Raw genomic sequence first — 60,948 nt, 5'->3', positions numbered from 1 at the left:
ATATAAGTACTAATTATAACGTACCTGGAAAATGATCTGTTGTACTTGGTTTCAGTCTAGTTTTACCCTTTAGATGCAAATCATGATTCTTCTGTATTATTCTTCAGAGAACAATTCTGCTTCTAATACTCAGTTTAAACTGCACTACTGCTCTTGTTATCTTCTAAAGTATTCTAAGGTATCCTATCTATGAGTTTGCTGAGAAAATATTCTAAAGTTCATACAATATACTACTAGTATTTAGGCAGAATAGTATTCGATTCCTTTTCTTTTTACTTTGTTTGACAGAATATCTGATTTCTGGACTCAATTTGACAGATGTAATTGCCATGTTTGGAGAAGTAAGAAGAAGTGACAGAGAGATGATGAGGTTTCTCAGAGAATAGTCGAGGGTTAATTAGTTATCTGGGCAGAGGGTTAATTAATTATTACTCCCAACTTGTATAAATGACACATTTAACTTTGAGTTTTTGACCTAACAGGCTTGTTCACTCAGTGAACTTCACCGGAACGAGTTTTATATTGAAGAAAGGTCTCAAACGTGATGCTGCTGCTGGAACTCGTGCATATCCGAAATGCTATCTCTCTGTGTGTCTTAGATTTTTACTTCGGTTTATTACACGATTTACTAATTAAAAAGGCACAATTTAAACCGATAATAGCTAAACAGATACCAATCCGCCCGATATCTTATCGGGTGGCTAGCAGATTAATACATTTAAAAACCGATAACCGATAAATCAAATCGTTAAGAGTAAACAACTGTCCGATCCGCCCGATAAGCAGCCCTAGTCTGTAGACAATAAATTATGCCGACAAAATAAAATCAAGACAGAAAAAATTGTAATAATTGTAGTATTTGATTTCAAATAGTTTGAATGTTACAATCTCTATGGTTCCTCTCATTTTACTTTTTCAATATAAATTCAAGGGCATTTGAGCTTGATCTTTAATTTGAATTTAATTTATCCGTCGTGAACGCTTTGATTGTTGCCATGAATTTTATCACAAACAAGTAGCCTTGATCTTGAATGCCTTGTATTTGATTTGACTTTGTTCTTGATCTTGAATACTTGAAATTTTGTGTTGAATTGCTTGAATGCTTGAACACTTGCAGTTTGCAGATAATTGTGGCCTTTGATCTATGAGCTCCCTTGTGTCTTCTTGTTATAACTTTTGGTACATTTTCTAAGTTATGAAGACCCCTCCCTATTTATAGTTGTGGGAGGGAAGAATTGTGATAAGAACAAACTTTTTTCTCACCAATCAGATTGCAGAGTGGCACGACCACATTTGATTGGCCAGAACATGTCACTTGCACATGTGGCGCAGTTTTATTGGCCTTTTAATTTGGCTTGGCATGCCTTATCATTTTGACATGTGACACGCTCCTATTGGCTCTTTCGTTTGACTTGGCATGCCACATCATTTGACATGTGGCACCAAAGTGGGCGTCTAGGAAGATGACATCTTGAGCTTAATAAAATTGGCTCATCATTTGTAGCCAACTAAATGGGCTAGCCCAGTCAATATTTATTGGACTTAAATAATTAATTTAATTATATTAGCCCATAGTTTATTTGGACTAGTATATGTAAAATATAATTCAAATTATTTATTTAATTTGAATCGAATAAAATTTACATGTCTACAAATGCCCTAACTTCGAGACTTGTCATAGTGTCAATATAATGACTAGGCTTGAAGTATGATTCTGCCAACATTTAATTTAAACATTTTTATCCTTCTCTTTTGAAAAGCGTACATATGACCATTATTGAATAATGTTTCAACAATAAATTCATGAACTCGTATGCTCACGTGAGACAATTGTCATCGTACCAAGAATTGTTCTAAAGTCAAAGTACCATATCCCTTTGTTACCTTTTTATATGAACACGTGGATATCAAATAAACATACTGCTTTGTCTCCAATCTATATTTGAAGCTTTATCTCCTTCATTTAATTTAATTCACATAACATAAGATCCTTTTCCTACATAAACTTGGACAATTTACTGGTCCAATCCTCCAAAGAAGTGAAGCCGTAGTACTGTCACAGCTAGTCAAATCCTTTTAGGATACAAATCGCAACCATCCCACATCGTGCATAGCTTATTAGTGCCTCCTCTCCAAAATATATATAAATCCCATACTACTTCATCAATTAATCTTTGGTTCTTGCAAGCCGCTTTGAAAAGCATTAACGAGAAGGTAATTTCTTTTTGCTTTTTTTCTTCTGCATTTTCTTTGCTTGTTCTTTTTTTTTTTTTTTTTTGTAAGCCAAGAAAAGAAAAGTTGTCGAGTGCTAAGTTGACGGGGAACTTCATGATATCCCATAGAAGGATAAATTCATCATAACATATAGATAATTAAATTCTCAACACCATATAGAAGGTCAAATCCATCGCAACATATAGAAGGAAAAATACATCTCAACATATAGACGAATAAATTCATATCAGCATATAGACGGACAAATTTTCATCACGGATAAATTCACATCATTATATAGACGGACAAATATATATTATTATATAAACGGACAAATCCCTATCACCAGTAGACGGACATATCAATATCAACATATAGACGGACAAATTCATATCAACATATAGAAGATTAACCCCATGACAACATATGGAAGCAAAAATTCTTAATCGCATCTAAAAATTTGCCTAAAGCACAAAGGACTAGAATTTTCTCCTCCTTTAGTCAATTGTCATTGCCAAACAATATTTTAAAACCAACTTTATATTGCACCATGCTGTCAATTTCAGATTTGTGCAGTCTCATAAAATAATTCGTATCTTGGTGTAGAAATGTCGAAAATACGAACCGTTTGATTTTTTGGAAACTAGACTTCAAAATCTAAGACATATCTAAAATTCAGAATCAAACACTTTCAGAATCGTACCAGATATTATTTTGAAACTAACTTTAAATTCCGACATGTTGATAGTTTCAGATTTGTGCGGCTTCACCAAAAAAATTATATCTTGGTGTAGAAATGTCAAAATCATGAACCACATAATTTTTCGAAAATTAGACTTCAAGATCTAAGACATATCCAAAATTCGGAATCAAACACCCTCAAAGTTGTCCCAGATAATATTTTAAAATTAACTTTAGATTCTGACACGTTGACAGTTTCAGATTTGCGCAGCTTCACCAAAATATTTGTATCTTAGTGTAGGTATATCAAAATCATGAACCGTTTAACTTCAAAATCTAAATCATATCCAAATTACAAGATTTAATACCTTAAGTATAGTTTCAGATAATATTTTGAAATCAACTCAAAATTCCGACACACTAACGATTTCAAACTTGCACGATTTCACCAAAAAACTTTATATCTTGGTGTATGAACGTCGAAATCACGAACCGTTTGATTTCTTGAAAACAAGACTTCAAAATATAAAACATGTCCAAAATGTAGGATTTAATACCTTAAGTATAGTTTCAGATAGTATTTTGAAATCAACATTAGATTTTGATATACCGACAATTCTGAATTGGCGCGACTTCGCCAAAACTTTTATGTTTTGGTATGGAAGCCTCGGGATCACAAAACATTTTTCTTGCTATCAATAAAAATTCAAGAGCTCCATTCTCACAAATATCTTGGGTTCAAGTCTCACTGAATTTGAAATATTGTGCCAAGTAATCTTTCGTCTTATAGTTGTGTCCTTTTGGCGCCTCTCTTCTCTTCCCTTTTTTTAGGGCAGTGAGCGGATATGAAGACTAACAAACTTGAAAGTTATGCGAACATGAAGACATAGAGAATTTTCAGACTTCAATACAAATACTTTGTAACCTCCTAAAAGACTATAATTATTTTATTGAAGACACCAATTTACCATAGCGGCTTCCCTCCCTTTTAATCAAACGGGATCCAAAGTTTAACAGAAGAATGATATCTCAACTCGATTTTCAAGTTCTGAGTGAATAGATTACATTCCATCATACTTCATTCGAACAACAATTGTGGCTCTATGTATCTTTTGAACTTATGCGACTGAAGTCAGAATGAAACTCTAAACTGCCTACGTACCTCGGTAAAGAGGATCAAGTCATACCGTAGTTTAGAATGAGTGATTTTTTGGTTTTTCTTTACTATTATTATTATTATTATTATTATTATTATTATTATTATTATTATTATTATTATTATTATTATTATTATTATTATGTCCTAACAATTGCCTAGGCCGCCTCTTTTGATATTTTAAACCTAGAGGACTTTATTTTTGGTGGGCCATACACAGTTTAAATTCATGCGGGCCAGGAGTGACATGCAGTTTATACTCTTGAAAGTTTGGCGTAGTGACTTGCAATTTAAGCTCGTATTTTGATAAGCTTTGCAACTTGAAGATTTTGCTCAAATTTGAAGAGTTTCATGACATACGGTTTAGGCTCGTGCGTCTAGGAGCATTGTAACTTGAAGATTTTGCTCGAATTTGAAGAGTTTCACAACTTGAAAACTTTGCTCAAATTTTAAGAGCTTTGCGTCTTAAAGTTTGGCTCAAATTTGAAAAGCTTTGCAACTTGAAGTCTTAGCTCAACTTTGAAGAGCTTTCTACTTGAGTCTTTGCTTGAATTTGAAAAGCTTTGCAACTTAAAGACATTGCTCGACTTTGAAGAGCTTTACGTCTTAAAGTTTGGCTCTAATTTGAAAAGCTTTGTGACTTGAAATCTTCGCTCGACTTTGAAGAGATTTCGACTTGGGTCTTTGCTCGAATTTGAAGAGCTTTGCAACTTGAAGACTTTGCTCGAATTTGAATAACTTGATGTCTTAAAGATTTAGTTCAAAATTGGGGAACTTCGTGACATATAATATAGACTCATGTGCCAAGAAGCATTACAACACGCAGTTTAGGCTCGTGCGTTGAGAAGCATTATAACTTGCAGTTTAGGCTCATGCATTGAGGAGCATTATCACTTGCAGTTTAGGCTCATGCATTGAGGAGCATAGTGACATACATAGACTCTTCGATTTTATTTCAGATGAAAAGTTGCCCCCATCCTTGCCTTCTTGTTTTTCTTCTTCATCGTCGTAAGGCTTAAAGACAGGTTTGGTCTCCACTTGTGGCCATAATTAGTTCCATATCATGGGCACTAGTTTCTAGTTCTTCGAATATTTTGGGCTTTATGTCTTGTAATATATAGCGAAGACCCCAATGTATGCCTTGAATGCACATTTCGATGCCAGAAGTTTCGCTAAGGAGATCTTTGCAGTTGAAGCTTAAGCTCATCCAATGGTTAATGAAGTCAATAACAGGCTCATCCTTTCGTTGATGAGAGTTTGTGAGTTCGATCATGCTTACGATACGTTTTGTGCTATAGAAGCGATTGAGAAACACATGCTCTAACTACTCCCAACTATCAATGGAACCAGATTTCGAGATCTGTGTACCAATCTAATGCATTACCTCTAAGAGATCAATCAAATTGTTTGACAAGATAATCACCATACGTTCCAGCATTGTTGCAAGTTTCAACAAAGTGTGCTATATGTTGTTTCAGATTTCCCTTCCCGTCTAATTGTCGTAACTTAGGAGGTTGATAACCAACATAAATCTTCAAGTTATCAATTCTTCGCGTATACGGCTTTGCATACTAGATATTTTGGGCGACGACTCAGGAATCAGGGTTATCTTTGATCCACGAGCTCCTGTGTGTCTTCTTGTTATAACTTTTGGTCCCTTTTCTGAGTTATGAAGACCCCTATTTATAGTTGTGGGAGGGAAGAGTTATGATAAGAACAAATTCTTTCCGACCAATCAGACTGCAGAGTGACAAGGCCATATTTGATTGGCCCGAACATGTCACTTGCACATGTGGCGCAGTTTTATTGGCCTTTTAATTTGGATTGGCATGCCTTGTCATTTTGACATGTGGCACGATCCTATTGGCTCTTTCGTTTGACTTGGCATGCCACGTCATTTGACATGTGACACCAAAGTGGGCCTCTAGGAAGATGAGTAGGCTCATCATTTGTAGCCCAATTAAATGGGCTAGCCGAGTCGATATTTATTGGACTTAAATAATTAATCCAATTATATTAGCCTATAATTTATTTGGACTAGTATATGTAAAATATAATCCAAATTATTTATTTAATTTGAATCGAATAAATTTTACATGTATACGAATGTTAGGTCTTCCTTATGTTTTTGTTAATTATAACTTTAAAAAAATATTGCTACCTTTCCCATTTCTCTTTCCTAATGTTACTTTAAAAGTTAATTTTTTTTCCTTTTAAATAAGATTTTCTCAAATACCTTTAATATCTTTTAACATTTTATATGGTTTTATCTGATTAGTAATGGTTTTGATGTAGTTCTTTTTATTTTTAAATTTTTAAATTTATAATTTATAAAATTATATAAAAGTGATTAAATTGATCCCCTTGACCACCCACTTTTCTTTCATTCTAGTGAAGAAATTAATGGACGTCACATATATAGTCATTAAAGTAGTAATGGATGTATTAGATTATGGTCACTAATAGGTGTAATAATCTTTTCTGTCTTGTACAATGATTAAGAGATGAAAATTTACATCGTAATTGTTTGATCCAAAAACTAAATTTGGAAGACATAATTAAACTTATATTTTGAGGTCTCTAGCAATTAGTCCGATCCAAAAGTTGAACAAAACGATCGATAATCGTAAATAATGAATGAGATAAAATAAAGATAAAAGAAAAATTAATCTTATTAAATGTAAGCCTCGATGAGCTATAATAACAGTTGCATTAACAATCTACGGGGTAACTAAACAAAGCTTACAACAATATAAGAAGAGCCTCAATTATATTCTTTTTCCTTTTTTCCTATGCTCCTCTTTCGAGATACAAAGGTGATACTTATAGTCGTGGGGAGGAGGATCGTTGTCGTTACGAGTTTTGAACCAGCACGTCGAGAAGTTAGGTAGTGGGGAGCGAGAATCTCGATAATGGTAACCAATTTAACGTAACGTTCGATGACCACACAATATCCCGGCGCGGTTGACTGCGTCTTCCAATATACCTTTTTTAAATTTTATTCTTATCCCATTTGATCACCTTTGTTGGAGCTATTGCTCCTTTGGTGAATCGAATCCACAACCCTGAACTTGTAGGTGAGGGTCCGGAGCAATCCCCTCTTGTCCCAATACACTTTTTTATTCTTCGAATACTACGTGGAGAAGGTAAATTTTATCAATACAATAATATCACAAGTTCCTCACTTAATTTTCTAAAAGAAATAAAAAAAAATCATCTATTAATAATTTTTTTTATTACATAAATACATCAGTTAGAAATTGAAAGAGAGAATTTCAATAGTGAAAAATCAAACTTATACATATTCCCTTTATCAAACTTATACATCTATTGTGTAAAAAGTTTGTATCAATATCACTACTACAATAAGCATCACTGATAATAAACAAGCATATTCCCTTTTATCTGAAATTAAGATTAAAAGAATTTGTTTGGCCAGGAATTAAAATAAAATGATCCCTTTTGGCTTTTGGGTTGGGTTACAAAAGAAGCGCCAAACAATTTGGATCCACTTGGCTATACGCAAATAACTGTCCATTCTCTCTCTTACGCTAAAAAGATTTGGAATTTCTGCTTCCCTTTCACTTCACATTACAATTTCATTCTCACTCTCCGTTTCAATCCACCCCAATTCCCATTTCAGGTAATTCTCTCCCTCTCTACATCTGTATACATTTTATTGTTATCTAAGTATCTGCTGCCTCGTACCAGCATAGGTTGGTTAAATTTGTCCACCAAGGTTTAGAAAATGGTTCTAGATATGTATATATACACCAATTGTCTGTTCAATCTTTATTGGGTTTTGTGGGATTTCTTGCTAGAAACCGTTTTTTGATAGAATCTGACGGTGTCCGTATAAATTTGTGTATATAGAGGGAAGATGTGATAATCAACTTAATTGATTTGGATCCTTTTTTACCCATAACTTGAATGTTGGTGTTGCTCCACTTGATTTGGAGTTTCTTTGGTCCCTTCTAGGAAAGATTGTAATTTGATTGTAACTTGGGGTATAATCAAATTTTAGCCTTAAGTTTTTTCGCAAGTACTCATATCCTGTGCCTTTAACTGTATGCAATTGATTAAGATTACAAGTTTCATGCGTAGAGGATTTGGTACTTTTACACGATTAGTTTGTGAATCTGTTAAATATTTGCCAAATTCAAGCTTGTTCAAGTAATTTCTATATTGAAGTAATCTGGGCTGTGATGTTGAAATGTGTCAAAATTTTGTGCTGTTGTGGAATTTGCCCCCAGATATTTAGGTTTTTATGGTCGGAAATGGATAGCTCATTGCCCATAGACCTGCATTACACTGTAGTTTCGAGTTAGGCGTGAAAAGTTTGAACCTTTTTGGCGCATTTCCTACTTTTTGAGAGTAAATGATACTGGCGCTAGCTAATTCAATTCTTTAGTTTGTGGCAAAGAGTTTTAGAAGATTCTCGGTTATTAAGTCCTGATAGCCGTTGGCGTACTAAGGAGTTACGTATTGGAGCTTACATGTTTGCTCCTACGGTAATGAGGACGGTCCGACGGGGGATAAATAATTTTAAGTTGGGAACTGAAAAGGCCAAAGGGGTAATTAAAAAGAAGGCTGGATTTAGTGAGTTGTTTTTCGTCATTAATGACAAGTAAACAAGATAGGTATGATAAAAGAAAGGGTTTGTTTTGCTCTAGACGAGTTTGCATGAACATGAAATGACTGAGGCTCAAAAGGTTATAATATATCTTTTTGTCTCTCTCTGTCTCTTGTTTTCTTGTTGGTAGCCATCTTTTTATGTGGGATGCTGGTTCTCAAAAATAGACACATCCCTCCTTATCCTCATCTCCACCACCCTCTCCCAGAACTTCTCATTCTCTGGGTTCTTTTGGTTTCTGGATAATATCATTGAGACTCATTACCGTATCGGTCCCCATGTGATTGAAGTATCTTGTATTTGGGGATTGTGTTGGGATTCTATAATTCCACTATTATGGATTAGGGGTGACAATCTGCCCCTTCTCACTGTCGCTGCATGCTTGACCCTGAAAGCCTATTGTGTCCTTCATGGGTCAATTTCTTTTAATTCGGGATTCATTTTTTTTTGTGTGGACTGAAACATGTTATAAAAACGAAAATATTCTATCCAGTAACCCATCTCTAGTTGTATAATCCTGCCAAATCCCAGTCATGAACCAAACAATTCCCATAGGTTTTGCAAATAATTATGGACAAGAGTGGGTTGCTCTAGTGGTGAGCACCCTGCACTTCCAACCAAGAGATTGTGAGTTCGAGTCGCCCCAAGAGCAAGGTGGGGAGTTCTTGGAGGGAGGGAGCCGAGGGTCTATCGGAAACAACCTCTCTACCTCAGGGTAGGGGTAAGGTCTGCGTACACACTACCCTCCCCAGACCCCACTAGTGGGATTATACTGGGTTGTTGTTGTTGTATGGACATGCTGTAATCATGGCACAAGAATACATAGTGCTTTATAGGGAAAAAGTTAGCTTCTATGTGCTAATGGATTTCTGTTATGGGCTTATTTGTAATTAACAAGCTTTTGGTCTTGCTTTCTTCAATGCTATTTGAAAGATGATAAAACTATAAGCCATAAAGAAAATGTGTCTCTACTATCTAATCTAATACTGCTTCTATCTTTCATTGCTTAGTTTTCCTTATTGTTGCATGTTCCAGAGGATAGGCAAGTTTAGCAACAATTCTGAACTTCGTCACCTTACTTTCCTTTTTCCCCACTTCTTGTTTCAGAGCGAAGCTAATTTACATCACTCATGGATCGCCTAACCAGTGCTGCACGTCTCATGATAGTCTCAGATCTAGACCATACAATGGTGGGTTTGTCATAGTTGTCATTTCTCCTGCATATGCTGCTGTAACTTACATGAGATTTTGCTTTACAGGTAGATCATCATGATGCCGAGAACCTTTCTCTGCTTAGATTTAATGCTTTATGGGAGGCGAATTATCGTGATAACTCTTTGTTAGTGTTCTCAACTGGGAGATCACCTACACTTTACAAGGAGTTGAGGAAAGAAAAGCCCATGCTAACCCCAGATATTACTATTATGTCGGTGGGAACTGAAATAACATATGGTAACTCTATGGTGCCTGATGATGGTTGGGAAGCTTTTCTAAATAACAAGTGGGACAGAAAGATAGTAACAGAGGAGACTAGCAAGTTTCCTGAACTCACTCTACAGGTACACTTATGGGTTGACATGAGATCATTTGTTACTTCAGTTTCGATTACAAAGCTTAAAGTTAATAGTAGAACTTGAAAATCAGTTATGTTTAAAAATAGTATGTAAACTGAAACATAACTTCAGCAACTGATATCTGTAAAAGCAACTTCTTTTAATCCCTGCAGTCAGAAACGGAGCAGCGACCACACAAGGTCAGTTTCTATGTTCAGAAAGACAAAGCACAAGATATAATGAAAACTCTTTCCAAGCGCTTCGAAGAACGTGGGGTACGACACAACTTTTGCACTTCAGATTTTGGCATCAATATGAATAAGTTCATACAGCAAGATGAGAGCATGTCATTCTTTCTACGCTTCAGTGAACTCAATTCATTTAGATTCATATTGAGTTTCATTTCTTTTCTATCTGATTTTTTCTGTCTTTTGTGGTCATCAGCTGGATGTCAAAATAATTTACAGTGGAGGCATGGATCTAGATATATTACCACAAGGTGCTGGCAAAGGACAAGCACTTGCATATTTGCTTAAGAAATTGAAGAGTGAGGGAAAATTACCAAACAACACCCTTGCCTGTGGTGACTCTGGGAATGATGCTGAGCTATTCAGTATCCCAGATGTGTATGGTGTAATGGTTGGTGGTTCAGCTGTTTTCCAATATATCCTTATAATCCGGTAATATATTTTCATGTTTGTGGTCAAAAGTACTCTCTAAGTGTACAGTCACTTTGCAGGTAGCTAATGCACAGGAGGAATTATTGCAATGGCATGCTGCAAATGCGAAGAATAATCCTAAAGTAATTCATGCAACAGAGAGGTGTGCTGCCGGTATCATACAAGCTATTGGTCATTTCAACCTAGGTCCAAGTACCTCCCCTAGAGATGTTATGGATTTGTCAGACTGCAAGATGGAGAACTTTGTTCCCGCCTATGAAGTTGTCAAATTTTACCTATTTTTTGAGAAATGGAGGCGTGGAGAAATTGAGCATTCTGAGCATTACCTGTCAAACCTTAAAGCAGTGTGTGTATGTTTTAGTACCCTATACCTACTGTTATTTCATTTTCTTATGTGTATTTTGTGTTAGGAATTTGACTGCGGATTCTAGAAATCTTCCCTCCCTAAGTACTCCCGACCCTACTCCTACCCCCTACCCCCTCCCCCCTCCTCCCCCCCTCCCCCCCCAAAAAAAAAAAAAAAAAGAAAGATTTTCCCCCCAAGTCTGAACAGAATATAGGCACTTTTAATTTTTTTGGTATCCACATGTATGAATTTTAAATAACAAACTGAAGTAGTATCTTATACTCAATAAATAATTAAAAAAAGTGGTATCTTGTACTCTCCATGTACTCTCTCTCTCCCCTCATGGTTTTGATTTCTGGTTGAGTGGGAGGGCGAAGGTGAGTGGTGGGTTTAAACCAGGTGATTATTTTGTCATTGTGGTTAGCGATCGTATCGGAGCTTGATGAAGATGTCACGCATCATATCGGAGCTTGATAGATGAAGTGGAGGCTCGCTTCCAGTGTCTTATGTGATAAGAATGTGCCGCTGAAACTTAAAGGTAAGTTCTACAAGATTGTAGTTAGACCGACTATATTGTATGGAGCAGAGTGTTGGCCGGTCAAGAACTCTCATACCCAGAAGTTAAAAGTAGCTGAGATGAGGATATTGAGGTGGATGTGTGGGCATACCCGGTTGGATAAGATTAAGCATGAAGTTATTCGGAAAAAAGTGAGAGTGGCCCCTGTGGAGGATAAGATGCATGAGGCGAGGTTGAGATGGTTCGGGCATGTTAAGAGAAGTATAGAAGCCCCAGTTAGAAGGTGTGAGCGGTTAGCCTCGGTGAGCGGCATGCGGGGTAGAGGTAGGCCTAAGAAGTCTTGGGGAGAGGTTATTAGGCGGGACATGGCGCAGCTGGAGCTGACTGAGGACATGACCCTAAACAGGAGGGTGTGGAGGTCAAAGATTAGGGTAGAAGGTTAGTAGGTAGTCGAGCGTTTCTCTTTGTCTTACTAAGTTCGCTAGCATTAATGTTAGTAAGTTTTCTTTTATTCATAGATGGCTATTATTACCTAGAGTTTGATTGCATTCTTGGATTCGATCTTATTTCATCTTGCTGTTATTCCTGCTTGTTGCAATTACCTTTTCTTTTTCGGTCATTCTCTAGCCGAGAGTCTATCGGAAACAACCTCTCTGCCCTTCCAAGGGTAAGAGTAAGACTGCGTACATCTTAACCTCCCCAGACCCCACTCGTGGGAAACTACTGGGTTTGTTGTTGTTATTGTTATTGTTGTTGTTGGTTAGCGATCCTTATTTGCCAACTCTTCTATTACTGCAGAGACCATCTGGTACTTTTGTCCACCCATCTGGTGTTGAGAAATCCCTCCAGGAATGTGTAACTTTATTCGGGACATGTCATGGTGACAAACAGGGGAAACAATTTCGTATTTGGGTCGATCAAGTTTTACCTGTACAGGTTGGTTCGGACTCATGGTTAGTGAGTTTCAAGAAATGGGAGCTCTCTGGTGAGTATCTTTTACCTCATGCGATGGTCTTTCATTTTGCTCTCAACTTTGTACATGCTCCTAGAAGTCAGTGTGTTTCTCTTCACTTTTATAGTCTATCACATGCTTTTCCCAGACTGGGCCTTTCACGTAATAATTCGACCTCATTTACTAAATTCTGTCCCTCCCTTGGTGTTTTTGTGTGCTAAGTTGCTCGAACTCTTCACTTTCGTTCCGCACCCGTGTTGACACGACGTGGGTGCGGGATCCGTACCGGATCTGGTCAACCGGTTGTTTTGGGTACTTTGATCAAAATCGACGGAGAAATTTGGGACAGATACAATAATTTTTTAAATCAAAACAAAAGCTAGGGTGAAATTGAAGAAAATGGAATATCTTGTATATAGAAATTGCAATGTCATTCCTTTTCCTTTTATCTCCTCGGATTCTCCTCTTGATCAATATATTATCCTTCTAGGAATACCTTGTAAATTATCCACATAGTGTCACATAATTTAGACATATTTTATAACTCTAATTTTAGATATTTGGACTATCTTTAGCCAAATCCCTACACTCATATCCGTACCTGAATCTGTCTCAAAATTTAGATCATGAAAGGATCCAACCTCTAGATCCACAACCGTATCGGACACTCGTATCCCATTCCGAGCAACTTAGTTTGTGTGGCTCAAACACCCTTTTATGTGATTTTCCTCCATCTTAATGTAGATGTGTTTTTCTTCCTTCAATGGTAGTGAAGTAATTTTCTGAATAGGCTTAAGGAGGAGCTGAGTATCTGTAGTTATTTATTGTAACTTGTTATTAGACCTGCTTGCATTTCAAATTCTATCTTAAGCTTTCGAAGGTTTTTGAGTTTTATTAGTTGAAGAACAAACTAGGAGGAGGGAAGGTGTGGGGTAAAGAGATATTACTTACGTTGTTGAAATAGAAATCTTTTGTTTGCTTCAAGCATGCAAACATGTTGTTTGAAGTTGTGTTCCAGCAACAGAGACGAGCCATTTGGAACAGTTGATGCCTGAAGCCATACTTTAAATATGCGTCAACGAGATAATAATTTGGGTTCTTTCCTTTTGGAATACTTTGGCTAGCTATCTCAATCGCACAGCAGTTTTATATACTCATTCCTGCAAATCACAGCCACAGTCTACCAATTGTGCACTGATTCTGTTCCTTGCCTTACGAGACTTCTTGAGCATACACCAAATCCCACGCTAAGCCCTTACAAAACCAATTGAAGCTTCAGTTGTGAACATTAGTAGTTGGAGCATTATAATGAGTGAAGTATCTAGCCTTTCCATTTTCGACCTTAGGTGAGGTTTAGGTGCTTGTAATATTTGAGCCCCTAATCTTTGGATTACAGTGCCCACACAGCTTTGGTCTACTAAGAAGTCTAAAAAGAATAGTTCTTATCAGAAAAATAAAGTCTAAACAGAACAGTCTTGCAACCAAAGAGTCTCCCTATTTTCCTTTCTGATTTCGCAGTAGGAATAGATAAAAAAGGGCAACCCGGTGCACTAAGCTCTCGCTATGCGCGGGGTTCGGTGAAGGGCCGGATCACAAGGGTCTATTGTATGCAGCATTACCCTATATTTCTGCAAGAGGCTATTTTCATGTCTCGAACTCGTGACCTCCTATTCACTGGCTGCTTGCCTTTTCCCACACCTGCATTTTCGTTCTCATAGCTCTTTTATCATTTTCACATTGCTATCTTATAAGTTGCTTATTCCTGCAGGTGAAGACAGGCGATGTTGCATAACTACAGTCCTATTAAGTTCAAAGGTAAAATTTCAAATTTGCAGACTAAGGATTTTTCCATGTAAATTTTACAACTGAAGCCTAATATAATCTGTCGTTGTCCCAGAATAAGACTGTCGCAGATGGACTCACTTGGACCCACGTACATCAGACATGGCTGAATGGAGCTGCAGCAAGTGACTCTACGACCTGGTTCTTTTAGATTGTCATCTCAGTTTAACTCTGAAAAGTCAGTACTCCTTTTACCAATTCACCCATAATAAACACAAAATACAAACTATATCAATATGCATCAGTGGCCGCTGGTGGCTTCCGCTTCTTCCTGGCCCATTCTTGTCTCACTCTTCTTCATTGATAATCAATGTATAACCATCTACAGTCTAAACCGTGAAGATGGCTTCATCTTTTGTAGTATAAAAGTTTATATTAGCTGCAACAGTTGTACTATTGACAGTTGTAGCTGTCATTTCTTATTCACACTGAGATTGTTACAAATTACTGCATAGTAGCCTGTGTAGGTTGTGGTATCATCTTTAAGCCTGGATTACATGTATGTTTACTACGTAAGTTATAGTGGCTTATAACATACTTTGCCTCCCTAATGATTTTTTTAGTCACCTACCTCGAAGAAACGCAAGGTTAAACTTTAGTCATTACAATAGCTTTGCACTAATCTTCCGCTATGCGTGGGGTCCGGGAAAGGGCCAGATCACAATGTTTATTATACACAGTCTTACTCTGCATTTATGTGAGAGACTGTTTTTACGGCTCGAACCCGTGATCTCTTGGTCATATGGAAGCAACTTTATTAGTTACGCCAAGTCATTACAATAGTAAAGTAAAAATATTATCTTTTGTCATACTAAGGTAACTGAACTTTTTCCGAGTGTGTCTCATCTTGAGAAACATTGACATTGTACCGAATGCGCCTCCCCCTATTTTGACAATGACACCGGTAATTTCTTAATTCTCTTGAGGAAATTCTTATTATTTTTCACTAGGAAAAGGAATTTTGCCTAAACAGGATTGATATCAAAGCATGCGAAAAATTCATGGGAAAAACAAAAGGCACCACGGTTTGGAAATAGCAAATTAAAAGATCAAACACTACTAATTATAGTGTTCCTTCATTAATTCCAAGTGTAGGTTAAAAGATTATTTATCGCCAAATCTTTCCATGATTACAACGCAAAATACAATTTATAGAAGTAGAAAGAGTTGATAACAAACTCTTGAAATATTAAGATCAAATACCAATTTAACTGCTTTGGCCAGTAATCTTATCAAGGCAATCACTAGCAATCCCTTGTGCCCAATTGTCAAATTTCTTGAACTCAGGATCAAATCCATATATAGAAGTAGCACATTCATTGCAAGTATCAATGTTTGTTGACATTGCACTAACATCCACATTAGCTTTGTACATATTTCCTGCTTTGACATCTTCCTCAGTCCTCTTCATTGCATCCTTTGCATCTTCAAAGACAGATTTGCATGTCTCAAGACAATCCTTAGCATAAATATCTGTGTTTGGTTCAGCCAAACGTTTGTCAATGACTTTGGTAATAAATTCGTCGGTCTTGGACATTGTTGCGTCCATGATAGCTTTTACAAATATCGAGACATCCCCTGTTGATACAACGGGGATGTTTTTTGGAATTTCAAAAGTTGTTGTAGAGGCTACAGAAGCAGTTAGGGACGACAATGAAGAGGCCGAGGCAGAGGATGAGGATGAGGATGAGGATGAGGATGAGGTCGAGGTCGAGAAGGAGGAGGATTGTTGTGGGGAAAGGGCAGGTGCATGGGATTGTGATGGAGTGGGGTAATTTTTGTATGCCTTAGAGGGGAGGGTTGTAAGGAAGAAAGAAATGGCGAAGACAAGAAATATTTGGGTATAAAACGCCATTGTCCTTTTTTTTTAAATTTATTTAGAAGAGAAAAAAGATGGCAAAAGACGATGGGGAAAAGAAAGTGGTGAATTCAAGGAGATTCATTGGGTGTTTTTATACGTAAAATTGAGTTATAGCTTCATTGGCTATGCTAAAATATAGATTTTCAAGTGCATATTAACCAGCATTTGACAATTTCGTTTTAGAGATTCTAGTTCTCTAATTTATTATTGAAGGATAGAATTTTTTGGCCCCATAACTCACCCGGCCACACAACGTTGAATCGAATTACAAAATACTTTGTGCATCAAACAGTTTGATTCAAACTGCTCTTTTATTATAGATAAGTTAAAAGAATTAGACAAAAACTTTGTTTTTTTATGAATGTGGGTATATTGTATTAATACTAATATTATTCAAAGTTATTACAGATCATAGTACTGCCTCTTAGGGTATTTTCATTGCCAAGTTCAATCAGCCTAGTACATGCGTTATATGTAATTAGTTTAACAAAGCATTTCCCACTAATTATGTTGATTAGTTTAAATTAATTAGAATTTGGTAGTTTATGTTATGAAAGAAGTTATGCCGGGATAACTTTTGTGTAAATAACACGATATCTATCATTTGAAACTTTATATTATTTTATTGAAGTGACCTAATAAATTTCAAAATAAAGACTTTTAAGAAAGATAATGTAGGTCTTTAAACTCATAAACAAATTAGCACTTTAGTTTTCAGACACATTAAATAACCTTATCATAACTCTATTTGTCACCCCTAAGCTTTTGAAAAGAAGAATACTCCAATTTGAAGGCAAAAGGTTTTCAAATGACAAAAAGGGGATATATTTACTAAACTTTTCATCCAGATGAAAAATTCACATAAAATTACATAAAGCTTTTTAGCACTTGGTTCTCCTACAGCGAAAGCCCAAAAAGAAAAATACTATAAGCTAGACTTGAGTGACAAGTCAAAGATCCTTACACTTGTGGCAATATTTTTTTTAAGCTTCGTGTAAAAGACATATGTCATGTAATCATTTGTTTGGTTAATACAATGAGTTTTTTTCCTTTCCAAAATAAGGTTAATTATCTTCTATAAACTGTAGTATAAAATAATTTATAAATATCAGGTCATTCTAAAAAATAATTGCTAATCAACCATATAAAATATGATTAGTACCTGAAAAGTGATATAGGTTACCAACTACAACATGTCAAATTATGCTAATAGTATAAAAATTCTTTACAATTATCGGTGCATATAAATTAAATCCTTTCAAATTATGGAATGCTTGATATGTAAATGATCTAACACCAATTTTGATTTCCAAATTGCTAAAACGTGTGTTTGAGAAATTTTTAATCAAAGAAGAAAAGAAATTACAGTACAGCAAAATTGTTACCAATATAATTATTAGTTAGCCAAGAGTCTTGACCAATTCTTTCCCCTGAATTACAAACCCAACAAGGTAATAAAAGAGAACACTAATTAAATAAACATTAGCCAGGTTATTAATTATTAATATTCCACCCAAACCACCTGAATCCTCAGCTATAAAGAACAACCATATAAAAATTGTATCTTTATGAATTAATAGTCTTATATTAATTTAACATATGCACTGACTGTCAATGCATATAAGTTAAATCCAGTCTTTTTATAATTTAACTGCTAAAGCCCACAATTTTTTCCAAGGCATCTTCAGTAATTTTCTCTGCCCAATCATCAAATGACATGAATTCTTGATCATCACCATATATCTCCTTAATACAATCCATACAAGTTTCTAAATCAGTAGTCAATGCACTAAGATCAACATTAGCACTGTAATAAGAACCTCTGTCAACATCTTCAATTGTCTTTTTCATTGCATCAACTGCATTCTCGTACACTTCTTTGCATACCAAAAGACAGTCTTTAGTAAAAGGATCAGCTGCTGGATCAGATAATCTCTTTTCGACAACGGTGTCAAGGAAATCTTCTGTCTTAGACACTGATTTTTCCATTAGTGAATCAACATAATGGTTTACAGAATCTTTGTTTCCAAGTGAAACTTGATCATTTGTTGGAATTTCAAGATTTTCTGTGGATGGTGAAGGAGATGGTGATACATTTGGTGATGAAGAAATGTAAGAAATAGGGGTAGGGGTAGGGGTAGGGGTAGGGGTAGGGGAGGGGGTAGGGGTAGCAATGTTGAGTTGAAAAACAAGAAAAGAAAGGGAAATGAGAAGCAAGATTTGGTTATGAAGAGCCATTTTTTTTTTCCTCCCTTTTTCTTCTATTTTTATTGATTTTTCAAGGAAGAAAAGGGGAAAATTGATAATGGTGTTTTATTATGAGGAAAGATGAAATGCTTTAACTAGGGTTGTATTTATATTGTAAAGGCAATGAGAAGTTTACTTGGCGATCCAAGAAAATAGATTGTCTAAAGGTGAATATTTGTCTCTTTGTAATACAAGTGTATGTTATAGGTCAAGGTGTCGTTACAATTTTCAATCTGTTTGTTACTATAAAATTACATGGCTAGTAGGATTTCTCTAGTGCAAGTTCAGCAAGTTTACATGTGTCAAAACTTTCACTATACTTTTTTAAATTGTCTAGAAATAGAAACTTCTTTTATCCATTTAATTCTTGGGTGTTATGGATATATACAACAATACGAGTTCACGTAACTTCTGCGTATTGACAGTATAATTAAACATGTTAGGGTAAAATATTCTGTGCATAGCTTTTTTCCACTCAAATTAGCTGTATAAAAAAGCCTAACTTGGTAACGTGGATAATAAAATAAATAACCTTTTGTAATAAGTAAAAAAATAGTGATAGTATAAATATTTTTTAACAATCGGTATTACTAGTATAATCTAATTGGATTAAGACGAACTCACAAGGTTTTCGTTTTGCACGACGCTACTGCTATCCTGTAACTACAAGCCCACCCCACAGCAGAGAGAATCTTAATGAAAAGTGAAAGTATAAACAATTTTTAAGTCAATATATTTATTATACTAGCAATGCGATAATACATTTATTGAAAATGCATAGACATAATAGTTTTGAGACCAATTAGCTTAGCATTTTCTACTCCTATTGCTTATATCCCAAGGGCGGCTCAAGCACATACGGGGCCTAAAGCCATAGTTTAATATGAGGCCTTTTTTTTTTTAAAAGTTATAAGATATATTTTTATTTGAAGTCTATTCTACTAACTTTTTGATATATCTACAAAAAAGGCTCATTTTGTGGGGCTTTTTTTTGTCAATTTGTGGCAGTTTTCAACCTCCACAAAATGAATTGTGGCGGTTTTAAAAAATGCCACAGTTATATTCTCCACGAGCATTTTTGTAGCAGTTTTCTAAAACCTCCACGACAACCGCCACAAAATAAATTTTTAATTTGTGGCGGTTTTCAAAGGCAATTAGTGGTAGTTTGTAACCCCAATAATATGATCTTAATGTTTAAGAAAAATTATTTGTGGGGATTTATAACCCCCCACAATTTGAACTCAATCGTTAAAAAATATATTTAATATTGGCAGTTTATAAATGCCGCAATACCTATTTCAAGATTTTAATTTTAGGATTCAATAAATAATTTTACTAAATAACTCATACAACAAAAATCAAATTTCATTAAAATATCTATTGTAAGTTTTTAACAAACATTACAAATCAAATTGAAATAAAACTAAAGTTATACAAACACATAAAGTATATAATAACTTTAATATTAGACAATCTAGAGTAGTTCCTCAATGAATAAATATACAAAAATCCAAAGTACTTGCTTGGTGATTCACTAATTTGTGTTGCCGTCACTTGATGATACTCTTACACCCACGGGTGAAGCAGACTCGCTCTTCACATCACTATGCTGAAATAATTAAACAAAAACATTCGATGAATAAGTTATAAACGAGTAGCATAGTCTAACAATAGCATTATACACAAGTTGTTGGACAAATCAAGTTACATAAATAAACAAAAACTCCAAATCTTCTAACAAATAAATCGGTCACTTGGTTTAACAAGTAAAAACAGCATTAAACAGAAGTTGCTAGATACTCTCACATGAACAAGAACTAAAGTACAAAGTTGTTTCCTCGTATATTATCACAAAACTTACAAATTATTCTACTCGGCGGCATAAATTCTAGCTATATATTCATGAAAAAGACCACATATGTAACTATTAAAGTATAAGTCAACCTCGACAGGTCTTCTAACATTAGAATTAAGAAAATAAAGTATAAGCTTCAATCCAGCCCCATGATTAATAGAAGTTAAACTTGTACCAAAGTTGACCGCTAACAACACTGGAACACTGAAGTAAAAGAAATAAACTGATAAAATAGGAGGGGGAATAATAATTAGTTAAACAAACAAACGAGTTTCAAAATCTTATGGAGCTAACTTCAAGCAAAAGAAGCAAAAAAAGTGCCAAAACTTTAACAAAAAATGTAGAATTTATATACTACCAGCTTACTTGAACATCTTGTTTCTTGAGGGACTTAATCAATCTTCTAAGGCATGAATTCTACTAGAATCTGTATTAGCAATAACTGCAAAAGAATATGAAACAAAGTGCTCTTACTTACTTAACATAACCTTGGGAAAAGAAGTGCAAGGATTGAAAATGTAGGAGGTAACTTACTTGACATCTCAACAATTGAATTCCAAAACTTTTGTTTGATTAGTTTCTTTAAGTTGTTCTTCTTCATCGGTTAACCATCTCAATATCCATTAAAACTTTAGGAAAATAAAATTAAACCCGGACAAAGTTAACCATCCTGTAGCCACATATATAGCAAGATGTCAATGAGCCAATTGCGTTAATTGTTCACAAGGCTACCATTTCTTTGTAACTTCAACTGGTGTTCAATGCTGCAAATGTTTTTCCAATAATTGTAGCTTCCTATAATGCAAGAAGTTTGTTATATAAAAAGTAAACTTTCTACGAAACGAATACTTGGTCAAAAGACAAGTTACGAAGCATAACTTACCCATCAATACTATCATATCAGTAAACAATCCTGAAACTTTTGCATACATATTCACCAGCGAAATATATTCCTTCACCATGCATCTTTGCACCGAACAGATCATGCATTATAAAAAGGGAAATGGGAAGGAGTATGATAGAAGTATTTCTTAAACTATAGTAACAAACATCACAAATTCAAATACATATATCATAACAAATGAAATATATATACAACTAGCTTACTTCAACATCTCATATATATCTTGAGGAACTTAATCAAATCTTCTAAGACATGAATCCTGCCAGTATCTATATCAATAACAGTTGTAAGAGAATATGAAACAAATTACTCTATAGTACTTAATGCAACTGATATTCAATGGAGCAAATGGTCTTGAATTATTGTAACTTCATGTAATTCAAGAAGCATGTTATATAAAAGATAAGTTTTCTCTTAAAAGAGTGTCTTGCCAATAAATGAGTTAAGAAAACTCACCCATCGGTGCTATCATACCAACCCACCAATCTCAAAACCTTTGCATTGGTATTAGAGCATTTAATCTTCGATGGATGTGCATCACCTTGTCATTACAACTAAATAGAATGTAAAGCACAAAGAAAAAATGACTGATAAAATAAGAATCATGATAAATTTAGTTTATCAAAAACTCATAATCTGAACACCATATCTTTTAGTATAGAAAATAAACACGAGTGCCGAAAGATTAAGAAAACTCAACGGAACAATTGCAGGCACCCAAAGGTATTTCTATTCTTCCTTCATGTCTAATAATCTCCCCCCCCCCCCCCCCCCCCAATTTCCACCCATCCTAAGAAAAGTTATGGGCAATCAGTTTGTGATGGTATCTAAGATGAACTCACATGATTTCCTGTTATTAAAATCTAACTATCTGAAGCAAAATTGAAGAGCAAAACACATAGTAAAAAAATCTAGGCTTTTAAAAGTACACACTCAATTGTAATCACGAACTCGAGAACAATGGACCACACAATAATGAATCACAATTTAACCCAAAACCTGTAATAATATACAGATCCACAAGAATATTTAAACAATTTCGGTTACAAATTCTACATCGAAAAATAAACAAAAAATACCGTAACAGAAAATAAGAAAGAGCATGACAATTCTTTATTTTTTGAATTGCACCGACTTACTATGTAGAGAAGATGATGAAGAAGGGGAATTGAGCCTCCTGAAAGATTTCGTGAGTTGGGGAGGGGGAGTTGAGCCCTTCTGAAACATATCGTGCCCTGTGAAAAAATGAGGGAGAAAAAGAGAAGGAATTTTGCCCGCTTAGTTCTGAAATTTTTGAGGATGATGTCCAATATTGTCTTTTAAATATTTCTTTTCTCTTTTATTTATTTCTTTTTTATCTATTTAAATATAATAAAATTTAGGCATTAAAGCTAACTTATTACTAATAAAATATACTTAAACATTATTGACATATATACTACACACAAAAAAATAACACATCCAAACAAATAATAAATTAAAATATAGAAAAAAATCACAAAATATCATTAAATTAAATCATTTAATTAAAATTATAAATATCCTTTATTAAATGTAAGAAAAATTTAAAATTACTACTATTATTTATTTAAATTCAAAACGTCTAATATTATGAATATGAGACATATATTTTATAATTTTCTTTTAATTTTATACTTATGGATTAGTGTGTATGTAGGTTGACGTAAGACATTATTAAGCCATCTGAAGCTACCTCTCATTTGATCCTCAACATGTGCTACGTGCAACTTTTAGTGAATGTAATCATTTTTATCTAGTCTAATCTTGTTTGACCGTCGTGCATCTTAATATTCGCATCTCTCCAACATTCATTTTGGGGATATATTGGGTTTTAGTGACTTAACACTCACTACCATACAATATTATCGATCTTATAACTATTACTTACCTTTCACTTTGATAGATATTCTTCTATCACATAATATGTAGCACTTCTCCATCATAACAATCTGATTTTAATTATATGAGTAACATTTTATCTATTATTTCATTCTCTTGAACAATGAACCTATATATCGATATTAAATTGTTAGCATTTTAGCACCGCAATCTCGTCTAGTTTCACCTCAACTTCGCTCTTCACATGCTGATTAAAGTTGTAGTGCGTATATTCGCTCTTATTTATATTTATCCTAAAATATTTGCTCTCTAAGATGTTTCTCCATAATTCAAACTTTTGATTGACATCCTAAATTGTGGGGTTATTAAACACCACAAATTGTATTGAATTATAGCATTTTAAAAATCCCCACAATTTGATGCAATTTGCAGAGGTTATAAAAAACCTCTACAATAAAATCGCCACAAAAAGAAATATATAGCGGGGGTTAAAATAAATGCCATAAAATGATCTTATAGTGGGGGTTCTTATAACTCCCACAAATAAACCTACGCAATTTAGCTTATTTCTTGTAGTGATATAAAGTTGTTAATAATTTTTTTATAATCGATTTTCTCTAATAGTTCATGTTCCATTGATAATATAACCAACTCATTTAATCTTTCTTGAGATATTATTGATCTTAGATAAGATCTTATAGAGTAATAGAAGTATAGAACTATTGGAAACTTAAAAATATTGTTGAACACTTGAACTAATGAAATCTTTGAGAAAGAAGGTGAGTAAGAATATCAAAGAAAAAGACTGAAAATATGTAGGTGTCACGATCCAATTTCACCTATAGGTCGTGATGATGCCCAGCACTATAGCTAGGCAAGCCAACTAATAAATTAAACATGTATAAAAAAAATTTAAATCCAAGAAAAATAATAAGACACCAAATTCTACCATTGTGTGTGCAAGATCTGGTGTTACAAGTATATGAGCATCTAGTAGATTATACAAAATCACTAATACTGTCTGAAATAAAAATAGATAGAATGAAAAATACAAGGAGAGACAGTGGTAGCTGCAGAACGGCTCAGAAAGGCAGCTCACCACTATGCCCCTGGATAATGTGGGTGTAAGACGATAGGTCCCCCACTAGTACTTGCCTCAGGTCCTACACAAAAAGTGTAGGAAGTGTAGTATGAGTACGTAAACAACGTGTACCCAGTAAGTATCAAGCCTAATCTCGAAGTGGTATAGACGAGATGGCCGACTTTGACACTCACTATGGGTCAATAATAATAATTGAAATAAAACTAGAATATCTAGATCTACATAATTCACAGAATATATCAATAGTTTAATTAACCAGCAGAAATAATTAAATTTCTTTCAATTTCAATAAATTTCTAAATTTATCAATTAGTCTCATTTACAGGAATAACAATAATTCCTTAACAAGTAGGAATAATAATTCATTAAATTTCAAAGATTTTCAATTCATCAATTAGTTTCACAAGCTGCAATAAACTATCAAAGTATCATGTAATAATTATTATTAAGTACGATTTCTACCGAGGTCGTACGGCCCGATCCAGAGTTTCGTGTACATTGCTGAGGGACGTGCGGCACGATCCATAGATGCATCTATCCTGCCGAGGCGTTCGGCCCGCTTCACAAGAAAGGAGTACATTTTCTTATGTACCTCCGGAATGAGAGTATATTTATTATAAGATAAATTAACGAGGAAGAACAATTTCTCTTAACAATTAATTAATTTAAACAGAAAATCAAGTATATGAGATTTTCATCCTTTAATATTTTTAGCTAATAATTCACAATATATAACAATTCACAACATATATATAAATATATCAAATAATATTAATTAAACAAGGAATACAATTTACACAAGTAATTCATGCTTTGAGTCCTAAACTACCCGGACTTTAGCATTAATAGTAGCTACGCACAGACTCTCGTCACCTCATGCGTACGTAACCCCCACAATTAGTAATAATTATTTAATTTTAATCACCTATGAGGTAATTTCTCCCTCACATGATTAGACAAGAGACTTACCTCGTCTTGCTCCAATTTAATCCACTAGAAGGCCTTTTCCACGATTATCCAACTCTGTCTGGCTCGAATCTAGCCAAAATAATTCGATACAATCACTAAAAATATTGTAGGAATCAATTCTATAAGAAAATACTACACTTTTAATAAAATTTCCGAAATTAATTAAAACTTTTTTCGTAGGGCCCATATCTCGGAATCCGGAGAAAGTTACGAAATCCGATAACCCATTCAATTACGAGTCCAACCATACTAGTTTCAATCAAATCCGACTCCGAATCGATACCGAAATCTCAAAAATTTATTTCTATGAGATTTCTAAAAATTTCCCAAATTTCAATCTCAAAACTCTAATTAAATGATGAGAACAATAATATATTTGTGTTTATAAACCAAATCCGAATTAGAATTACTTACCCCAATGTATTTCCTTAAAAATCTATCTAAAATTGCCTCTGCTCAAGCTCCAATTTGATAAAAATGGTGAATGGGACGAATTGCCTCTTTTTATAAAACTGCCTAGACAGCCTTCGGAACTGGGCCTCGATCGTGGCTTCGATCATGGCCCTCGAGCCTAGGCCTCGATCGTGGCTTCGATCACAGGCTCGAGCCTGGACCTCGGTCATGGCCTCGATTATAGAATCAAGCCTGGTCCTTCGATCATAGCCTCAATCATGGCATCGAGCTTGAGCCTTTGATTGTGACCCTCGATCTTGGGTCTCGATCCCGGCCCTCGAGCCTTGCCTTCGATCATGGCCCTCGAGTTGGACCTTCGATCATGGCTTCGATACACAAGCTCGAGCCTGAGCCTCGTCAACCCTGGGCTCGATACCTGGGCTCGATATCTGGGCTCGATATCTGGGCTCGATATCTGGCTCGATATCTGGGCTCGATCACAGCCCAGAATGTCCAACAGAAGAGGAAAAATTGCAGCAGCTTTTTAAGTCCAACTTTTGATCCGTTAACCATCCGAAACTCAATCGAGGCCCTCGGAATCTCAACCAAATATACCGACAAGTCCTAAAATATCATACGAACTTATTTGAAACCTCAAATCACATAAAACGACGCTAAAATCACGAATCATGCTCCAATTCAAGCTTAATGAAACTTAAAATTTCCAACTTCTACATTCGATGTCGAAACCTATCAAATCAAGTCCGATTGATCTCAAATTTTGTACACAAGTCATAAATGACATAACAAAGCTATAAAAATTTTCAAAACTGGATTCCGACTCCGGTATCAAAAAGTCAACTCCCCGCTCAAACTTCCAAATTTAAATTCTTGCTTTAGCCATTTCAAGCCTAATTTCACTACGGACTTCCAAATAAAATTTCGATCACGCTCCTAAGTCCAAAATCACCATACAGAGCTGTTAGAATCATCAAAATGCTATTCCGGGGTCGTTTGCACATAATTCGACATCTGGCCACTATTTGAACTTAAACTTTTAATTTTTTATCAAAATTTCATATCTCGGGCTAGGGACCTCAGAATTTGATTCCGGGCATACGCCCAAGTCCCAAATCATGATTCGGACCTACCGGAACTGTCAAAACACTGATCCGAGTTTGTTTGCTCAAAATATTGACCAAAGTCAACTCAGTTGAGTTTTAAAGCTCTAATTCATATTTTATCCATTTTTTACATAAAAACTTTTCAGATTATTTTACAGATTACGCACGCAAGTCGAGGAATGATAAATAGTGCTTTTCGATATCTTAGAACACAGAATTAATTATTAAATTTAAAGATGACATTTTTGGGTCATCACATTCTCTACCTCTTAAACAAACGTTCATCCTCGAACGGGTTTAGAATAATACCTGGAGTGTCAAATAAGTGTGGATATCTGCTCCGCATATTTTTCTCGGCCTCCCAAGTTGCTTCCTCTACTGGTTGGCCCCTCCACTGGACTTTTACTGCAGAAATCCTCTTGGACCTCAACTGGCGAACCTGCTTATCAACAATTGCAACTGGCTCCTCTTCATAACCTAAGCTATTATCTAGCTAAACTGTTCTGAAGTCTAACACATGTGATAGATTGGCATGATACTTCCGGAGCATAGATACATGATAAATCGGATGAACTCCCGATAGGCTGGGTGGCAATACAAGCTCATAAGCAACCTCCCCAACTCGTCTCAACACCTCAAATGGGCCTATAAACCTTGGGCTTAATTTTCCCTTTTTCTCAAATCTCATGATTCCCTTCATCGGCGAAAATTTCAAGAGAACTTTTTCACCTATCATAAATGATAAATCACGCGCTTTCTGATCCGCGTAACTCTTCTGTCTGGACTGTGCTGTAGGAAGTCACTCCTGAATCAACTTTACCTTTTCCAAGGCATCCTTCACCAAATCAGTACCATATAACTTAGCCCCACCGAGCTCAAACCACCCGATGGGCGAACGACATCGTATAAAGCCTCAAATGGAGCCATCACGATGCTGGATTGGTAACTGTTATTATAAGCAAACTCGGCCAAAGGAAAGAAACGATCCCACTGACCTCCAAAGTCAATCACACATGCCCTGAGCATATCCTCCAAAATCTAAATTGTCCGCTCTGACTGCCCGTTGGTCTGCGGATGAAAGACTGTGCTGAGCTCTACACGGGTCCCCAACTCACTCTGTACTGCTCTCCAGAAATGTGAATTAAACTGAGGGCCTCTATCTGATATGATAGAAATTGGCACACCGTGTAACCGAACTATCTCCTGGATATATATCCGGGCCAACCTATCTGAAGTATACGTAGTCACAACAGGAATAAAATGTGCCAACTTGGTCAGCCTATCAATAATGACCCAAACTGCATCAAACTTTCGCAAGGTCTGCGGCAACCCAACTACAAAGTCCATAGTGATGCGTTCCCATTTCCACTCTGGTATAGTCATCTGCTGAAGTAGGCCACCTGGCCTCTTGTGCTCATATTTAACTTGCTGGCAATTTAGACACCTAGCTACATACTTAACTATGTCCTTTTTCAATCGCTTCCACCAATAATGTTGCCTCAAATCACGATACATCTTCGTAGCACCTGGATGAATAGAATACCGAGAACTGTGTGCATTCTCTAGGATCTTTTTCCTCAGTCCATCCACATTAGGAACACATAGACGATCTTGGAGTCGCAGAACACCATCCGCTCCAATAGTAACTTCCTTGGTACCACCCCATAGTACCATTTCTCGAAGAACCATTAAGTGTGGATCATCATACTGACAAGCCTTGATCTGCTCAAATAGTGAAGATTGAGCTACAACACATGCAAGAACTCGGCTGGGCTCTGAAATGTCCAATCTCACAAGTCGGTTAGCCAAGGATTGAATATCCAAAGCTAATGGCCTCTCCTTTGCTGTAATGAAAGCCAAACTATCCATACTCTCCGCCTTTCTACTCAAGGCGTCTGCAACCATATTTGCTTTATCCGGATGGTATAGGATAGTAATATCATAATCTTTCAGTAACTCAAGCCATCTGCGCTGTCTCAAATTTAGGTCCCTCTGCTTGAACAAATGCTACAAACTGCGATGATCAGTGTAAACTTCACAAGACACCCCATAAAGCTAATGCCTCCAAATCTTAAGAGCGTGAACAATCGCAGCTAACTCCAAATCATGTACCGGATAATTTTGCTCGTGGGGCTTCAGCTGACGTGAAGCATATGCAATAACTCGCTCTTCCTGCATTAATACACAACCCAAACCAACGCGTGAAGCGTCACAATACACTGTATACATTCCCGAACCGGAAGGCAATGCTAACACTGGTGCTGTAGTCAATGCTGTCTTGAGCTTCTGAAAGCTCACTTCACAATCATCGGACCATCGGAACGGAGCACCCTTCTGGGTTAATTTGGTCAAAGGTGCTGCAATAGACGAAAAACCCTCCACGAACCAACGATAATAACATGCTAAACCCAGAAAACTCCTGATCTTAGTCGCCGAAGTGGGACGATGCCAATTTTGAACTGCCTCAATCTTTTTGGGATCAACGTTAATGCCCTCGCCCGATACAATATGCCCTAAAAATGCTACAGACTCAATCCAGAACTCACATTTAGAGAACTTAGCATATAGCTTTTGTTCATGCTATGTATGAAGCACTACTCTCATATGCTGCTCATGCTCCTCCTTACTGCGCGAGTAGATCAAAATGTCATCAATAAAGAAAATGACAAACGAATCAATATATGGCCCAAATACCCTGTTCATCAGATCCATAAACGCTGCCGGGGCGTTAGTTAAATCGAAGGACATCACCAGAAACTCATAATGACCATATCTTATCCGAAAAGTAGTGTTCGGAACATCCGAATCCCGAATCTTCAACTGATGTTACCCCGACCTCAAGTCGATCTTAGAGAATACCCTAGCACCCTGCAACTGGTCAAATAGATCATCAATACGCGGCAACAGATACTTGTTCTTAATAGTGACTTTGTTCAGTTGACGATAATCAATACACATCCGCATTGTTCCATCCTTATTCTTTACAAATAATACTGGTGCACCCTAAGGCGATACAATCGGTCTGACGAACCCTTTGGCTAGTAACTCCTCAAGTTGTTCTTTCAATTCTTTCGGAGCCATGCGATACGGTGGCATAGATATAGGCTGGGTATCTTAAACCAAGTCAATACAGAAATCAATATCACGATCAGGTGGCATACCTGGAAGATCTGACGAAAATACATCGGAGAATTCCCGAACTACCGGCACTGAATCAATAGCCGGAGTCTCTGCAGCAGTATCCCGAACATAGGCTAGATAAGCCAAACAACCCTTTTCAACCATGTGTTGAGCCTTTATAAAAGAAATAACTCGATTAAATGAACTAACAGGCGAACCATTCCACTCCAGCATAGGCAAAGATGGAATAGCCAAGGTAACAATTTTGGCATGACGATCTAGAATAGCATGATATGGAGATAACCACCCCATACCCAGAATAATTTCAAAATCGGTCATCTCGAACAATAATAGATCTGCTCTAGTTTCATAACCACAGAATGTAATAATACAATACCGGTAGATCCGGTTCATAATAATAGAATCGCCTACAGGAGTGGACACATAAACATGAGTACTCAAGGACTCACGAGAAATACCCAGGAATGGAGCAAATAGAGATGACACATATGAACACGTAGATCCTGGATCAAATAATACTGAGGCATCTTTGCCGTAAACAGAAATAATACCTATAATCATGGCATCTGAGGCCTATGCATCTGGTCTGGCTGGAAAAGCATAGAACCGAGCTGGAGCGCCAACTGGCTGGCCTCCGCCTGGCTGACCTCCACTTCTAGGACGACCCCTACCCACCTGTCCTCCACCTCTTGGTGGTCGAACTACTGGTGGAGCAACTGGTGCAGTAATCATAGGCTGCTGACCCTGCTGCACTGGTCTACCCTACAGTCTGGGGCAAAATCTCCGCATGTGACTGGGGTCCCCGCACTCGTAACAACTCTTCGGTACGATGGGCTGCTGACTAAGTGGTTGGCCCTAGGGACCTGAATTCCCACTGGAAGGACCCTGAATAGCTGGTGGGCGATAAGAACTCTCTGGTATAGCACTGAGATAAGGTCGCACTAGAGCACCTCGAGGAGGCGGTGGTGCTGGATATGGGGGCTTGCTGGACTGCCCTCTCACGAACTGACCTCTGCCCCCAGATGGAGCACCTCTGAACTCTCCAGAATACCTAAACCGCTTATCTCTCGTAACCTGCTCTCGGCTCCGCTGACGTACACCCTCAATCCTGCGGGCTATCTCCACGACTAGCTCATAAGAAGTACCCATCTCAACCTCTCGAGCCATAGTGGCCTGAATGCCAGTATGTAAACCCGCAACAAACCTCCGCACTCTCTCCGCCTCAGTAGGGAGTATCATAAGTGCATGGCGAGATAAATCAGAAAACCTCGCCTCATAATCGGTCACTGACATCTGACCCTGCTGGAGTTGCTCAAACTAAAACCTCAACTCTTCCTTCTGGGAGGGTGGAATATACCTGTCCAGGAAGATACGGGTGAACCTGTCCCAAGTCATAGGAGGAGAGTCTGCTGGTCTGCTAAGAATATAAGACTGCCACCATCTACGGGCTCTGCCCTCTAGCTGAAAAGTAGCAAAGTCTACCCCATGAGACTCCAATATCCTCATGTTGTACAGTCTATCCTTACACCGATCAATGAAATCTTGGGGATCCTCATGTCGCTCACCCCCAAAGACAGGAGGATGTAGTCTAGTCCATATGTCCAATAGTTTCTGAGGATCGACGGCTACAGCTGGCATGGGCTCAGGTGTAACTACTGCCACTGACTGGGCTCCACCCACGGGTAGTGCACCCTGGGTCTGATATACAGCAGCTGCATGTCCATGGGCCAGTGCGGTAGGGGTCTGTGCTCCTCCACCCGCCTGAGATGTGGCTGGGTCTGCCGGAAATAAACCGACCTGAGTCATATTGTCCATGAACCGCAGCATACGACCCATGACGTCCTGAAATCCTGGTGCAGATGTGAAATCCACCGGAGCTGGCTCTGCCACAGGCACCTCACCCTGCTCCTCAATAATGGGATTCTCTGTTGGACCCATTGGCGGCATAACTGGAACAGTCCTGGGACGTTCTCCCCCTCTACCACGGGCTGGAGCCTTCCCTCGGCCTCTAGCAACTGGGGGAGTAGCTCTTCCCTGGTCTAGAACCTCATTAGAGTGCGTTCTCACCATCTGTGAGAGAATAAGAGAAGGATATTTAGTATTACATTAATTGAACGATGGAATATGAAGAAAGATAGTTTCCTAACACCCTATAGCCTCTCGAAGATAAGTACAAACGTTTCCGTACCGATCCGCAAGACTCTATTAGGTCTGCTTATAACTTGTAAGAGCTACGTGAACCTAGTGCTCTGATACCATGTTTTCACGACCCAATTTCACCTATAGGTTATGATGGCGCCCAACACTATAGCTAGGCAAGCCAACTAATAAATTAAATATATAAAAAACAATTTAAATCCAAAAAAAATAATAAGACACCAAATTCTACCAATGTGTGTGCCAAGACCTGGTGTCGCAAGTGTATGAGCATCTAGTAGATTATACAAAACCACTAATACTGTCTGAAATAAAAATAGACAGAATGAAAAATACAAGGAGAGACAGTGGTAGCTGCAGAACGGCTCAGAAAGGCAGCTCACCACTATGCCCCTGGATAACATGGGTGTAAGACGATAGGCTTCCCATTAGTACTTGCCTCAGGTCCTACACAAAAAGTGCAGCAAGTGTAGTATGAGTACGTAAACAACGTGTACCCAGTAAGTATCAAGTCTAATCTCGAAGTGGTAGAGACGAGATGGCCGACTTTAACACTCACTATGGGTCAATAATAATAATTGAAATAAAACTAGAATATCTAAATCAGCATGATTCACAGAATATATCAATAATTTATTTAACCAGTAGAAATAATTAAATTTCTTTCAATTTCAATAAATTTCTAAATTTATCAATTAGTCTCATTTACAGGAATAACAATAAATCCTTAACAAGCAGGAATAATAATTCATTAAATTTCAAAGATTTTCAATTCATCAATTAGCTTCACAAGCTGCAATAAACTATCAAAGTATCGTGTAATAATTATTATTAAACACGATTTCTGTCGAGGTTGTACGACCCGATCCAGAGTTTCGGGTACACTGCCGAGGAACGTGCGGCACGATCCATAGATGCATCTATCCTGCCGAGGCGTTCGGCCCGCTCCACAAGAAAGGAGGACATTTTCTTATGTACCTCCGGAATGAGAGTATACTTATTATAAGATAAATTAACGAGGAAGGATAACTTCTCTTAACAATTAATTAATTTAAACAGAAAATCAAGTATATGAGATTTCCATCCTTTAATATTTTTAGCTAACAATTCACAATATATATATATATATATATCAAGTAATATTAAGTAAACAAGGAATACAATTTAACAAAGAATACAATTTACACAAGTAATTCATGCTTTGAGTCCTAAACTACCCAGAATTTAGCATTAATAGTAGCTACGCACGAACTCTCGTCACCTCGTGCGTACATAGCCCTCACACAATTAGCAATAATTATTTAATTTTAATCACCTATGAGGTAATTTCCCCCTCACAAGATTAGACAAGAGACTTACTTCGTCTTGCTCCAATTTAATCCACTAGAAGGCCTTTTTCACGATTATCCAACTCTGTCTAGCTCGAATCTAGCCAAAATAATTCGATACAATCACTAAAAAAATTATAGGAATCAATTCTATAAGAAAATACTACATTTTTAATAAAAATTCTGAAATTAATTAAAAATTTGTTCGTGGGGCCCACGTCTCTGAATCCGGCGAAAGTTATGAAATCCGACAAACCATTTAATTACGAGTCCAACCATACTAGTTTCACTCAAATCCGACTCTGAATCGATACCGAAATCGCAAAAATTCGTTTCTATGAGATTTCTAAATATTTCTCAAATTTCAATCTCAAAACACTAATTAAATGATGAGAACAATGATATATTTGTGTTTATAGACCAAATCCGAGTTAGAATCACTTACACCAATGTCGTTTCTTGAAAATCTATCCAAAATCGTCTCTGCTCAAGCTCCAATTTGTTAAAAATGGCGAATGAGACGAATTCCCTCTTTTTATAAAACTGCCGAGAGAGCCTTCGAAACTGGGCCTCGAACGGGGCCTCGATCGTGGCTTCGATCATGGCCCTCGAGCCTAGGCCTCTATCTTGGGTCTCGATCCTGGCCCTCGAGCCTTACCTTCGATCCTGGCCCTCGAGCCTTGCCTTCGATCATGGCCCTCGAGTTGGACCTTCGATCATGGCTTCGATATACAAGCTCGAGCCTGAGCCTCGTCAACCCTGGGCTCGATGCCTGGGCTCGATATCTGGGCTCGATACCTGGGCTCGATATCTGGGCTCGATGCCTGGGCTCGATATCTGGCTCGATATCTGGGCTCGATCACAGCCCAGAATGTCCAACACAAGAGGAAAAATTGCAGCAACTTTTTAAGTCCAACTTTTGATCTGTTAACCATCTGAAACTCAATCGAGGCCCTCGGGACCTCAACCAAATATACCAACAAGTCCTAAAATATCATACAAACTTATTTGAAACCTCAAATCACATAAAATGACGCTAAAATCACGAATCATGCTCCAATTCAAGCTTAATGAAACTTAAAATTTTCAACTTCTACATTCGATGTCGAAACCTATCAAATCAAGTCCGATTGATTTCAAAATTTTGCACATAAGTCATAAATGACATAACGGAGCTATGAAAATTTTCAGGACTGGATTCCGACTCCGGTATCAAAAAGTCAACTCCCTGGTCAAACTTTCAAATTAAAATTCTTGTTTTAGCCATTTCAAGCCTAATTTCACTATGTACTTCCAAATAAAATTCTGATCACGCTCCTAAGTCCAAATTCACCATACGGAGGTGTTGGAATCATCAAAATTCTATTCCGGGGTCTTTTGCACATAATTCGACATCCGATCACTATTTGAACTTAAACTTTTAATTTTTCATCAAAATTCCATATCTCGGGTTAGGGACCTCAGAATTTGATTTCGGGCATACGTCCAAGTCCCAAATCACGATACACACCTACCGAAACTGTCAAAATACTGATCCGAGTCCGTTTGCTCAAAATGTTTACCAAAGTCAACTCAATTGAGTTTTAAAGCTCTAATTCACATTTTAATCCATTTTTCACATAAAAACTTTTTAGAAAATTTTACGGATTACGCACGCAAGTCGAGAAATGATAAATAGTGCTTTTTGAGGTTTTAGAACACATAATTAATTATTAAATTTATAGATGATATTTTTGGGTTATCATAGTAGGATTTTCTGAAATATGAAGAGATTAGAAAGAAAAAAAAGATTGACTTGGACAAATTAAGGAAGAGAGCAAAATTTTTAATGAAGGAGTAAAAAGTGGAAAACTTAAATGTTGGGAAAGCTATTCATCTATCCATTTTAAGTAAGTCAAATTATTACTTTATTTATATATCTAAAAAGTTTTCTTTCCTTTTATATTAAAAACTCTATTTTTATATTAAAAGTACTAAATATTATTTTTGAAATATTTATGAACTTATTATTTTTTTAAAATGGAGCCCCTAAATTTGGGGGCTAAGGCAGAAGCCTTACCCCTCGTAACTTTGGAGCCGACCCTGCTTATATCAATCAAGTCATCTTTTGTTTCAATTACCTCTAATAAGTTATAAACGAAGTTTTCGTCCTTGACTAACAGCTGAAAGAAAAAGAAAATAAAAGCATTTATATCTTCGCTAATTCAAATAAGGTACTTGTAACTCATTATTTTTGTCATGAACAATTTTTTTTTCTCCAGAAAAGAGGAAGTATCAAATGGGCTAAATTCGTTGTCCCAGTAAAATACAACCAGAATTTCTCAAGAAACTAAAAGAAAGAAAAAGGTAAACACATCGGCCGATTTAAGAAAATAAAAAGTAATGTAAAAAATCCAGCAATAAGGGCCCAACCGGGTTCGAACCGGTGACCTCTTGATCTGCAGTCAAATGCTCTACCACTGAGCTATGGACCCGTTGTTGAATGGTGTATTATTGTTATAATAAATATTAGATCTATATTTTTGATTTAATTCTTTCAGCTAGGAACCAGAAGCCAATTATCCAGGAAATGCTAAAGGTTATCTTTGATTAAGATCTGGTTTGATTTAATTACGCCAATATACTTCTTAAATAGTTAAATTGATTATCACCCCAATTACTCCTCCTTTAAGTTATGTTTAAGTTTTTTTATCTGGTCCCTAGAAAATTAGGTAATATTTAATTCCACTTTTTTCAACTTAAGTATTTTATTCATGATCCAAATGAGGACATATCTTATTTCAAATTTTGATTTTAAAGGGCAATTGATCGGTGATTTTGTAAATACAGCGTTTACTTTTACTCTCTAAATTTTCATTCTATGTATCTGTATTCTTAATACTTTAACATCTTTTCTTTCTGTTTAAAATCTATGTTATTGGGTTCGTGTAAGTAGATCGACTTTTATTTATAGAGGTAAAAACTTGAATAAATAAAAATTACATATTAGAAAAAAATTCTTTCGCCGCCGCCACCAATTTCCCACTCCTCCAGGAATATCACACAGCCCCATTTTCATCTTCCGCCGTGCAGGGGCAAAGCTACATGTTTTAAAGGAAGTCAATTGACCACCGTTCGTTAAATAATTATACTGTGTATATAGATAAATATTAGGTTCTAAAGGTATAAAACCTATAGTGAGCACCTTTTTTTTGGAATTTTTTTAAATTTCTTTCAAATTTAAATATCTTTGAAAAAATTCCTAGCTTCGATATTGCGGCCGTGCATCTAATACATATCCACGCCGGGGAGAACTTAAGAATGGACCCATTGGAAGCTGGTGGCTGACCCTTCTACCCAAGACATCTCCAAGCAAAGACAACATAAATTTATATATTATTAAAATTGAAATAAATATATATCTGGACTCATTTAAAACTACAATAAATTGAATCATAAAAATCGAATCTATCAAGTTTACTATTGGATCTACCTCTAACAAAGACTCTAAGGTTGTGGAGTCGCCTTCGGGCACGACCATACAGTGATACAGTTAATTTCTTATAGTGACGAATTTAATAATTTTTGCAGTTCAATATAATTCAGTGTTTTAAGATCGAACTAAATCTGAATTCACGCTTTCAACTCGGAACATAAAACCAAGAAAATATATGTTAATGTTGGATTTTTAATAAGGTGTTGTTGGATATCGGGCAGGTCGCTCATATGGACCAACCCAACCCATTTAGAAAGAATAAAGACATAAGGTTTAGAGAAGTTAAGAGGTAACTTCCTTAAGGAGAAGTTACAAAATAACACAGTTATTTTATTTAATGGTGAAAATAGATTTTATCATAGATGGGCTCTCTTCTCTTTTTTTGCAAGAAGAGAAACAAACGTCCCTTTTCTCTCCAATCAACAGAGAAGTGTTCTTCTCTTGTTCTCTGAAAACAAAACACACACATAAGAGAGATATTTAGTTTGTGGCATTAAACTTCGTTTCCTAGTGAATCAGAGTTCGACTTGAGGTAATTATTTTGGCGGTGAGTTCAACAATCTCCGTTACATTAAAAGGTACACAATTCGTTGTTCTCGCCCCTCAGTTTAATCTTACATTGGTATCAGAGCCATTGATCGTGTGTTCCATTATTTTGAATACACTATCGAATATAAATCTGCTCCGTGATATGAATATCTGAAATTTTTGTTTTGGCGTGAAAGCTAATTCTGGTAAAAAGAAGATTGCTGAAGTTTGATTTTGTTTAAAAAAAAAGAAAAGAAAAATTGGACATGAATCTTCTTCAAAGTCTTTCGAAAAGGCCGGTCGAATTCGTTTGTAGGCTTGTGAGATTCAGAATACCGGCAACAAAACTTTTGTTTATGCCCGGCTCTTTAACCATCTGTATGGTAACTTTTTTTTGGACACCAATTAAAGGAAATATTGTTTCCCATGTATTTGAAGTTTTGAATACAAGTCACAAGAATTTTAGAAAGCTCACGTTGCTTTTTTTTTTTTTTTAAATTATAAACTGTGAACTTTCTTCAAAGTTATGACACCTAACTATTCTTTAATGACTTGGCTATATTTTTACCATATTTTGGCAGAACTTTGGTTGTCAAAGAGAGTGCCGGCAAAAATCTTTTTACTGCCTACAAAATGTTGAAAGCTTCCTGAGAAGTTTTCTTTTAACTTCATTAACTTGGCTAATGGAGAAATTATTTTATAAGTGAAAAGAACAATGGGAAGAGACTATTATGAGTTCTCATTAGAATATTGTGTAATGACCCAACCGTTCGTTTTGAGAGTTGTAGTCCCGTTCCCCCATTTACTGCTCATTTATGCTTTATATCTGCTATGTGACTTGCCATGATAGTTAATTCGAGTCCGGAAAGGCTTCGGAATGAGTTGAGACACTTAGTCTCAAGGTTGGAAGCTTAAGTTGAAAAGGTTGACCGGATATTAGCTTGTGTGTAAATGGATTCAGAACGGAGTTATGATAATTTCGTTAGTTCCGTTGGGTGATTTTGGACTTAGGAGCGTGTCCGGATAGAAATTTGGAGGTCCGTAGTTGAATTAGGCTTGAAATGGAGAAAGTTAGAAATTTAGAAGTTTGAACGAGAGTGAACTTTGTGGTTACTGAGCTCGGATTGAGGTTCCGGGAGTTGGAGTAGGTCCGTGGTGTCATTTGTGACTTGGGTGCAAAATTTGAGGTTAATCGGACGTGATTTGATAGGTTTCGGTATCGAATGTAGAAGTTAGAGGTTTAGAAGTTCATTAGGCTTGAATTGATGCGTGATTCGTAGTTTTAGCATTGATTGATGTGGTTTGAAGGCTTGACTAAGTTTGTATGATGTTTTAGGACTTGTTGGTATGTTTTGTTGAGCTTCCGGGGGCTTCGGGTGAGTTTCAGATGGTTAACAGATCAATTTTAGACTTAGAGGTTGGCTGAAGTTTTCTGGTGTCTCTGCATCTGGTTTCCTCTTTCGCGATCGCAAAGAAAGGGACACGATCGCGAAGAGTTGTTGCTGGCAGGTGGTGATTTATTCTTCGCGTTCGCGATATTTGGCCCGCATTCGTGAAGCTTTGAGAGTCTCAGGTCATCGCAAAAGCGAGAAGGTTCACGCATTCGCGTAGAGGAGTGGTCAGTTGGGGCATCATGCTTTTAGCCTATGCGATCGTGAAGAGTCAGGTCGGGTAAACATCGCGTTCACAGTAGTGTCTTCGCGTTCGCGTAGACTATTTTGGAGGCTGTGATTATTTGTTCTTCGCGATCGCGACGTAGGTTCCACGATCGCGATGCATAACGTCTGGGCAGAAACTTAAATATTTCAAAACGAGAGTTTGAGTTCATTTTCACAATTTGATTTTGGGAGCTCAGTGGGAGGCAATTCTTGGAGAGATTTTCAAAAGAGTGATTGGGGTAAGTGATTCTTACTTAGTTTTGGTTAAATTCCATGTTTATATCTATAATTTTATCATTTAATTTGTGATTTGGGTTGAAAATTGAGAAAAATGGAGGAAAGTCCTTGTATCGAATTTTTGGGGATTTGATCAAGATTTTGATATCGGATTCGAGTAATTTTGGTATGGTTGGTCTCATGGTTGAATGTGTATTCGAATTTCTTTAGCTCGTGTTGATTGTATCGAATTATTTATGGCTAGATTCGAGGCATTCAGAGGCCAATTCGCGAGGCAAGGGCTTGCTAGCGGAGTGATTTGAGTTGCTTAAGGTAAGTATCGTATTTAAACTCGGTTGAGGCATAGTTGCCTAAATTGTTGTGATAGCCACGTGCTTTTGGGTGCGCACATGCGTAGGGATGATCCCATGTGCGGGCACCGGAATTGTATATTCATGTTTGGATTGTTCTGAGGCTCCTATAAGCCCAGAAATGACTGTTAAGCTTTGAGCTTCGATATCTAATATGTGGTAACAATTTATGTGATCTAATTGAGCCATGATGAGTCTACTTAGAGGTTTAATCCCTAAACAAACTTGAGAAATGCCTTTCATTTATGAAATTGCCGGATTGAGCTACGATAACACACTTTGAACATGCCTACACTTTAGCATGTTATTTACACCAGTCCAAAGATAGGAGAAACTTATTTCATTCATTATATACATGTATACTTGTTTTGTTGCTTCTGTATGATATTTTGGACTGGGGCTTGTGGCTATGCCGGGCGGATTATGTTATTGACACGTGAGTTATCCATGCAGCACGTGAGTTATCCATGCAGATCTATGTATTGATATTATTGACACGTGAGTTATCCGTGCATCAATGGAAGAGTACATGTATTGATATTTAGTTATGGTCCTTTTTTTTTTAGCAAATATATCACCAGGCATGCTGCCTAGTAGTTTTTATATTAATAATAACGGAAAAAACCACAATGGAAGAGTACAAGTAAGGGGGTAAAAGCTACAATAGTGTTGCCTCTATGCCTTGGCTATATAATCACTCCTATGCGTCTCACTTTGCCTTATGGTGGCAGCCTCATGTAGAGGATCATGGTGTAGTTGCCGGCAAAGTCTTACGAGGGCATATAATCTCATAGCCGCTTGAATACAATATCAAATGCATAGGACATAAGCAAACACCTACTGAGCTAGACCTTACCGTACAAATCCTATTGAGGTATGAACAACCTCGTCTATACTTGCCAGCATGTAAAAAAAATAAGAACTAGCACAGACTAGATATTCTATGATCATCACAGAGTTTATAACATACTCTGTGATGATATTACAAATGATGATACTTAAAAATTGATAAAATAAAATAAGGTAAAAATTTGAGTCTTGCCCCTCATTCTTCAACCTTGTGTAATCTTCAATTTGTAGATACTTGGCTTCTTCTTCAAACCTCTTCAATATGTATTCAAAATTCATTATTAATTCTTGGAACGATTGGACCTCGTTGACGTTGTTGCTGCAGCCACCTTTTTTGCTTTGCAACTCGCATTGGGAGTTGCCTAATAACAATTCCTTCTTTCATGTTAGGTATAAAGGTTGAGGCTTGAGATTTAACATTTGTATTGTTGTTCTTACCTGAAGATTGCAACCCTTGTGCACCTGCAGAGAGTGCTAATTTGTGTTGTGTTGGACTGTCAAAAGCATCTAAGATTGCCCTATCATGGGCTTGTGCCGTTGGTGATCCCACTGAAAATGGGCTGCCACCTTCAATTTCCTTATCATCTCTATCTTCAAAAACGTCCTTTATCCAGTTTATGAGAGTTTTAATTATTTAAACCTGTTTTAGTATATTTTTCATTCAAAAGTGTTGGAAATGTTGAGATGTCGGCTTGCTTAGGCACCATCACGACAGGTTAAGTTTTGTGTCATGGCACATTGACATACTATTTGTTTACATTTTTGGTTCCGATGAATTATTTACTCTTGGAATATAAATATATTGTTTGTTTACAGTTTTAGTTCAGTATTTTCCTATGAATTTCTAAAACTTTATTGCGATTTCATCACACATTTCTTGGCCAAAAATTTGATTATTTGATTAATTGGTCAATAATGATCTCATTGTTCCTTAAGTGAAAGAATTTAATCCAAGACTTAATCATTCCTTTACTGATATATTAGTGATCATAGAAGGGTCGAATATTTATTTCTAAGTAAGTAAATGACCTTTAAACTTGATTTCTCTTCTACAAGTAATAGCGGCATACGTTATCACATAGAATGAGTTTGAAAAATCATTCTAATTGTTTCCTTGTTCCCATTTCAAAAATGGCTGGACGGGAACGAGCTCGATGTACGCCAAATGAGAGTGATACTGAAAGTCGAGCAATGAGACAACGTAGAAGAGTGCATCGTCGAATGACCTATTTCAGTAACAATTCAGATTCAGATTCTGAAGTCATCAGGAATGATGTTCCGAGTTCGATACAAAACATCTTTAGGGATGATAAAGCTCGGTGTAGGGAAGGGAGAAGAAAATATGAGAAATTTAAAAGGTTCAAGATGGACGCATCTGCTACTATACCAAGTCATCTTCACCATTTTAGGTTGAAACTAGCAGAACCGTTCTCTTATCATATATTAGATAATACATAGAGTGTTTTGGCTATATTGATGGATTCTCTCTCAAGTCATTGGGACAATGTACTGGCTAGTATTTATTATAATTTTGGTCCAAATGAAAACTTTTGGTATACACTCAGGCACTCGAGGCTGAGTGGGAGAAAAAGGACATAGAAGCTAAAATTAAGAAATCTTGGCTTCTAAAGACATGTACTAGGCCTCGACTTTATCAACCATATCCTATAGACAAGCTAGCTATGATCACCATTGTAATGAGGAGAATGACATGTAAATATAAATAAATGTATATATGACTTGTAATTGTGTAAGTTCTAGTATGAATATTTATTTGTTTGTCTCTTCTATTATATTTTTTGTTGTTCATTGGTATATATAACAGAGTGTTGTAAGAGAATAAGACTTAAAGAATCTGTGTGATTCTAGTCACGGATATTAATATAATACATACTAAGAAATATTTTCCACTTTTGATTAAATGTTTGGATTGTAGATGATGATTGGAAACTATTTGACCTTTCGATTCTATACTAAATGTGAAGTTATTATGAGAACTTATTTTCTTGTGTGTGTATATCACATGCATTATTGATGGGTGATACTTGCATGATTGTCTCTTATAAGTATAACAAACTATAGCTTCGAAAAGTATAATTGTCGATCTGAATAATGATAATAAATTAAACAACAATTATTATTCTACATTGAGTCGTAAGATATGGCATGTATTGGAAGAGCAAGATGCTCTAGAGAATATAAATCATATGATGTGTTACTACGAGGAGCATAATACTACCAACATTGAGATCTTCTCAATGCTTATAATGCATAGATAAAGAAAGATCCCACTGCCCAGAAATAATTATAAGTTACAATGGCGATGATCTCATCCATGAATGTGAATAATATCTTATTGCTCATGCCACATGGGCACACTTACGAGAGACATATGGCAATACAACTATGACTCTCCTCAGATAGTTGATAATCAAGTTTGACACGTACACGAAATTAAATGATCATAGTGTCAAGCAACATCGTAAGGTGATGTTTGAAATAATTGGCCCACTTAAAGGTGTTGGTAATGTTCTCTCCGATGAGCAGCAAGTAGTGATCTAGTCTCTTTCCAACTGTTGGAAACATTTGAAGGTTAATATAACCCATTATGATAACATTATAAGCTTTTCGATGTTGCCATCATGTGGAGCTTGAAGATGAGTAGCTTGGTGCTGCAAAAGCTATACCTACTGCCTATGTGGAAGAATTAAGTGATAAAAAGCTTTCAGACTTCAAACATAAGAAGATTTAATAAAGGACAGAAATAACAAAGATTTAATAAGAAGATATGGATCCTTCAAGAAAAAGTAACTTGTCAAATTCCAAGACGGAAAATGGCATAACAAGAAGAAAGATAAAAGTGTTGCAACTTTTAGCACTTGTTCTTCTTGTATAAAATTTCTTTTCTGCAGTAATATTGTCCAGAGTACACTAGAGTATGTTATCTATGGTTCTAGAGACATATGATTGTTTATTTATGTTAAATAATAATCATTCCATGTATGACTATTATTTGGGCTAATTCATCATGGCATATTATATTGAGCCACATATGGCAAGATCGAATGAATAGATTGGCTAATGAGGGATATTTGGGTTTCTTCTCTAGAATAGACATGCCAACTTGTGAAAATTATCTTGCGTAAAGATTACACGTAAACCATTTGAAAAAGCTAATTTTCTATTGCAATTAATCCATTCTGATATCCGTGGTCCAAGGAATGTGAGGGCTAGGTGTGGTCCTTTATGTTTCATTACGTTTATTGATGATTTAACGCGCTTGGTTATGTCTATTTGATTTCTCATAAATCTGAAGCACTAAAATACTTTAAAAAATATTTGAATGAAGTTGAAAATCAATTAGACAAAAGGATTAAGACCTTAAGAACCGATAGAGGGCATGAATATCTATCAAAATAATATGAAGAATTGTGGAATAAAAAGGGCATCACTAGACAGTTATCTATTCCTTACACACCTCAACAAAATGGTTTAGCAAAAAGGATGAATAGAACACTATTGGACATGATAAGGTCCATGATGGCACAAACAAATTTACCTATCTCTTTTTGGGGAGATGCGTTATTGAGTGCAGCCTACATATTGAACAAAGTACCTTCTAAATCAGTTTCTTCCGGTCCTTATGAGCTATGGGCTGGTCACAACCAAACTTAAATGATTTATGACCTTGGGGTTGTGCTGCATATGTAAAAGATTCTTTTAGAAAGTTTGGTAAATTAGATCCAAAAAGCAAGAAATATACCTTTATAAGATATTCAAAACACTCCAAAGGGTATGTGTTCATTGGTGAATTAAAGGATGGAAGTGTTACTGAGATTGAATCACGAGATGTCATATTTCTAAAAAATAATTTTCCAAAGAATGGCGAGGTAAAGAATGGAGAGCCTTTTGATGAAATATTGAGCTCAAATAGTCAGCAAGTATCTTCTGACACAGTTGATAATCAAAACAATCAAGATCTTGTTCTTGATCCAAGTGGGAGTGGGAGTTCTCAATCCCAAAATCCTTATGACGAATTTGAATTTCAACTACGAAAGAATACCAAGAAAAATAAACACAAACATACTTATAAGATTAAAGATTACGTTTTTTTGGTATCTCCCACAGAAATGGATGAGCTAAAATCCATGACCGAGGCTTTATCGAGCCCTGGAAAATTTGAGTGGATGGAAGCAATGAAAGAAGAATTAGAGTCCATAAAAACCAACAAAGTCTGGATCTAGTTTACCTTCCGCCTGGGCGTAGAGTCATTGGGAACAAATGTGTTCTCAAAATTAAACGCAAAACGGATGGGTCAATAAAAAGATACAAGGTACGATTGTGGCAAAAAGCTTTACACAAGAAGCTAGAATAGATTATAAGAAAATATTTTCACCAGTTGTGAAGTTTACCTTAATTCACTTACTTTTGGCTATTGTTGCACGTTTAGATCTGGAATTATACCAAATGGACGTGAAGACATATTTTCTCAATGGAGAACAAAATGAGAAAATCTACATGGAATAATTTGTAGGCTTTCATCGTTAAATGCCAAGAAAAGAAGGTTTGTAAATTGAAAAGATCTATTTATGGTCTGGAAAAATCTTCAAGGCAATGGTATTTGAGATTTCACAAGAAAGTGATCTCGTATGATTTCACCATGACCAATAAAGACCATTGCATTTATGTGAAGAAGTCCAATGTGATATTTGTAATTCTTTCTCTTTACGTGGACGATATTTTATTGGCCGAAAATAATTTGGAGTATTTAAAAACTATCAAGTCATGGCTTTCAAAATTATTTGACATGAAATATATGGGTGAGGCAGACTATATCCTTGTAATTAGGATCCAAAGATACCGTTTGAAAAAGTTATTGAGTCTATCTCAAAAAACTTATATAAATTTTTTTTTTGGAGCATCTTTGCATGAATAGTTGCAAACCCATGGGTTCTCCTATAGTGAGAAATGAAACTTTAAGACTTTAAATGTGTCAAAAATTAAAAATAAAAAGAAAGACGTCTCTCGAGTTTTGTATTGGAGCTTGATGAATGCTATAATGTGTAACGACCCAACCATTTTTTTTTGAGTATTTTAGCCCTGATACCCTAAATTATGCTTCCTCTATGCTATATTATGGTTATGTAATTTTTCGAGGTGGTTGGTTTTGGTTTCGGGTATGTTTCGGAGTGAAATGGGACACATAGTCCCTAAGTTGGAAGGTTAAGTCGTAGGAGTTGACCGTAGTTTGACTTGTGTGAAGATGACTCCGAAATAGAGTTTTGATTGTTTTGATAGTTCCGAATGGTGATTTTGATCTTAGAAGCGTGTCCGGATGTTGATTTGGAGGTCCGTAGGCCGTTTCGACGTGAATTGGCAAAAGTTGAAAAATGAGAGATTTTAGAAAGTTTGATCTGGAGTTGACTTTAGTGATATCGGGGTCAGATCCCGATTTCGGAAGTTGAAATAGGTCTGTGATGTCAAATATGACTTGTCCGCAAAAATTTGAAGTCAATCCGAGTTGGTTTGGTAGAATCGGTATTGGTTTCGGAATTCGAAAGTTCATAATTTCTTAGACTTGAATTTGGGTTGCGATTCGTAGAATTTATGTTATTTGATGTGATTTTTGGCCTCGAGTAGGTCCGTTAGGTATTTTTGAACTAGTTGGTATATTCGTACGGGGTCCCGGGGTCCCCGGGTGTGATTCGAATATAATCCGGAATAATTTGGACCTGTTGAAATTTGCTGAAGAATTGCAGCTTCTAATATCTTCGCACCTGCGGAGGGATTAGCCGCAGGTGCGGGCTCGCAAAAGCAAGCTGGAGATCGCAGGTGCGGAGTTGAGCTAGCCCAGCTGGGATCGCAGGTGCGAGGTGTTGACCACATCTGCGCGTCCGCAGGTGCGGAGAAGTGGTCGCAGATGTGGAAGAGGGCTACTTGGTCAATCATCACAGATGCAGAGAATCCTCCGCATGAGCGCACTCGCAGATGCGAAGCTTTGTCCGCAGAATCGGAATTCGCCTGAGTAAGTGAAATCCGCACCTGCGATGGAAGTTCCGTAGGTGCGGTGCCACAGAAGCGGCAGTTGGTTCGCAGGTGCGACTTAACTGGATAGAAAAGGTAAAATTCGAGGGTTTTTGATTCATAATTTATTTTGGACTTAGGGAGATCGGTGGGAGACGAATTTTTGAGGGTTCTTCAAGGAAAGCTTTGGGGTAAGGAATTCTAACTCGTTTTTGATTAATCTACATGAATCTATTGATGATTTCATCATTTAATTAGTGCTTTGGAGTTGAAAATTGGGAAACATTGGTAGAAACTCCTTAGGCTAAATTTTTGAGTTTTGAAAGGTGAATTAAGGCCGGATTTGAGTAACTCTTGTATGGATGGACTCGGAATCGAATGAGTGTTCTGATTTTGTAATTTTGGTCGGGTTCTAAGACGCGGGTCGGGGTTGACCTTTTGGGTCAAATTTTTAATTCTTTGCAAAGATCGTAATTTCATTGTTTGTATTAGTTTTCTATAGTTATATTTATAGTATGAAATTATTTTGACTAGATTCGAGCCGTTCAGAGTTGGAAAATTGAGAAAAATGCCTTTTAGTGGAGTGATTTAGCGTGGTTTGAGGCAAGTGACTTGTCTAACCTTGTGTGGGAGAATTACCCCTTAGAATTTGATATTGTTATGATAATTGTGATATGTGAAAGCCGTGTACTCAAGGTGACGAGTGTGTACATGAGCTAAATGTTGAAATTCCCGATTTTTAGCTATGTAGATTCCTTTCATGCTTTAATTGAGTTACTTTAACATGTTATAGTCATCATATTTAGTCTAATTTCACATGTCTACTTATCCTATCTCTTACTTTCTAATTGCTCTACTTGTTTAGTTGAAATTCTTGTTTCCTTATTCTGTATTCACTATTTAACTGTTGAATTCTTACTTGAAATTGCTATTCCTTGAAATATTTTGTTGTTGAAATTGGTATTGAGTTGCAAAGGCCGCGATTCCTATTGAGGCCCAGTGCTAAGTTGTGAAATATTATTCTTTGAGTTATTCTTTCGGTTATTATTGTTGAGACTTTGGTGTACATTGTGGTTGAGCCGTGGGCTCCTTATTGTAAAATTCTATTATTGTTTGGTTTCTCTAGCAAATTATGATTTTGGGCACTTGAGGTACGATTTGTGATATATTGTGATATTGATACACATGCGGTGGTATAAGGTTTGGGTGTTGAAACGCATGCGCTGAGATAAGGTGTGCTTGATACGCGTGGCTAGTAGGGGAACTACTTGAAGCCATGCGGTATGATAAGGTGGGCTAAAACGCGGGATGATATTTCGGCAAAAATAATTTTCAAAACTAAGTGTAAAGGCTCGCGGTGATATAAGAAAAGATTGTGATTCATTTTGTGATTTGAGACTACGAGGCGGTACCTCGGTAGTGACTCTTGTTGACATTTCTCCATCCTTTTGTACTTGTCTTTGATCGTTATTTCCTTAGCATTCTATTAATTGTCTTTCTCTGTGTTGCACTATTTGGTTAGTTCTGTGTAGCTAATCTTGTTATATTATTTGTTGTTTCAATTTCATTACTGTCTTTATTACACTGCCTATATTTGTTCAGTCTTTTATTATTTCCAGTAGGGCCCTGACCTAACCTCGTTACAACTCTACCAAGGTTATCCTTGGCACTTACTGGTACTGTTGTGGTATACTCATGCTGCTCTTCTGCACATCTTTTTGTGCAGATCGAGTAACTTCTTACCAGCCTAGACATTAGTTAGGATTTTACTGCGGAGACTTCAAGGTATACCTGCCAGCGTCCGCATGCCTCGGAGTCCCCCCTCTCTCTATATCTCTTATTCATTATCCTTTATATATATAGACATGATGTATAGGATTATCCAGTATTCATACTTAGAGCTTGTGACTTGTATTTTTACTGGGTCTCGGAATTTGTATATGTTGAGTTGTAACGTTATTTTTATATAGTTGTTGAGATTGAGACTTATTTCTATTGTTATTTCAATTATTCTGCATGTTGTTAGGCTTAACTAGTCTTAGAGACTAGGTGCTGTCACGACGTCCTATGGAGGAAAATTCGAGTCGTGACATAATGTATACTCATCCGGACATTTGTTATGCCATATATTTATTAGATGGTATCAATCCAATCATGGAATAGACATTGATAAGAAATGATGAGGATCTTCCGATATCTAAAGGGAATTGTGGATTATTCACTATATTATAGTGAAAATGATTTACTCTTGAGAGAGTATACAAATGTGATAGACATCATGGCAAGTGAATAAATAATATTACAATACATACATGCAAAAAAAATTATTGTTTATCTTCTTACAAAATCAATATCTTGAGACATATTTGAGAAATATGTTGTGGTTCTAGGTTTGCTAAAGATATGATAATATTTATGTATTATAAAATATTTTGGTCAAAATAGTATACTCATCAATATATTATTATTGAGATTATGTTCATATTATGTATGCATGTGATGATATCCTTGTGAAGGATATAAGTGTGTCGAACAAGTCGCGAGATCGGTTCTCTCATACGGGCGATCGCCTCTGACGTCAAGGAACATGCAAAGATGGGACCTATTAGAACCTTGATTAGTACAAGGCCATGTATATTTTTGGATAAACTGGTCGATTTTAACTAGATATCAGACTTATGGATTTAATGATCCTTAATGACTTATTTTATAAGCCAGATGCGAGTTTCTCTAAGAAATTGAATTTGAGGATTATTAAAGTGAGAAACTCGGGTTGGACATATGGAGATTTCTAGACTAAGATCTATATGGTGTTGAATGAGTAAAGGAATAAGACACGCGTGCCAATATAAGGTGGGGACACAGTAACATGTGTTTCATACCACGTGTGCTAGCGATCATTGGGATAATCGAAGAATGAATCCCTGCTTCTTTATTGTGTGAGATCCCGAAAAGTTATATTAACTTTTATTGGAATACTCTTTGACCTTTAACTGTTTCTCGAAGGGCCAATCGATATTGCTACTTTAGTATGTCACTAATAACCATGAGTGATTCGGCAATACAGTGCATGTTTAGGAAATCAGCTGATTTGAAACAGATAGATTCGAGTAGAAAGGGAAGATAACTAAAATTAGTAAATTTAACTTGTATTCACAAGGTCGACCATTATACTTACCATAAGGGTATTGAGTATAATTATGGATACAATGTTATACATGAACTCGAGTTCACCACTTTAGAGGATGATGGATATGATAAACAGCTACTGGAGTAGCAGATAATGTCTAGGGTATTGCGAGTAATAAGATCCTCATGTTAGTAGCAAATTATTTCCGTATGTGATTGGATTTCTACAAAGAGCTTTTGTACAACCTTAATAGGTATGAAATATTATAACTCTCTATGCTCGAAGGTCGCACGAATTATCTGTCAGTATGAATAATGTGTGTTGTCGCTGTGATACTAGACGTGGTCTAGCCCATCATGAGCGAAGTGGGAGATGTTAGATATCGGGCGGGTCGCTTATATGGACCGACCTAACCCATTTAGAAAGGATAATGACATAAGGTTTAGAAAAGTTAAGAGGCGACTTCCTTAAGGAGAAGTTAAAAAATAACACAGTTATTTTATTTAGTAATAAAAACAGATTTCATCATGGATGAGTTCTCTACTCTTTTTTTTGCAAGAAGAGAAACAAACGTCCCTTTTCTCTCCAATCAACACTTCTCTCTGGTTCTCTGAAAACAAAACACACACATAAGAGAGACATTTAGTTTGTGAAATTAAACTTCGTTTTCTAGTGAATCGAAGTTCGACTTGGGGTAATTCTTTTGGTGGTGAGTTCAACAATCTCCGCTGTACTAAAAGGTACACAATTCGTTGTTCTCGCCCCTCAAATTAATCTTACCGGTGTAAATGGGAAAAAGCACCTTTCTATTATATATTACGCTCACAGCCCTTCCTATTGTTGCTTGACCATCGTAATTTATGCATATAGGTGTCAACGATTTGGGCCAAAATAGAATATCTTCGAGCAAATTCTAGAGTCATTCAGCTTCTTCACCGATGTTGTCTAAGGCTATAAACTAATCCATAAATGATACTTATATCATTTAAAAGGAACAATATTACCAAAAAATATTTTTTTTGAAAATTTTGTTGGGGAGATTTGGGAGGGTGGGGGTGAAGATGGCATGTGGCCCACCCTACTCCCTTGTCCATTCATGTGATGTTAAACATTATAAATTACAAATAAGAACACGAACACACACAGAGATAGAGACATTCAACGCTAGGATAAAGAAATTTGCTTAAATGCTACTAAATGGAGTAGGTTGTATAACTTCAAGATCAAGTTGGTCAACAAAAGTAGCGTGGAGATTCAGCAACGAAATTGGAGTATAATTTACACTTTCATCTTTTAGAGCCGAAAGCTAAAAAGAAAGAAAGGCCAAAAACAAAAAAGAGCGAGTAATATCCAATTCTCGTGGCCACTTTAAATTCTTGCTTAATCTTGACGAGCCACGTGTGAAGTGACTCCAAATTAGTGTCTTACTTATTTTCCGAGGTGTGATTGGGTGCGCTCACGAACATGGATAAAAAGATTGGCAACCATTAATTTATAGTTGAAATTTTTAATACATTTGATAGGTTCATACAAATGTAACATTAACTAATATATGATGAATTCTCGAGCTATTTGACATGCAATAATCTCCAATAGAACTCCTTAATAGTTGATAATAACATACAGTAACATGAAATTAGTTAACTCATAGTAATAAATTCTCAAAGTATTTAATATATTATACCAAAAGAATGTCTTAACAATCATAAAAGTGATGTAACAAGTTGTAACTAAATTCTACTCAAAAAATCCTAAGTAAATATATTTCTACATGTTCAATTTTTTTTGAATATCCTCGAAAGAATTTAAGTAAATCTTTTTCATTCGTCAAAATGTAGATAAACATAATCAATTGATACTTATAATGATGGGAGGACTATATGCTGAATATCCTCGAAATAATGTACAGATTGATTTGATTACATAATTTTGAAATACTTGAAATACCGAATACTACTCCTTTCATTCACTTTTATTTGTCTTGGACTTTTCACGCCCCTTAAAAAATAATAATTGTAGTATATATTTTATCATACAATCCCTAATAGTGATAGTATTTCAAAAAGTTTTGAAAAGTAATTTTTGAAATGAGTAATTAATGACAAGGGTAAAACGAGAAAAAAAATTATTTTTCTCTTGATTTGTTAAAATGGACAATTAAAAGTAAAATATATTTTTAGTATAGTTGACAACTAAGCCGGAGGGAGTATTATATATAACTCTTAAACGATCCAATTAGTGAAATTAATACATCAAAATATTAAATTATTATTACTATAGACCTTTAACCTTATCTTCTTTTTTCTTTTTTCAAATTATTATTTTGCGATAGCCTTATCCATTTTCCCTTTTAAGTCCTTTTCACATTCAAATTTCAAATCAGGAAGCTTTTACAGTCTCTATTTAAAATCGAACATCCCCACCACTATTTTCCATATCTAAATCTCAAATCTCCTTCCAATCAAAATCCAGAATCTTCTTCCATGGCGGTTCGAACTCTGTACGGATTGGTGTTCTTAGCAGCGTCAAGCACTGGCTTTATCTTCCTACACCTCCTTCTTCAACCTATCTTCTACTTCACCGCCTAACACGGCGGCGCCGCTATGAACCGGCCCCGATTTGGACCGGTCGCAGATGAGTCGACGAACCGGAAACATTTTTTACCTCCATCGCCACCTTCTGCCTCCAAATCCTTACACGGCGGCAACACGCAATTCCGGCGGGTCGGTTCGTAGAGTAATACAAGTATGTTGAATGTATAGCGTTTATATTTGGAAAAAACAGAGATATTTGCCTTTTATTTTAGATTTTGCTTTTGTTTTATGGATCTGGATTTGATTTGTGTGATCTCGTTTGTGTAAGTTGACCTGCTTAAAAATAGCTTAGTTATGTTGCTTAATCATTGATTACCCTCTCGTCTCATAGCTTAAATTACAACTACACTTGTTAGCTAGACTTATTACTTTCCAATTTGAATTCAGAAAATTGGAATCACTTTGTACTAGCAACTGATACAAAACATTTTGATATGATTGCAAGTTCTTGTCAAAATGTATTTCAATTTATTTATGTGTTTTTTTTGGTTTGAATATGATTAATAAGATAGGGAATGAAACTGTATGGATTCTGATCTGAAATGGTAATAGAACTTTTGAAAATTTCAGGTTTTTTCTGATGTAAAATTTTGGCCTGATATATGTATAGTTTGGGTGAAAATGGAACTCGTGAACCAGATATTGGATCCATATAATCAATACTCTGTGTTCATTCATAGTATCAGTTCAAATTCAAGACATACAAAATCTATGAATATTTTTATCATCTAATCCAAAATAAGTATATTGGTCTAATTCAAACTTATTAATTTTAGCGTTGAACCCATTACATTTTTTAAATTATGCGTTCAAATACCCATTACGTTTTTTAAATTATGCGCTCAAATATGCTACCCTTGATAACAGCTAAGGAATTATTGGGTCTCATTGTTTTCTACTTGGTCTGGGCCACCTTGTATACCCGGCACAGTTTGCTTTTAGTCATTCATTAATTTGTATATACACTGATGATAGAACATTCCAGACATAATAAGAAATAAGAATTCATTTTCTCTCTTAGATATTTGTTCTTCTCGTTTCTCTCTCTCCTCTTTACTAGTATCTGTACTCGCGAGAATATTAAATATAATTTTTTCATAAGAAATGTTACTTGAAAAATATGGTAGACATAAAGGAGCTTGCAAATGTTATTATTTTATTAACATGTAAATCCACTGAATATTCATACATTCAAGTCATAAGGAAACATATGTATCTATTAGAAAATAGCTATTGAGGAAAGCATTCATAAGAAAATGCAATCTTGGATGATTGGTCATATTCTGATTCTCACAAATTTATTAGTACCGTTTGAAAAAAGCCATTTTTACTACACAATATGTTAGTACAAATTAACAAAGTTCCCCTTAAAGGCACAAAACAAAATCTTCCTTCGATCCAGTTTCAATCAAGCATTGATGGAATAGACCTTCGAATATCAGCCACTGAAAACAGAATGAGCTCTTGGTTAACAAATTCAATATATGAAATGTACTTTTCTTTACATAGATAAATGATGAGTCAAATTAGGAATATTTGGATGTATGCTAATCAAAATAAAATAAAAGTATTAATGGTCCCAACCTCAAGTTGTCTAAGCCAATTCTTTCTTGTTTATATCTTCTTGTGACTGAAAGCAAGTTCTATAGATTCCCCATCTTATTACCCGCCCAGACAATCTTTACTGTGTTTCTAAAGATCTTGAAAGTACTCATTTCCTTATTTTGAAGTACTTGTTCTCGGCTCTTATCAAAGCAATAAAGAGAATAATTAGTAGAAAGTCAAGTTTGATGGTTTTATAAAATGTTTGGTGTAAAATCTTGTAGTACTTAATGGACCAACCACTTTAATTGGCACCCAAACTCTATCTTCATGACTCATACCAAGCATGGTATAAAATGATAGAATCTTCACACTCGTGTAATTAGCATCAAAATGCCTTATAGTGAATGATCAAGCCATGAAATAATTAGTTACCTATAGAAGATATATATTATAAATAGGGGTTTGAATTTAAAGATAAAAACATGTCCTCGAATGAATTAAAATTGAAAAGTTTGTTATGCATAATAGAAATGATACAATCAAATATAGTTGAGAAGAAGACTTCAGTCTAATCCAATCTATTAGAAGTAGTTATTTAAAATTGAAGCTAAACACTTTCACGTCTATCGCAAAAAATTATCTTTTTATTTAAATTTCTTTTGTTATTCCACTTCAAATTTATATTAGAGTTTTTATAAATTTTCTTTTGGTATTCCACTTCAAATTTATATTAGAGTTTTTATTAACTTTGTCCTAAGGTTTAAAAGTATTTTATAATGCACGAAAATTCTCTTGTTTTAAAGATAAAAGTAAAATCATAGATTCATAATCTACAATAAAAGAATTTATTGAGTACCCAGTGTACCCCATGTTTAGTAAAACTTAAAGCGTCAATGACAAAATATTATTTACAATTCTATATTTGGATACTCAATCTCCTTCTTATAACCATGACCAAACAAAAGAAGAAGATAAGTAAGGGAAGAAAAGGGATTAGAGAAATGAAAACCATAAGAAATGTACTGAATTGGTAAAGATTCTTACCGGCACAAATCAACAATTTTACTTGTTTTTTTGCTCCAAGTTCGTTTCTAACCACGACCTGCTATACAAACCACTCCTTGTCCTAAACACAAATGTAGAATATTAGTAAGATTTTGGATTAACCAACCAATCATTAATCAAGTTGCAATATAATTTGTTTTTTGTGGGTTCACTTAGTAGTCTCCAAGGAACTTAGCCAATGGAATAAAACTAACATTTACACTTTCCAAAGCAATTGTTACAGTTACTATAAAGACAAAATAAAAGCACAAATCACAAGCCATAGGGAATTAGAAGTTTATGCCAAAGAATAATTATGATGCAAAAATGGGAAGATATTACTTTACTACTATTAATAAGGGAGAAAGAGAGTTGTCTCCGGTTAAGGATTGAGCTGCATCCGGTTGCAATTCAGGTTTAAAGGGTATTTCGGTAATTGCATGAGAATAAAATAATTCCGTTGGCTGAAACAAATGAATTTACTGTACCTACATTTTAAATATTTGGGTCTTTTGACCAACTTACCCTTGAACGAACTTTTTGAATGTGACGTGTGTCATTCCAACTTACTCCTTGTTCATAACACGCTTTGTTAGTTTACTGACACTCTAGGGCCCACTTTTATTTCCAGTACACGTGTTGATTTGCAGCATTTTGAAAAAGCCAACTTCTGGTCAAGTGGGACCCTCATTCAATGCTTCCAATGTCACGTTTTATGGGTTTACCTATTGTTGCCTTTCTTTTTCATTTCTATAAAAATAAAAAAAACTTTTGTTTTAAGTAAATCGTCTAGAAAGATTATAAGAAATAAAATAAGGCACAAATCATATACTAAAAAATCTAGCAGTACAAGATATACTTATTCCAAAAGAGGGAAATATTTTTATTCAATAATTTGAAAATAAAATTAAAATTAATTGGCCAAAACAATAATTATATGAAAAACACTTTGAAATGTTAAGTAGGTAAAGTTTAATAGTTTTTAAAATCAAGTATTATATATTGATTAGCAGCCGAGTCGAGTTTGTTTTGTTTGTTTTTTTCCATCGGAGTTCTTTTACATTGTTTATCTTGCTGTACTTTAATCATTAACTTTTGTATCGCTCCTCGTAGTTATCTTGCTTTTTATATTATTTAAAAGTTTTCATTTCCAGAATTTATCATCTTAACTTTTTTTTTCAAATATTCTACTTTTGATTCATTCCATTTCCGTTTCTTTTATAAAAAAACACATTGAAGATTGTAGGTGTGAAATTTCACTATTAGTTAATAAATTAATGGTGGATAAATAGTAAGAATTTTGAGTTACTGCCTTATGGAAAAGAAACAAAGAATTTCTTTCCTTTTGTTAATATCTTCGTTTATTTATCATCATCAAATTATCAATAGTTCCAAAGAATAAGATTCTATATTTTATTTATTTATTTGGAAATCCTTGAATTTATAAAACTCTTCTCAGTTTCAATTTGGTGTAGGAAGTATAACCACGTGAGTCTATGACAGCGTGTACATAAGATAGTAAATTACTACTTATGATTTAAGCAACCAAATAAAATCTAAGAATGAATCAACAAGATTTAATAGATGAAGAATTCAATTAAATAAGAACTAAAGAAAAATGTGAGCCAAAAAAACTAACTTTGTAACTCACTTTGTCCCAACCAAATAGAATCTAATAATAAATCAACAAGATGAAGCATTCAAAAAATAATAAGAATTAAAAGAAAAAGGCGAGCACATTGCATAGGAAAAGAAAAACTAAGTAGGCGTTTGGACATAAAAATTATAATTTTTGGAAAAAAGTAATATTTAGAGTTAAGTTGTAAAATGATATTTGGAATTTGAAATTATGTTTGGACATGTATTTCATTTGCAAAAATGTTGCAGCTTTGTGAGTGGAGAAAAAGAATTCTGAAAATTTTGAAAAAGTGGTCAAAATCACTTTTTTATTTTTGAAAAACTCATTTTCAATTTTTTTTTAAAAATTTGTAAAATTTCATGAATAAATACATTTTTGTAAAAAAAAATTATTTTTAATGGACAAACGGGGCCTAACTTGTTGCCCACTTCGCCAAACTTCAAAAGGTATAAAAATGTGTTTTTTTCAAATTATATAATGATTGCATGACAACACATAAGGAGAATTGACATTTTTTTTTGGCTTTATATTAGGTTTGACAATAGAAGCCCAAACAAATTGGCACCAAATAACTAAAGTTATTTTCCTTAAAAACAGCAAAACAATTTATAGAACCGCTCTCTCTCTCTCTTCTCTCCAATTCTTAGTTATGCATCACGTAAATAAAGCAGCTGTTTTCCGTCTTCTACGTTCCATATCTTCTTCCAAAATGCACTCAGTACTCTTATCTCCCTTTCCACAAATGGTGCCTTATTCATTTTCTCTTTAGTTTTTTTTAATTAAAAATCTCTTCTCTCTTCTAATTGGTTGCACCCATCTTCCTAAAAATTAGATTTTATTTCCTTTCAAAAGTATCTGAAAATTTCTCCAAAACTTCTTTATATTCCTTTTCTGTTTTTTTTTTCCACTGTAGCAATGTATATAAGTTTAGAGCAAGTTCTAAGATATAAAAATAATAAATATAATTGTGGGAGTAAATAAATTTTTAATATATATTTTGATATACAAAGATGAAAAATAATTTTTTGATATATACAAAGAAGGAAAATAAATTTATGATATATATATAGTTATACATATTATTTAATATATTATACACTGTGATATATAAATAATATAATTTTTTTATTATGATATATATTGGTATAGAGACAACAATAAATTTTGGATAACTATATTTATAAATTCATAGTTTGGATATACAAATAATGAAAATAAAATTTTAATATTCATTTTGATATACACAAAGAATGAGAATAAAATTGTGATATACATTTCGCAAATAATCACCGATATGTATTTTGGCTGTTATATATCAATGTGTATATCACACAAGATTTATACATAGACATGTATATCATATTATATGTCAGTGTATATCACACAATATTTTCATTGATATACATAGACATGTATATATATATATATATATATATATATATATATATATATATACATGCATGATATACATGAAATAAGATATCTAAGTCGATATACATTGAGATGTGTATTCACCAAAATTTGAAAGTTCAATAAACTTGGAATGTGTATAGTCATCCAAATTCATTCCTCTTTTGATTCAAAACCAACTATTTCTTTTCTGAACAAAATTTTTGTGCGAATTTGTGAAAAATTTGCTTGATTTCATCCATTAATGCTAAGTGAGAATAAAGAAACTTGTTCAACTTCGAAAACGGGCCACGAGAATTCAGTTTCATGGTTGGTCCAATCATTTAGGCATTTATTTATGCCAATTGCTCTAAATTTTCTGGTGTGAAGAGAGAGAATGAGGAGATATGGAAAAGAGATACGAAGAGAGAGACACATAGGGAAAGAAGGTCTAACCTATTTTTTTTTTTATACAAAATTACTTTTTTAAATTAAAATATAAATGCGGGCCATAAGATGCCAATAACAATAAGTTGTGTTTTTTTATGCCATTTATTAGGTTAGTTTATCAAACAAGGCCAAAATCCCTTAGAAAAAACTGTACTCTCCGGTCCAATGGTATGCGTATGCTTAATTGAAGCCGGATTTAGAAAAAATCAGCAGCTTTGCATATATAATATTTTAACAACGATAAATATTGAACTAGATTATTTTTTATATTGATGTAGTAGATAAGCTCCGTGTTGGGATATAATATGTTTTAATGTGATTTACATATATATATATATATATATACACACACACATCACAAAAATTTCTATTAGTATCAAACTAGAAAACCAAATTAGTTTTTAAATATTTTTAGATTAGCTTACAAACTAGCCAACAAAATTTTGCAATAATATAAAGCATCTTTTTCATTCATAAACTGATATTGTACAGTTTATGAACTTCACAACAAAATTAATACACCATAAATAGAATTAAATTAAGATATCAAAAAGAAGATAAAATACTAAAAGAATAAAGAATAAAACACACGAACTGCCTAGAAAATCTTAATGTAATTAGACACAAATTTAATTTGTTTATATTAGTTTTAGAAAAAACAAATATGAGCAGTTGGGTTATCTATAATTATAGAAGCCTCAAGATGAAAAAGTGGGAAAAGAAAGCTTTCTACCTTCAGATCATCTTCACTGGTAAACTTCTTCTCCTTTGTTGATTTTTTCTCTGCCTTGAGTGGCACTGTAATTGAAACTTGAAGCGTTTGGAATTGAAAATATATGCGTTTGGTTGAAACGGCAGGTGAAAACATGAAGGCTTTGGCTTGAAATAGTACTTCAAAGAGGATTGTAACTAGGGCCGAGCATAATTTGGTAAATATCGAATTAGCGTATCGAAATCGAAAATTTTAGTGTTTGGTATTCGATATTTTGGTATTCGGTATGGTATTTGATTTAATTTAAAAAAAAAGAGAAGGTATTAGGTATGATATTTGGTATTTTAAAATAAAATACCGAAATATCGATACTGTACCGAAATATATATATTATATTACACAATACATATATTATTAATTATAACATAAATATAAATAATCTAAAATTTTGCTTTCCTTTATTATCTAAGTTCATCAATTAACTATAAGCAAATAATAAGACATTTTTAATGATCAAATGTATTCCTTTATGTACAGTTTTCATTCTCTAAGTTGATATTTACTAGTTTTGAACAAAAATTATGTCAACAAACATTTTTATTTTTGTACTTTTGAATACTTTAATTAAGAATATTACATTCTAGGACTCTACGCACTAGTTAGTATTCAAATCGAATAAACCAAAACCGAAAGGATAAAAATCGAATCATATCAAATTTAATTAGGTACGGTATTGATATAGCATTTTAAGAAATTGAATATCAAAAATATCGAAACAAAATGTTTAAATACCGTACCTTACCGACCGATAACAGCCTCCTCGTAACTGTTGCCTTGTCTATCTCCTTATAATTAGGAATTGTAACTGTAGTTAAAGTAAAAACGTGAAGGCTTTGACTTGAACAGTACTTTAAGAGGATTGTAATTATTGCCTTGTCTATCTCCTTAAAAAATCTAATTTCCAATTCTAATGAATAAATAAAATAACTGCCCAACATGGGTGGAAGTATCCATTGTGAATAATTGTGTTCCCCACGTTTGACGATAAATCGTGGAGTTTTTTTTATTTTTTTTTTATTACTATTTTTATGTAAAAAGTTTTCTTTCATAATCGTTGATCACCTTACTATCTTATTGTTTTTATTCTGCTTTTATATGAATTTTTGAGACTGTCCTTTCTTATCTATATTTTCATTAATGTGGTGCTTATTCTTTCCTGAGCCGAGGGTCTATTGAAAACAACTTCTCTATCCTCACAAGGTAGGGGTAAGGTCTGCTTACACACCACCCTCCTCAAACTCCACGATGTGGGATAATACTGGGTATATTGTTGTAATAAATTAAATAAAAAACTAATGAAAAACGTGAGAGTGTGGAATTGGAATAAAAAAAATTTTAGTTTTTAGTTTTAAAAAGTATGTGCTAAAAAGCGTGGGACTCCATGGTGTTAATAACTGAATTGGTTAATATTAAAATTTTGTAATTTCTTTTCTATTTTAAAGATCTTGGAGTTTTGTCCGACATGACCGGTGTTAATATTTTGTTTTGACACTTGGCATAATTTCATGGATTTGCCTCTCCTTTTATATATTAATATATTAGGGTTTCAATCCTAAATCAATTTTCGCGATTACACTGCGAATTAATGAATTAATATGGTATCAAAGCCTATTATCAAGTGTTTATGGCTCCGCATGTTCATCTGACGATGTTTGTTTCTCGAGTTTTGTAGAAGTTTTCATCGCCGGAAAGTTTCTGCGACCTTCTTCGATTTTTGATCGATTTAGTCAAAATTGATGGTTGTTAGTG

General features: G+C 35.1%; 3 protein-coding genes, 1 long non-coding RNA gene and 1 other non-coding gene across 23 annotated transcripts; 1 reads left to right on the top strand and 4 right to left on the bottom strand.

Annotated features, from left to right (window-relative positions):
- The first annotated feature begins 7,443 nt into the window (after positions 1 to 7,443).
- Positions 7,444 to 15,018, top strand: LOC107819363 (sucrose-phosphatase 2). Of its 2 annotated transcripts, XM_016645471.2 has the most exons (9): positions 7,444 to 7,694; positions 9,792 to 9,874; positions 9,944 to 10,243; positions 10,411 to 10,512; positions 10,682 to 10,876; positions 10,977 to 11,267; positions 12,579 to 12,765; positions 14,501 to 14,547; positions 14,630 to 15,018. In XM_016645471.2, exons 2-9 carry the CDS (start codon positions 9,815 to 9,817, stop codon positions 14,723 to 14,725), a joined length of 1,278 nt encoding a protein of 425 aa, XP_016500957.1. In that variant the 5' UTR covers positions 7,444 to 7,694; positions 9,792 to 9,814; the 3' UTR covers positions 14,726 to 15,018.
- A 597-nt stretch (positions 15,019 to 15,615) lies between these two features.
- On the bottom strand, positions 15,616 to 16,497 carry LOC107819365 (uncharacterized). Its single transcript, XM_016645474.2, has one exon. The coding sequence runs from the start codon at positions 16,427 to 16,429 to the stop codon at positions 15,782 to 15,784; it is 648 nt and encodes a 215-aa protein (XP_016500960.1). The 5' UTR covers positions 16,430 to 16,497; the 3' UTR covers positions 15,616 to 15,781.
- A 3,572-nt stretch (positions 16,498 to 20,069) lies between these two features.
- Positions 20,070 to 22,729, bottom strand: LOC107819362 (uncharacterized). 18 transcript variants are annotated; one of them, XR_012706697.1, is made up of 7 exons: positions 22,581 to 22,729; positions 21,898 to 21,995; positions 21,645 to 21,710; positions 21,421 to 21,503; positions 21,072 to 21,332; positions 20,904 to 20,979; positions 20,070 to 20,291 (listed from the first exon to the last, which is right to left on the bottom strand). XR_012706697.1 is itself a non-coding variant. In XM_075248236.1 (6 exons), the coding sequence occupies exons 1-4, from the start codon at positions 22,666 to 22,668 to the stop codon at positions 21,250 to 21,252; spliced, it is 339 nt and encodes a 112-aa protein (XP_075104337.1). In that variant the 5' UTR covers positions 22,669 to 22,729; the 3' UTR covers positions 20,070 to 20,291; positions 20,896 to 20,979; positions 21,072 to 21,249. The 18 variants fall into 18 exon arrangements, 2 of the variants coding, with proteins under 2 accessions (XP_075104337.1, XP_075104336.1); XR_012706698.1 differs by having other exon boundaries at positions 21,645 to 21,700; XR_001655704.2 differs by having other exon boundaries at positions 21,645 to 21,995.
- A 13,188-nt stretch (positions 22,730 to 35,917) lies between these two features.
- Positions 35,918 to 35,989, bottom strand: TRNAC-GCA (transfer RNA cysteine (anticodon GCA)). Its single transcript has one exon. It is a non-coding gene; the product is annotated as a tRNA-Cys (tRNA).
- Positions 35,990 to 52,131: 16,142 nt separating this feature from the next.
- Positions 52,132 to 59,292, bottom strand: LOC107793728 (uncharacterized). Its single transcript, XR_001649784.2, has 3 exons — positions 59,161 to 59,292; positions 54,950 to 55,031; positions 52,132 to 53,805 (listed from the first exon to the last, which is right to left on the bottom strand). It is a non-coding gene; the product is annotated as an uncharacterized LOC107793728 (long non-coding RNA).
- Positions 59,293 to 60,948: the final 1,656 nt, after the last annotated feature.

The sequence above is a fragment of the Nicotiana tabacum genome, chromosome 24 (assembly GCF_000715075.1).
Source record: "Nicotiana tabacum cultivar K326 chromosome 24, ASM71507v2, whole genome shotgun sequence".
Classification (NCBI taxonomy): domain Eukaryota; kingdom Viridiplantae; phylum Streptophyta; class Magnoliopsida; order Solanales; family Solanaceae; genus Nicotiana; species Nicotiana tabacum.
This window is presented reverse-complemented; position numbering and strand designations above follow the sequence as displayed.

Bases quoted from the DNA above. Each gene is read 5' to 3' on its own strand.
- LOC107819363 (XM_016645471.2), top strand. From the start codon at position 9,815: ATGGATCGCCTAACCAGTGCTGCACGTCTCATGATAGTCTCAGATCTA. The intron at 9,875-9,943 runs GTGGGTTTGTCA...TTTGCTTTACAG, and splicing joins CAGATCTAGACCATACAATG to GTAGATCATCATGATGCCGA. The intron at 10,513-10,681 runs GTACGACACAAC...TGTGGTCATCAG, and splicing joins AGCGCTTCGAAGAACGTGGG to CTGGATGTCAAAATAATTTA.
- LOC107819365 (XM_016645474.2), bottom strand. From the start codon at position 16,429: ATGGCGTTTTATACCCAAATATTTCTTGTCTTCGCCATTTCTTTCTTC.
- LOC107819362 (XM_075248236.1), bottom strand. From the start codon at position 22,668: ATGTTTCAGAAGGGCTCAACTCCCCCTCCCCAACTCACGAAATCTTTC. The intron at 21,504-21,897 runs GTGAGTTTTCTT...TTCGGTGCAAAG, and splicing joins TGGTATGATAGCACCGATGG to ATGCATGGTGAAGGAATATA. The intron at 21,333-21,420 runs GTAAGTTATGCT...CTTGCATTATAG, and splicing joins TGATATGATAGTATTGATGG to GAAGCTACAATTATTGGAAA.